The 71,313-nt window shown below is 40.5% G+C and overlaps 3 protein-coding genes across 3 annotated transcripts in view; all 3 read left to right on the top strand.

Moving 5' to 3' along the window:
- The first annotated feature begins 10,929 nt into the window (after positions 1 to 10,929).
- ADGRG4 (adhesion G protein-coupled receptor G4) lies at positions 10,930 to 41,836 on the top strand. The gene is made up of 23 exons (XM_040572776.1): positions 10,930 to 11,077; positions 14,864 to 14,968; positions 16,776 to 17,390; positions 22,528 to 22,611; positions 23,084 to 23,178; positions 23,505 to 23,557; positions 25,101 to 25,140; positions 25,644 to 25,669; positions 26,926 to 27,074; positions 28,021 to 28,153; positions 28,671 to 28,789; positions 29,857 to 30,067; positions 30,627 to 30,792; positions 30,914 to 31,063; positions 31,928 to 32,050; positions 33,788 to 33,833; positions 34,706 to 34,809; positions 36,248 to 36,369; positions 37,189 to 37,457; positions 38,675 to 38,768; positions 39,900 to 40,189; positions 40,745 to 40,846; positions 41,682 to 41,836. The coding sequence occupies exons 2-23, from the start codon at positions 14,878 to 14,880 to the stop codon at positions 41,834 to 41,836; spliced, it is 3,237 nt and encodes a 1,078-aa protein (XP_040428710.1). The 5' UTR covers positions 10,930 to 11,077; positions 14,864 to 14,877.
- Positions 41,837 to 52,244: 10,408 nt separating this feature from the next.
- Positions 52,245 to 57,272, top strand: BRS3 (bombesin receptor subtype 3). Its single transcript, XM_040572656.1, has 3 exons — positions 52,245 to 52,830; positions 55,463 to 55,814; positions 56,413 to 57,272. The coding sequence occupies exons 1-3, from the start codon at positions 52,400 to 52,402 to the stop codon at positions 56,818 to 56,820; spliced, it is 1,191 nt and encodes a 396-aa protein (XP_040428590.1). The 5' UTR covers positions 52,245 to 52,399; the 3' UTR covers positions 56,821 to 57,272.
- A 6,270-nt stretch (positions 57,273 to 63,542) lies between these two features.
- Positions 63,543 to 71,313, top strand: part of HTATSF1 (HIV-1 Tat specific factor 1) — an 11,688-nt gene continuing 3,917 nt past the window's right edge. The window contains exons 1-6 of the mRNA XM_040572447.1: positions 63,543 to 63,908; positions 66,571 to 66,775; positions 67,115 to 67,162; positions 67,894 to 68,048; positions 69,179 to 69,342; positions 70,985 to 71,084. Coding sequence (XP_040428381.1) covers positions 63,723 to 63,908; positions 66,571 to 66,775; positions 67,115 to 67,162; positions 67,894 to 68,048; positions 69,179 to 69,342; positions 70,985 to 71,084 — 858 coding nt within the window. The 5' untranslated portion in view covers positions 63,543 to 63,722. The remainder of the gene's footprint in view (positions 63,909 to 66,570; positions 66,776 to 67,114; positions 67,163 to 67,893; positions 68,049 to 69,178; positions 69,343 to 70,984; positions 71,085 to 71,313) is intronic.

Raw genomic sequence — 71,313 nt, 5'->3', positions numbered from 1 at the left:
TTTTCAGAACAAACTCTTTAGTTTGGGTACTCTTCAGCCCTCTCTCCCTACCAATGGAAAACTCCAGGGCTCTTGTTTGCTGGGACTGGCATGGCTTTTGGTGTGATTGCTATTAGCACAGGGCATAGAGTTGCTAATAGAGTTTCTACTAGCTTGTTTGCCAGGACTTCTGCTTTGACATGTGAAGGTTTGGCTCAAGTCAACAGTGGTGAGCACTAAGTGGTTTGAAATCCTGTGGTACGTGGCCTAGTACAAATTACTGTGAACACAGTGCGATAACACCCATATGTGTATAGGCTCAGCTGCAAATCAGTGGTTGAGGTTGCATGGTTTGTCCAGTGCAAAAAGAAAAGGGAGAGACGTTTGAAAAGGCCTGAAGAGTATCATTTACTTTACCAGGGTGATGCAGCACCTGCCTTGGTATATGAGATTCCCAATTTCAAGGCATTTTATCGCTGGATGAAAGCAGGAGGCTCATGCAGAGGCCCTTTGAAGCTTGCTCTGCTACAGGAAATGAAAAAGAAAGAAGCACATAGTGCTCTGGTAGATCTGAGTGTGTGGTGCTTTCATCCATCAGCAATACAGGTTATTCTTCTTGGTACAACAGCAACCTGCTCTGCCTACCGGGTTTGTAGGCTTGTCTCCTCTCGGGGGATTCCCAGGGGCATGATTTTCAGACAGTCTGTACCCCCTGACTCAGGGCAGTATCAAGGCTGCGTAGCTCGTGTGAAAAGAAATTGTGACAAATTCTGCAATAACAGCACTGTAGCTGTGCAACTTTTGCTGGTGAGTTGGTGGAACAACATATGGGGGTGAGGGGGTTTCCATTTCAAATTTCCATCTGAATACTGACATTTACCAGTTATTACTGAACAGTGACATCTGAGCAAACTCAATTGTTTTGCTATCCCACACCTGGAAAAAAAACTACTGTAGTTGTGACCTCAGGGTAATAAATGTTGGCTGCTATTTACTTTTCAGTGGTTGTTCCTTATCTGCTTAAAAGTGGTGCCATGAACCTCAGTTAGTTCACGGTTATACACTGCTTTGAAACTATAAGACATTATCTACCTTTTAAGTATTATAATGTTTCTATAACATATCGTAACAAGTACAGCTGCACACTCAGTTGTAGCCCAGAGACGCTACGTAAATGAAATAATACATGACCCCGTGTCCCAAAGACACAAGGAAATAAAGGAAAATCTTCATTAGTTCTAAATTTATTGTGTATGTACCTTGAGTACATGGATAGCCCAACTAAGAAATCAAGCATAATGCCGATAGCTGTCAGATGTGATGGATGTAGTTCCAAACCTGCGTACAATCCAGTTGAACAACAGAGTGCTTTGTGGAGCAGGATGAGGGTGAGCATGGAACAGGTATAATATCATCTATTTCCAGTTATTTCCATCTATGTCCAGCCCAGCATCCTATGGTTGTTCTGAGGATGACTGTGCAGTAGTATAGATGGATTTGTTTATTTTGAAATGCGGGAGTCAAGGATGAATCTGACTTCCTTATTTTGCTCATCAGCCAGTACTGCCAGTGGTGAATAAAATGTGTTGCTAAATTAATAAGTCATAACATTTTTTTTTGGCTCAGGCCATGAAGCTGTCTTTTTCTGCTTTGCTTGTGAGTATGGCAAATACACTAGCCTGGGGAAAGAGTAATAGCTCCAAAACGCTGCAGTGAAATGCAGTATGATTCTGACACAATGCAGTAAGTCAGGCCATCTGTGTGAAGGAGCACCCAAAAAGGTAACTGGCAAAGATTGATAATCCCTAGCTGAGCCCTGAAAGCTTAAAGAACCCAGGCTAACCATGTGGGAGTTTATAATTTGCAAATCTGAGAGCTGTGACTGTGGCACAGAAGTTTTACAGTGACTGCAAGTGATTGGGAATAAGGATATGTAGTTTATATTTCTTCACCAGGGCCCGCTTTTACTTCTGGGTCTTCCACTGGTTCACCAAATCAGTGTGGGCATGTCGGTTAGCCAGAGCTGTCGTGGGGCAGGATGCTCTGGTGCAGTGTGAGCATCCAGCTATGCAGATCTCAGCTGAAAGGAAAGGGTGCCTTGGCCACGCGGTGCCACTGCTTCTCTGCTGCCAGCACTTGGGTGTCTCTGTCCTTGTGGCATGCTGGATTAAATCAGCAGAAAACTGACCTTGTGAAGGGTGTGAGCGTACAGCTTCCTGCAGCAGCTCCTGCAAGGTTGATGGATGGTGCAAGGTGTGGGTTGACTCCAGAGCTGGGGACGGGGGACTGGTGATTGCTGTCCCCTCCCAGAGAGCAGCAAGCTGCTGGCTTGCCTCAGCTGTAACCCCACTCTCCCTTACGCCACCAACGTCTGCGCAGCCTTCCCCCTGGCTCGGCCTGTCCATACCTCACACCTCCGCAGGGCTGCACCCCAGTTCCCTTCACAGTCCCAGGGACAACACAGGCAGATGGGCGAAACACTGGCAGCTGGGACTGGTCCACGAGTCCCAGAGCTGGAGAGAGGCCATGTGCTGTGCTGCCACTGCGGGCGTGCAGCTGAGCAGCGTGTTGAGCTACGAGGGGCTCTGTACGGTACGGCACATCTTGACTCTACATGTCCCTATAATGTGTATTTTCTGCCTTTATTTTTGTGCCTTATATTGCCTAGGTACCTATCCAAGAAGGAAAGCTTTACATTTTCAGCATTCCTCCCCGTGTCCGTAGTTTCTCTCCTCGGTTAATGTCAGGGTGAAGTTTTGATCCCCTTCACTCCGGATGGAAGAGCTCAAGCAAAGCAGATGTCACTGTCACTATGACTTTTCAGCCTGAAACATCCCGGGTGCAGTGTTCATCGCTCAGAGGGTACTTCTTGTGGAGAGAGCAGAGGAGTGAGGGCTGGGAAAAGCTCTTGAAACTAAGAAAAAGAGAAGAATTAAAAAAATTAAATGAGGCATACGAGGTTGCAAAAACATCCTACAGATAGGTGTGGGGATTGGCACAGAAGAGAGATGGGACTCAGTCTTCCTTCTGTAGGCTTCAGACACATTCCCATTGCATCCAGTAGTATAGGACTGGGGCCTTCACAGTAGGAAAGGAGAAGGGTGGGCGAGGTGGGGCTGTCTGCTGACCCACAGCATGAGAGCCCTTGCAAGAAAATGGTGCGCAGGAGGACCTGGCTGAGCAAGGGCTTCTGCTGTGGTCAGGATGGAAGGAGCAGCTTCATTTCCCCTAGCAGGAACATTTAAAGGAGTATGCATATACAGCCTCCTGAAAGATAGGTACTTTTTAGCCAAAATTGCTTAATTCCTGTTCTTTGCGAGGGAGAGGAAGCTCCTGAAAATGTCATGGTTTTACTCAGGTGCTGGTGGAAGAAGCGTTGCATCACCTCAGTGAGATGCATCTGATGTCACCACCATCTAGGGACAAGAATCAGAACAGAACCTATTGCCTTAGCTATGAATCATTCTAGTATATAGATTGATTTGGGAAGGGTTGATAGGATAGCACAGAGATCAACTTTTAGATATTCAAAATAGCTTTAAAAGAACAAGTATGTCTCAGAACTAAATGCTTGGTGCCACCTGCAGAGATAAAGAAAGAACTACTCATGCCTGCTTGCTGTTTTTCTGACAAGTAGCTCATTTCCAGGGGGAAATGGTACAAGCGCAAAGCTGTATTCTGCGTTTGGATTTCATCTTGCTGTCATGGGACGATTTTCCTTAAAAGCCTTCAATGCAGTAGGGCCTGTTAAGTTACCATTCACTTGAACACACTGCGTGGTTTAATACCGAAAAGGAAACAAGATGGATACCTGTGTGAAGTGATTAAATGTAGGATTTAGCACACAGGGGTGCTTTGTAGCATCTGATCTGAAATTTATCTCCAGCAAGCTGTAGAAGAACAGAATAAATTGGGAATTATGAAATTTCTTGGGGTGGTGGGTGCATCAATTGCAGACATGGCTAAAGCTGGTGGTTCTCTTACCACTCTGCTCTTTGAAACTGAATAGAAAGAGCAATTACCACCTATTTCTGTAATGACAGCTAAGAGTCAATGTTTCTCTTTGGTTTCCTAGCCAAAACAGTGGTCTACATGTCAAAGCTTGTACCTGCAAATGTAAAGGCTAGAGGATTTGAAGGAAGCCATGTGGTTTGTGTGTCAGTGAGAAAAGGACTCATCTAATGGACTCATGAAATAACAGAAGGACAGACTGTCTTGGGGGTAGGCCGTGCTAATGACCCTGATTTGGAAACGCTTAACAGAAGAAACTTTGCTTGGTTTTCTTCTACTGTGCTCAAGAAAACGAGACTATGTGCAATAATGTAAATATCTGGCTGGGGTTTTTAGCCTCTCTTCCTAATGGGAACAATGCAGTAAGGCCCCAGTTATTACCTGTTATAAATCAGCTCAACATGTATGCTTCTGACTCAAGCAGAGTCCCTACCCCTTCAATTATTGCTCCTCTCATGTACAAGCGCTAAAGCAAAATTCAATTAGAAATGAGCTGGGAGAACACAATTAAAAGCTCTCCCCAGCTCCCAGACTTCCTGAACAGCACAGATGTAATGTTCAGGGTGGGAACCGGGAGGGTGTTGTGGCCCCTACAAAGATAAATCCATCCCACAGAATTCAAACCTAGGCTTAGATAAGAGCACCTCCTGTGCCCAGGGCTTGGAGATGCACTTTTGGCTGTGGCTCGTGGTACTCCTGGCAGAGATGTGCCCTTGACAGCTGCCAGACGATGGGTTCGACCTGGGAGCAGCACGAGCTGGGATTCTGCCAGCACAAATGGCGGTCACAAAAATATCACTAGCTGTAGATCACAACTTTTTGGTTTCAAAAGGACATTTTACTGGGTGGGTAGTGAGGTCTCAGATTTAAGCTGTATTCCTTGTGACCTCAGTGAGGCCTTTGATCCTGGAATGGGACCAGGATCACCTGGAATGGGAGCAGGTCATCGCCTGCTGTACGTAGCAGAGATATGCATGGTGTGAGGGTACAGCACCTTGCACGCTGACTGGCAGATTGGGATCTCTGGGTTACAGCTAGCATAATCATGACGAAAAAATAACTGGTATTTCCAATTTTCTTTTCTTCAAGCAATGCTGTTGCAGCTGGTAGATCCCAAACTCCTTCTTAACCTAAAATCAGGGCTATTTTTTTTGCTGAAATGATCTTGATTGGCACACCACAGCTCATTCCACTCAGTATTTACAGTGTTTGGGCTTCCGTGCATTGGAATTTTGGTATCTCTGTACAGCAAAAAATTAACTCCGTGTTAGGACAGTTTTAGATGATAATGTAAACTAGTATAGAAGAGTGTATCAGAAGCCCATATATCCTGTAGGCATCTGGAGAAAATACAAAGATGGCAAAAAGCTTTCATCCCTTCAGTCTGTTTTTTTCTACTCTGGCAAGATTGTTAATGTCAATACTATTTCAGAGGTATTTAAAAAACATAAATCTGAATTGTATTGAAGAAGTTAACATGTTCATAAAGATTTTTTTTCAGGACTACTAAAATATGTCTTTTCTCAAGACTTAATGCTAATTTTGCAACAGAAAATGGAATGATTCAGAGAAAGGGCTTGAGAAGATCTCTGGGGTGACAGTATTGATTTTACAAACACACTGCAATCCTGTTGCTATTTTTAACTGCCTGTTTCAGCTGTAAAAGGAAAAAATATCAGAAGATGCAGAAAATGTGAACAGGAAGTAATGTCGAGTGAACCCAGGGGATTGCTCAGAAAGGAAATGAGTCAGGCAGTTGCTAAGTGAAGGCCGTTGCTCACTTACAGAGGAATTATAAGAGTTAAAAGGGTGCCTTATGAAATTCCCAGTCAAAGTTTTCTGCACAAAGTGCAGATGGCATGAGAATGCACTGAGAATAAACCTGTCTGGTTCAAACCGCTGCGGTTTGCCTTGTGCTAGCAGAGGTAAAATGGACAGCCGACCGCAGGCACGGGCAGGAGGCAGAAGCCACGGGACAAAGCCTTTTGTACCCAGGGCAAATGCTGGCCATGTGAGCGCTGCTGTGCCCATGGTCTGGCTGCTGCAGGAGGGGAAGGAAGCCCCCCTGCTGGCCAGCCCCTGGACCCTGGGCTTGATGGCAAGCGAGGGCTGAGGTACTGTTTGAGAACAGGCAGTCCTTCCGGCCTTCATCCATCCTAAAACAGGGCACCATCTTCCTTTTCTCCCTTTGCAGATCACTTGTCTGGAGGGATGTCTGGTGGGAAAAAATAGGCGTAGCTCATTTTTCAGCAGAGGGGTAAGTGGGATCTGCTAGCAGTTTGTGTGGTGCACACCGCCTACATGAGAGGTGCACCAAAACCCCAGCTTCTTCAGGGAGGGCCCCAGAGCAACGTTTCCAATGATCAGGCTCTACCTCTGTGTGAGTGTTTCGCCTTCTCACCAGATGCAAGCAGTTGACTAGCTGGAATGGAGAGAAAACAGTAGCTCTTCCTCCCACTCACATTTAATATGCAAAATTAATGGATAAAATGCATTTCTCTTTGGTAAGAGACTAAGTAAAAAGACTCCTGGCATTGCTCGGTAATAGGAAAAAAAACAAACAAACTAGTAATAAATCATGGCCTGTAAGACACATTACAGAGAAGGGCTCTTGCCCCTTAGCAAGTCAGGCCGTCCTGGGAAAACCAGGTGCTGATGGGACGGTGTGGTGTGCTGCCAGCTGGTAACATGTCCTCGTGTGTTGGGCCACTGGCTGCACAACCAGGGCTAAATCCTGGTCTAGTGTAAGCAGGAATTTATACCCACTGACACGAGATATGAGTCTCACCCTCGTATGTTTAACCACAAAGCTTTTGCAGGGTTTTGGTTCACATTTAGTGAGAATGTTATGATCACTTTAAGACATTCCCCGGCCACAGGAATGAGAAAAGCAGCAGTGATGTGACACACTGAATTCAGGCTGTGGAAAAAATCTTGGCTATGACACTTATCTGTTTGAGTTTCTGCGTCATCTGCACTTTCCTAGCAGAATAGCTCGCATAGCTCAGGCTGCTCTGGCTCCCCAGCCGGGTGCAGTGGGGTGCACCCCTTGCAACAGTCACCGCGATGTGCTCTCTCCTCCACATCTGCAGTCATGTGTCCCCTCAACTATTCTGGAATAAGATTTCTTCCTGCTGCTTTTATCTGTTTTCAGCCCCAGCTGACTCTCTGAAATGTTACCGTTACTGAACCACTGGATCTTGGTGGCAGCGGCAGATGGGACGGACAGCCAGAGAGCAGGTCCAGCACATGTTTCCAATGCAAAAGGTCCGATGCAAAATTCAGAGCAGGGGATCCTTTTTACTGAAACCACAACCACCGGGCATGAAAAGGTCACGGATAATTATGAGACCTTGGTAGCTTGAAGGAAGCTCCCTTTGCAGGCTATTGTTGAGGTCTCTGTTCTTTCTGAACTCTGCCTGGGTAGCAGCACTTGGTTCAGCTGAGAACCATTACTTCATTGTGTGTACATGAATACCACTAAGATTTTACTGAGGAACGGGAGATTTAAAGTGTAACATGGCAGATGTTGAAGGCACAGGGACAGATCTCTGTAATTTTGGTGGCCTCATGCCAAGGGGGACTCTGTCTCACTGGCACAAATCATTCTAAAGGAGACTGTAAGAAATTTCTGAGGCCAGGTTATGCCAATGGTTCTTACTCTTCTTCCAGAAGGTGCTTCTGTTTTAAGAAGAATGGCGGTGGGAATTGTTAACCACTGGACAGCACTTGTAATGACTGTTTTTGTTCCTGTACTGTCCGTGTGCCTGGGAAATGGAGAGGAGCATATTTTAAAAGGGGCTGAACCCAGCAAAGGAGATGAGGAGGATCTAGGGATGCTGCAGATCAGCCCTGCGGTTCCTCGGACGGGTTACAGTGTACCGCGAGCCGTGCTTAGCAACCTTTTTAGTCTCTCAGGCTCATACATTAAGCAGCAACACGGAGCTGACAGGGATGCAGCCTGTGCCTCGTTCAGCATGCGCCAGCTTGGCACAGGTTTCCTTCCGCAGGGCAGCTGCTCTCATGCTGCTGCGAGCCCCGAGGAAACAAGCTTATGTCACTCTCGGGGGGAAGCAATGAACTGAGAGCAAAATTCACACTCTGCTTCTTGCAATTCTACCCTTTCTTTTAAATGCTGTTTTGGAAAAATAAGCAGCGTTCGTCTCCTTTTTGTGCTGCTTTCACTCTTGCTTCAGTGACGGCATTTTCTTTGCAGGAGCCACCTGCTGTGAGCCCAGGAAAAGGCCCATCAGCAGAACTTGCGTGGGGCAACAGTGACATCCAGTGGTCCCGAGTCAGCCCAGAATCTGCGAACATCTGCAAGTATCAGTCAGCCAGGGTTCAGCTCCGTGTGGCGAGTGAACTGGATCCCCACTGAAGTCAGTGGTTGTTCGTCACTTCTGCCACGGAGTCAGGATTTCACCCTGTGCTGTTAGCACCTTGCGTGCCTTGGCGTGGCTGTAACATGATTTAACAAGGGAAGGGTGAGAAGTTGCTTAGAATAAAATATAAGTGCAATTCCATGAAAATATTTCCTCCTATGTGTCACAAATACCTCATAAAAGGAAAGCTGCATCTGTAGCTTACCTGCGTAACTATTATGGTATGTGACTGTAGGCCCTTCTGCTGTTTATTGTATATGTTTACTGTGCTCACCTACTGGGAGGTCTAGTGAGGCTGAGTCTAGTGAGGTTAGTCTAAGGACCCCACTCTTCATGTTTCTGGAGGTGAAGTTTAAAGTCACGAGTCAAGAGTTCTGCAGCAAGACACCCCGGGATGTATTTAATGAAGTTACTCTTGCAGCGGAAGGAATCACTGCTTTTCCCTAGTGAGGTAGGCTGGAAATGGGATTCTAGTGGGGAAAACCAAAGAAGCCAAGGAAAGTGAGGAACATCCCCTCCACCCCAACAAGTCCAAAGCCCTGTGGTCTGCTCCTAAGTCCAGTCTGTGCACGTGAGTCTGCAGCATCCCCTTGACTGGGCGGGCAGGGGGCAGCTAAGACACAGCTGGCTTCATCGAGGACAGCTAAATGCACTCAAGCACCGCAGGGTGGTGCAGACTGATGTGACAAAGGTGGGGGATTTCATCAGAGTCCCTGTGAGGGACTCACACTAGTCTTTTGCACAGGCTAGGGTTTTATAAATGTTGTAAATTAGCTTGTGCAGAGCAGGGCATCTGAGTTACTGTTTTCAGAGCAGACCAGGTGTCTTCAATCATACTCTATTGTGGACACAGGATGGTTTAAACAGGTCATTTCTGGAATATATATATATATATTTTTTTTTTCAGTTATGTTTTGCTACAGATCTGTCTCTCCTCTTTTAAAATCCCACTACAGCCACTCACATCTACCTCAGCTTTTCTTCTCTTTCATTGCTTAAATGTCCCACAAGGTGAGTCTAACGCAATATTAACTACTCTGGTCATTCTGGTCCTGTTTTAAATTCTCATCATGTCAAATGACTTTTCAAAGCAATTTTCATAATCCACAGCTCCAGAGGACCAAGAGGCGGTACTGCTAATAAAATCAGTTATGAGATTAACATTGCAATTTATGTAAGCCTTCATGCTGCAGTCACTCCAGGGCCATTAAGCTAGGGAGTGGAGCATGGGTGTGTTGCATGGAAGTGGCATTTTCCATCCCAGCATTAAGAGACTGTGTGTTGGGGTTGTAATAGCAATAGCAGTGGACTGGATCAATGAGCCAGCTAGTAGGTGCTGCCGAGAGCTTCAGGGGTCATGTAGAAGATTCTCTGTTAAAGTTGCTGGACGAAATGCTGGTGAGGCTTGATCCTTGGGGCTAATGCAACATTTGTGGCAGATGAAAGACCAAGGCTGAGCCACTCCGGCTGTCAGGAACCTCACATGAGCCCTTTCTCAGTGCAGGCAGCTGCACCCAGTGCTCCAGCTGTAACATGTGGTGAGTAAAGTGATTGTACATCTTAGCAGTTGCATGCAATTAGATTGATGCAAGGGAACAAACACCTGTGGTGTATTTTGCCCAGTGGGGGATGCACAGATGCATATTTTGCCCAAGAAACTCTGCCAAAACAGCAGTGCTGTCTCACAGCAGCAGTAAAAGAAAGTGGCAGTGGTCCTGTTGAGTGTCATGTTCTGGAAGTTTATCCAGTTCTGCCACATAGAAAGGCAATGTGAGGTGATGGCACAGGAGACTGCAATAAACAAGGTGCAAGATGTTTGCTGACGGCTAGTTTCTTTCATTGGTAATCATCCACGGGGGAGTGGGATTTTCACTTCATTAAAAAGTCTACTATTTCTTGTATGGAAACATAACCAAGAAGGAAAGAGGAAAACATGTTTCAGAACACATTATTTTGGGTCACAAAATATTTGTTCCATTTTGAATTTTAAAAGTATATATTTTAAAAAATTAGAAACAAATGTAGAAAAATTTTGAAATAACTGCTTGGGATATTTTGACAGAATCAAAAATATATATGTTGTTCCAGAATCAGCCTGTAGCAAAGGACCTGAATAACTCCGAAAGTTTGGTTGTATTAAAGTCATACTTCTTGAATGCCTAGAACTTCATAAGGATTTTGCCCAGATTTCTAACATACCTACTATGGGATTTAATAAATCATCATCAAAAAGCTTTTCTCATAGCTTTGAAATGAAAAAGGAATGGGAAAAAAATCATTTTATATTAAAACCAATTTTATCCTAACAGTTTGCACAGAGTAGATGTTAGCTGCCTCCTAAAACAAAAAAAGCACCAAAAAACCAAACCCAACTATAATATTTACATCCTTCAACGTTTTTGAAAGAGAAGATTAACACAGTGCTAATCTTTTCCTTCCCACCCTTATTTAGTGAACTAATCTAATCTTCTACAATAAAATTTGAAGGATTGCAGTTTATGATCAAGCATGCTATTTACAGACCGTATTTCTGCCGTTGCCATGTGCTGAAGGGCAGTGTCCAGAGGTCAGCCCCGGTCAGCTGCTGCCCTGTGAACAAACCCCATCCAGCACGGTGCTTTGCTGCTTCTTCATGTTATGCCAGAGCCCCATCGCCAGCACAGGGAGATCTGTGGTCCAGGAATGAACACCGGCTCAACTGACAGGTATGTATTTTTGGCCGTAGCTCTTGTTTAATGGTGCATTATCCCAGGGGAACTGTGCATAAATGGAGGTGTCTGTTGACAGGAAAATAAGGAGGATATTTGCCTTCAACTTTCAATCAGTGACAACTGACGTAAATAACAAAAGCTAAGGAAATGCAAAAATACCCTGTCATTATGCATATTTTAGTTAAGGGACCAAAAGTAAATGTACAGTGGTGTGAAGAAACCTCAGTCCAGTTGATATCTAAGCATTCTCTAAACAACCTTAGCTGATGGTCAGTGCAGTACTGAAGTGTTCTGAAGAGGAAGCCTTTTAGTTAAAAAATATTCAAGAAGGTCTCAGGAGGATGACAGCCAATGAGGCCAGAAGGTTTAACAGGAACTGTAAGCAGCTGTTAAAGGCACAAGGATATGAATCTTTTTGTTTTGCTTTATAATAAATATGGCTGGTTGAAAAACATCCTGAAGAGTCAGCCACCCACATTCTTCATCCAAAGAATCAAAGATTCCCAGCTCAAAGGCTATGAGATGTAATTACAGTAAGAAGAGATTTGGGAAAGCTGAAAAGTCACCATAGCAACCTCCTGGCAAAAATCTTCGCACATCCAAAGTAAAGCAAAATTCCTTTTTATCTGAACGGCCACAGTGAGTTTGAAAGTGTTCTGTGTTCATGGCCATTTTCTGCTTCTGTTCATGTCATTGTACTCCTTATTCAGAGAGCATTTTTTTCTGCTCTGAGTCCTGAGTGTTCTCTTCTAAAGCCTCCCAGGATAGTTTTGATCAGAAATGGATGTGGGATGCTGATTACGAGATCGGGCTTTGCCTGTGACTTAGTGTCAAAGAGGAGGTGCCCCCACTTGGGTTTTCTGGACCCCTTGCAATAATCTCTAGCAAAGTTAATAAACAACTTGTGTTGAATAATTGAAAACACTAAACTGAAAAAAAACAAAACAGGAAACAGAAAGAAGAAGACGGAGGAGGTGGAGAAAGGGGACAGTGAGGCCTTCTCAATAATTGCTCTGGGGTTGCAGTAAGAACTCCTTCCATACCATGATACTATAATGCTGGTTTAACAGGTACAGAGAAAGGATGACTTCTAAAGCACCCATCCTTGAACAGTCCTGCTCTGTACCATGCTTGATGAATGGCTTTCCATGCAAGAGTTTATGTAAATACTTGAAACAAATACACTTGGATTTGAAGAGGCAAGCGGTTCATGCCTGGTAATTTCAGTGATTATGCTCTGCCCATAAAAGAAACAGAGCAAAACCTCCCACTGAGGCTGGTGGATAAAAGGTGTGTGGGTGCTCTGCAGCAGCTGCTGACCATGAGCAGGTCTGTGCTGCTGCGCAGGGAGAAAGCAGAGCAGAAGGGGAGTCCCTGGGCCATGGGGCAGTTTGGCTAAGTGGTGCCGTAGCAGTCTTTAGAGGAGAAACTTCCAGTCTGGGGTGCTTATACAAGGGTAAACAGGAGGAGGAGACAGATTTGTCAAGAAAAATGTGAAGACAGAGGACTGGATTGTTTAGGAGAGCGGAAGAGGAGGACACTTCCATCCTGTTTAGAGACTAGAGTGTCTAGAGAAGCAGGATGAACTGCAGCATTAAGCAGCCTTGGGAGGTTCAGGCTTTCTCCGGTTTCTCTCAACTCCCTACTCAGATCCAGTTAGGGAGCTGAACTGCTGGGAGTCGCTGCCAAAACATTTAAGATCACACACGCTGCTGCAGGAGACGGGGGCAAACCCTCCAGGGTCCTGTGCAAACCATTTCCTTCCTCCAGAGCTAACTCCCTGAACTCAAGACAACCTCAAGGTAGCTGAAGTGACAGCCACGTGGGACTCTCCTTTCCTGGTGCCTCTCACTCCTCACTTTCAACACACTAAATCTTTCTCAGTAGCAAGCAGCAGTTAAGTTGATCTTCACATTACAGTGTTACCCACACAAAGAGCTAGAGAGCTGTTGTAGGGAAACTGAAAGTAATGCCCTTTACTGCAGCCACTTTTGAATCAGGAACAAGGGAAACATTTCAGCTGTTCCTTCCTAATTTGTGTTTTATAATGCTACATGTTCTGGACTTTGCTCTGGACAAAACTTAATACAACCTGTGACATATCACATATTGGAAGCATAGTGATTTGTTTCTTAAAAGTTATTGAAAAAGTAAACAAATCATTGCTGGAATGATAAAGGAGAAGGTTGGGAGGAGAGATTTGTTGTCACAGCAGGTTTTCCAGTACCTAAGAAATGAAGTTTCAGAATGGAAATCACTTGGTTTTCATTGCCTGACCCACTGAAAACATTGCAACATCCCACCTGATTTTCTCTTCATGTTTCTCTTTATCTATATTTTGGCATCTGCCAGAAGAAGCAGTGTGGAGGACTTGGTAATAATCTACCTTGATTTCTGTGCTATGCAGGGAGGTGAGTGTTTGAGCAGCACCTTTTTAAAGACTATGATGTTTTTAGGAGAAAGTATGAATCACCTGAAATATGCAGGATCTTCTGTTTAGTTACCACAGGCTGGGAGTATAATGATTTATTTCTGAAATGTTATTGCAAAAGTCACTGTCACAGCACTAAATGGAAAACTGGATGAAATTTCCTAACTTTCTGTAAATGTTGTAAAGTGCAGCTTTAAAAGGAAACTCAGAAAGTAGTTATTAACTCTCTCTCTTTCTCTTTTTTTTTTTTTTTTATTTTCTAATGTTTATCGTGCACATCTGGACACAAAGGAACAATTTCCATTTTGTCAGTGGTCAGACTGTAGTAACCCTTAGTGGAAGTCCCCAGGTAAGGGTTGCATTTGATGTTAAGCCAGGTGACTTCTCTGGGTGGAGCTTGGCCAATTTAGACAATCCGAGGACCAAGTCCTTCCCTTACAGACGTTTTTTATACATATGAGTTGAAGATTTAATCCAGTGTAGTCCTAAACCAATACAAGCCCTGGCATTTGACCCCAGTGAAGTGAGTAGAGAAAACATACCACCACGGGGGAGCGTGCAGGATGCCAGCACTGAGTCTGGGATGCTCAGGAGTCTAGGCTGCTTGTCCTTTCACTTGCTCTGGTTTAACTACAGTTGTCTTTGACTTCAGTCAAACTGAAGTACAAAACAGGACAAACTTCTTCCAGCTTAGAGAGGCATCTTTTCATTTTGCTTTAAGTGTTCAATGTACGTTTATATCCTTGAATGAGCCTTTCCCCAATTACCAGTGTGTTCCCAGGGCTTAATTAATTTGATGAAAGCTTTTTTGTAGACAAAGACCAACAGTGAGAAAGAACAGTTTGTCTGACTGTGCTGTCTGCGTGCAGCCTTGCACACTGCTTTTCTCCATGCCTCTTGCCCTGGCTGCTGCCCCCTGATCCCCCATCCCACCAGAATCTGTGGCACAGAGCTGTGGGCGAGCACTTCAGGCTTTACTTTGCTGGCAGGATTTTCTCTTCCTGTTGTTCCAACACGTGTAGGAACTTCACCAGTTCAGACATTGACTCCTTTGTCAGAGCAGATTGAAACCAGATAGCAGGTTTGCAGAGTCGTTATGGTTGGACAAAACATGCACTGACAGCGTGACCGCCTAGACCTCATCTCTTTTAGAAACTAGCAGAAACCAGAGGGCTATATAGCTGTGACCCTCACAGAGATTACTGATCTAGTGACTCTGTTCAGTCACAGGGAGTGAGGCCTTCTGGGCTCACGTGCTGCAAATGCCGTTTCAGCAACCTGCAGAAAGCAGACTGAATTTCTCAGCCAAGCATGTGGTGAGTGTGAAAGTGTTAACATCTTTCTTTCAGAACACGCCTAAAGAATGAAGATGTTCACGTGTAGACCTGGACAGCCCCCTTCTGACAAGGCTTTTTGCATCTTGATGGTTGCTGCTGGATTTTTCCTTCTTGCAGGTAATTCCCCTCAGGATTAGCCATAGGGATGGTGCTGTCAGGTGCCCATTGCTGCTGGCAGAGGCTCGCAGCATACCCCACAGCCCAGGAGGTGTGTGCTGTTCCCTTGGTTTGTCCAAACACAGTATATATATAGAAGACTGTTTTTTTTTTCTTGTTCTTCCCCAGTGCAAGAGTTACTCTTGCCCTGGACCTCTCACTGGTAACTCCAGCTGGGCCTGGGGTCCTTGCCTATTATGCATCCCTAAGTATATGTGGGCCTGCAGACGTACAGGTCTGGGCATGATACAATACCCTCTTCTGGTTCAGTCTGGGCCACAGATGAGTCAGTGCAAATGAGAAAATATGAAAAGGAGTGAAATGTCGAGTTTCTGTTGCATCACAGGAGTTGTTCATGTTTGGAGGTAAAAAGTCTTTAAGTTTTGTCGTTATTCACCTGTTTCCTACCTGGGTGTCTTCCTGCATTTTTTTTTCTTTTCTTTCTTGTTTTACTTTGATCACTGTTGTAAAATATGAACTGTGCATTTAGTTGCTTCATGGTGTTCTGGGAAAAACATGAAGCTACAGGCAGAACCAAATTCCCCCGTAATAATTTAGGTACTGAGTCAACCACAGTAAGCTGTGCTTCACACATTCAGCACCCTCTCACTCCACCAAAGATCTCCAAAGACCAATAATTAGTTCTTTTTTTTTTTTTTTTTGTATTTCCTTCTTTAATTTTTCTTGAGAATAATGCAGAACACAGAGATAATTCGTGTTTCTAAAATGCACCCTGTTGCACTGGGGTCATTTCCAGCACGCAGTGCAGTTGAGGAAAAAATTAGCTCTTTCCAGATAAAGCCTCCATAATGAAAAGACTGAATTAATTTTTAGATCTTGCCTAATGTACCCACTTTCTCTCAGCTTTGGCTAGAGGCTCCTAATGTGTCTGCTGTAAGACAGTGGAAGGGCTGACCCCTGAAAGGCCTGTCTGTCAGCCTGTCTCTGGTAGAGTACAATGGTACTCTGGTCAGTCGTGCGATGGGTGCCAGCTCTGCCAGTCATACATCCCATAGTGATTCCCTTCTCTGGGACCAACCCATGAGGCCTGGCTTCTTACTCTTTTGACCCCTGATCTCAGGTGGCTGTTTTACAGCCGTTACAACTACTGTTCTGCTACTCTGCAGAGCTGCATTACTGCGGGTGCAGTGGGGTCGCATGCAGACAAGTTTCTCTCTGTGAGTGGGGGGCTGTGGCTGGTGTTACTCAGGGAGGTTCTGGCCTTTGTCAGCAAAACCTTTATGAGCAGGCTGTAAAGATATAATTAGATAATTAAAAATAAGCAAGAAAAAAGCTGTCCAGACCAACTTTCTACAGCCTGAGAGAAGGACTGTTCTGATTATTTTTATTATTAGCAGAAACCCTAACCTAAAGACTAAAGGCCAGGGGTCTGATATGTCACTTGGGAGCCAAACATGCAAACAGGTCTTTTCCCAGAGCATGCCGGACCAATACCTTTACATTGAACACCCATGCAGACATTGGCCTATGTGGACCTGAATTCTGTATTTGGTAGGTCTTGAGGGCCTCAGCATTTCCTTTGGAGAATTAAACTCATCTTCTCTTTACTGGTAGTGTGGGTGGTCTCAAAATTAAATTTCAAAAACAGCAGAAACCAGAAATAGAATAAACTTTTAATTTTCTTTTTTTTTTGTTTAATTGACTTTCAGGGAAGTATCTGAATGAGGTCATATTGCAGCTTTTTCTTTGAAAGTGACACTTCATTTTCCTTCCTTACCTTCTTTCCTAATGCTTTTTCTTCTTACAGAAACACGTTCTCTGCGTGGAGAAAGACTGGATTTACTGGGAAGGAACGATAAGTACGTGTCTCTGATCAACTACAGCATTCCTGAGCTATGTCAGTTCACTGTGTGCCTTGATTTAAACCGGACTGCTAACATAAGCTCTTGGGCAGCATTTTCCTATGACACTAACAACACATCCACTGACATAGATGACTTAGAGCTTGGTCTCTCTGGAGAAAACAAGCAGTTGAGAGTATATCTTTTTGGCACCAGTCGAAACATTGGGATTGATTTAGCCCTTTTCACATGGTATAGTGTGTGCTGCTTATGGGACAACAGAAAACAACTGCTGGAGGTCTACTGTAATGATAATCTCGTGCATAAAGAAACCATAGACAGCACTGAGTGCCTGAAACCCAGTGGAAGCCTGGTGCTGGGTCACCTGCATAAAAGAAAGGATGGATTTATTGTACGAGTAAGCAACAGCTTCATTGGTGGCTTGTACTACTTCCAAATGTGGGACACTGTGATGCGTCAGGAAGAGTTACTGGGGTGTGCTGAGGGCAATATTGTCGGCTGGAAGGAAGAGTACTGGGACTTCCGCATTCCTCCAATTGCTGACCATCGCCTGCGCTGTGGTGAGTCTCTGCAGTATTTTCTTTCCTTGGGGCTTGTGTGTTGCTGGGGATCACGCAATTCAGAGAGTGGGAAACCCTCCGCTGCTCAGGACAATAAGCAGGGATTGTCTTATATCCTGAGTTACTGCTGTGGGCCTGAGACCAGGAGTGCTCAGGGCTAGCCTCGCATATGGCTTTCCCCACTCACACCACACAGGCTCTTCTTGAAGCAGATATAGAGGTTGTGGATGGGGAAAAGCTGGCAGAGCCTGGCTCTGCCACCAGAATCCCTTGGAGGATGCTGGCAGGTGGCATGATTTAGATGAACCTTCTTGTGGTTTGTTGTTCTGCTGGGGTACCAACCTGCTACTCAGCTGGCCTGGCACTGAGTGATGTAGGTTGGACTCAGAAACTTTCTTCCAATATGTTTAATGATATTTAACTACAGCCGTTATTTAGATGATAGCAATCATTTTTCCACAAGACTTTGGTCTGTTCTCTGCCCTAGATGGACGTTGCTCCATTGAAAAACACTCTTAGCAGTGTTTGGTGTTATCTCACCATTCAGTCCTGATGTCTGTATGTACTAAACAGCATTTAAATTACACAGTATTGAACCAGAGGTCTGAGACTGACTGCTTGACTGACTCATTTACATAAAGCTTATGACTGACTAATTTATGTAAAGCTAATGACATGCCGTGATATTTAGGGGCTCGACAATAAAAGTATATGCATCTTTACTAGTCCTCTGTAAGATGGCAGTTTCACAGGGAGTGCAGACGCACAGTCAGAAGTAATTGCTCAGTTTTGGTGCCCAGTTTGAGAATCTGAGAAGCCTCCCACCAGACAGTGCTTCTCTGTCAAGCGCAGCACCTGCAAACTTCACCTCAGCTCCCTGTGCACTTTTGCATCTCCTGCTCCAGGTTACATCAAACTGCGTCCCAAGGAAATGAGTAGAACAGGAAAAAAACAACTGCTTCTGAAACATTTGTTCAGAGGGATTTCCCCCACCTCTCATTACACACCCCTTTGCTCTGCAGCAAAGAAAAGAGGCACAAATAACAAGTGCTGTAAATCACAACCTTCCCATCTGTCTCTTGGCTCCTCGCCCCATTGCCTTTATCCAGGCGGTCGTGTTTTTGCACTGCCTGTTGCCTGAGATATTTCCTCACTCGTGTCACTGACTGGGGGGCCATGAGGGAGGAGGAAGGCTCAGTCCATTTCCCTTTTCCAATTAACACCATTGTTGGCTTTGCCCTTGGGCCCATTTGCACTGTGAGAAAGGTGTGTGCTTGATTTGGCAAGGAGCTGTGAGAGGCTTAGTCATGTTTGCTGATGAAAACTTCAAGAAGTACAGCGCCTAAAATCAAAGGCTCCCCTCAGTGTTCCTGGACTTTGATTGTTCAAAACAGTAACTTGGATGAATTTGAGCAGATTTTTAGTGAGACAAAGTACATTGGAGAGAGGCTTTCAGTGGATGAAGCATTGTTTTCCTCTAAAGTGCTCCCAAGAACCAAGTGATTTCCTCCAGTTAGGATTCTCCAATGCAGCCTGAATGGGACATTCAGTCTGGAAAATGTTGGTCCGAATGTTCAAAGGTTATCAGCAAGAGGAAAGCTAAAAGGCACTGAGGCTAGTCTTGCCGATGGTGCCATGTGCCTCTGGGTAGGTGTTTCACATGGGGACAAGGGCTGCTAGAATCTGGCTTTTTCCCAGGAGCAATAACTTAGATGACTATCGTAAAGTCCCAGTTGTAAAGATGTTCATAACATCCAATTGTGTATGAGAATCTGTCTTGTGTCAGCTCTTGGCAAGACCTTTGCTTCCACTATAAATCTACTGCTCACTTTAATTAACTGAAATTCATGAGCTAGCTCTTGCACAGAGACAAACTGGCGATATAATAGATAGAGATATCAGTGAATGGTACAAACAGTCCTGTGTGATAAAATACATACCAAGATTTCAGTCTTACAGGGGAAGCTTGGGTCTAGTTTGTCCATATGGGACCATAACTACTGAGTCTATGCCAGAACATCTGAAGTACATGTGTACAAAACAGTTGTGCCGAAGTGTTGCTTTGTAATGAAATGTCATGGTGAAGTGCCATTTCAGTGCTAATGACAGGACTCAAATCGTTATGTCCTATGACAATTACTAGTTGCAAAGTTTTTTTCTCATATTTATATACTCTGTTTATACCTGGGAATTGCTTTAGTTGTCAGGGCTTGATTCAACTTAACAATAGACAGTTCATGCAGTTGTGCTGGGAAGCTGTGCAGCCTGCTCTGTTTTGGAAATCCTACATTAATTTTGGAAAGACAAGGCACATTTAGGCAAAATGAGTGAAACTGTTCATACAAATATAGAAGGAAACAGCCTTGAAAGGGTGTGTTGACTTTTTACAAGTTTTATAATTATCATAGCAATTGCATTGGTTTTACTTGGTACAAGGAGTAAAGTTATTTTCTACCTTTGTGTTTTTTTTCCTGGAGTTCTTGAAGATGATCCTTTACTTTTCCAGCTCAGCTGGGCCTTTGCTAAAAGCGTAGAAGTAATAGTGTGCGTTCTCATCCTCTGACTCAGTCTTCATCTTTTCCTCCCCCTACCTCACCCACACACTGATTTCTAATTTTCTTCCTAATTTTAAATAATCTGGGAGAGGAATTAATATACAATGCATGAAAATTACTGCTAGTAATACAAAATTATATTTATTACAGTTCGCTTATACATTGATCTAATTTTTACTGCTTCTTCTACTGGAAACAAAGCATATTTGCAGGATACCAAATAAACCATTTATTACATTATCAAATAAAAATGCAGAACTGGGACTTCAAAAATGGTGGTGGTACAGTATTTTTCTAGCTTTAGATCTCATCTGTCATCACTTTTTAGCCCTTGGTTCGTGAAGGGAATTACAAGCATGTTAATTAAAGCAAATGAAGTTACAGGATGCAGGTGGCTAGTCCCACACCTGCCTGCTGGTAATGATCCTTGACATGTGATTTTTTTTTCCTCAGGTGATAATGAGAAAGAGAGAAAGAAAGAAATTTGAATCTGAGAAGTTGTAATTATGCTTCATTTGTTAGGAGATGAAAACTGCTTTGTGAGTCCTGATTAAAATGGGTTTGAGTTTTGTTTGGCCATTTCTGTATTTTTTTTTTTCCGAGCAGATTTTTTCTGATTCATCTTGACTGACACTGGGTGATATCATACATACATCATTACGTATCATACATCACCCCTAAGGCACTGGTTTTTGAAAACAGAACAGAGCCTGCAATCACACAGCTCTATGCAGGCTCCTGTCTGGAGAGAATCTACAGCACTGTGACAGTCAGGAGGATAAGTTGAACCTCAGGTTTACAAATAGTTTGGCTTATGATAAATCATAGCCTAATATCATGTCTGTATTCCTATAAGGAAAGAAAAAAGATTTTTTTTTCCAATGATAGGGCATGTCTGCACAGCACTATCCCTTCTGCATTCTCATCACACTTCCTATCTGTCAGGAATTCTTATAGAAAGACACTCATTTTCTTCCACTGTTTCTGACAGCTTGAAGTCAGGGACGAATTATTTGTAGTGTCGTACTGGGGCTCAGGGAGCCCACATCTGCAGCTTCACGTCGCAGGAAGGCATACAGGTTTGCACTAGAAGTTTAAACCCCGGGATTAAAGTCATATGGGATGCCTGGGTCCCAGGCCCTCCGCAGCACCACGGGTCAGGTACCTGAGGTTTTACTCTGTTCTCACGGGAGCGAGTGCTGTGAGAATGGGGAGGGGCTGGTGTGCATGGGTGCTGGAGGATAAAACACAGGTCTCCGGTTTCAGGTCCTTGTGTTTTCTTTAAAGAATTGTTTTCTGTTGCCTCTAGTTTTTTTTGTTTGTTTGTTTTTTTGTTTTAATTTCTGGTTTCTTGTTTTCTGCATATTCATATGTATGCAAACAGTGTTAGTGGATATCGGTAGGAGGTCTGTATATTGAATATCTAGGTCTGTCTTGAAGCTCAGTGATTCAAGCCTGCAGATCTTTTCCAAATCAAGACTCGGCAGATAGCCATTACGTCGGGTTAGGTGTCTGACTGGCTGCAAGCTGCTGATTTGAAATGGCAATGTGACAGCTTGGTCCTGGAGTTACTCACATTTTGCTGGAAGAGTGAATCAGAAGAGTAAACTAATTCTCCTATTTCCAATGGGTTAAGGACCATGAGAGAAGATAGCTTGTGTATCGTGCCTGTTCAGTAGGGTGTTTTGGCTTCAGGTGTCTTTTCAATTTCACAAAATAATTTGAGCTATTTAGGATAAAAACAGTAGACTATTACTTCAAGCTCTTAACAGCCTCTGTGTCTGTTATTGTCCATGGATGTGTTGCTCTTGATTTAAACAGGTCAGAGATGGGCTGTTATTGTTTTAAGCAGGGGTGATTCTTACCTTGAACTCCAGTAGAGAAAACAATGTTTGATGAAGCATAGCCTTATCCTACTTATTTCCAAGCACTCCTTATTCATACATATTTGGCTTTGTATTCATGTGTTAAGTTTATTTCTCTTAGTCAGAACTAGATTGTCAAGTCTCTGACAGTCATGTGAGTGAAGAAAAAACACAAATCACCAGCATAGCAAGGAAACTGTATCTCTAGAGCAAAATGTTGTGATCATGCTTTTCTTTCATCACCGAGGCCTGTAATGTTATACGGTGATTTGGTTCATTGCAATTTTCTGTAGTACGTGTGAGCAAGCATCACCCATTTTGTCCCTGTCTGTCTGATGATGTGGCAGATTGCATGTGAAATGCAAAAATCCTATCTGGTTTGACAAGGTGATTCACTTCAAGGAAAATTAGCTAAGAACAAATTCTCAGAATTCTTTACTTTGAAAACATACAGGCAGGATGGCTGGCATTTATAATGGGAATCCTTATGCCAGGTTATCATTAAATAAAAGTCCATGAATGTCAATGTTTTTTTCAATTTCTTTACTTTATGTTAACCCTTTAGCATTCTGTTTGACACATGGCTTTTCCTGAAGGATGGCAAAGACTATTCAAACAAGAAAGGAACAGGGAGAGACCGTCTCCCTCCTATGAACTGTGTTAATTCTTGCACTTTGTGCCACTGTGGATTCTTAGGCCTTTCAATATTTTTTTCAGCTGGCTCAAGTGAAGCATCATCAACAATGGCTCCTACGTTGCCACCGTTATCTCCAACCAATAGTGCCAATGTTACCATTGCACGTAAGTACTTTCCTAAACAAGACTGTTTTAAATGCTGACCTGGTCATCACTGACACTGGCTGACACCATACACATGACAGTTTAAGACTTGGTCTCATGTTTAAGCTATTGCTGCTTGGCAAGGTGTTGTATATCAGCAAATCTTCCTATCTCTTCTTATGCATTCTTAGTGTATGGTAAAAGCAAAGCTAGTGCACCCACAAGTATTAAAATCAGCTCAGCTGAAGTGCCTTTGCTTGTTAAATTGTGATAACTTGGCCATGAATTTGGGCCCTTAGAGTCCTTAAATTTCTAGCAATGCAGTAGTAATCTAGACTTAGACTCTTGGAGGGTAGAATTTCCTGAAGAGTCTTCATGACTTTGGGAATGGGAAACATAGCCATGGCTAAAGGGAGGGAGGGACGAGGAGACAGTGCAGGTACCCTTCTGTGCAAACTACAGGATGCATCTCACTTCTGTTCTCTTATTACAGTCAGCTTCTACAACGTTGACATGAACTTTTCTCTTTTCTACAAAACTGAGAGAGCTCCCGATTACTATGATGCAAGGAAGCTTATAGAAAACTGGGTGAGTAGCTTTCTTTTCTTATTCTCTTTTATTTCTAGAAAGTATCAGATGATGAGGACAGCTGGTACAGAATGCAAACTTATGGAACAACACAAAAATAAGTATCCATGTAACAATATTGTGGCGTTTCATAATCATGTTATCCAACGCATTTTTAACAGGATAAAATTAAATCCAGAAAGAAGGGAAAAGTGTTGACATTTTGCAAATATTTTTAGCCCTTTTCATTGGAATTTAGAATTTTGATGACAATTTAAATTTACAAGCAGGTCTAGATAAAGCATTGATAAATCAAGTTAATAAAAAATTTATCATTTTCTTTCCAGTTTAATATCATATTCACTGGAGGAGAATTTGTTGTGACAAACTTTAAAGTCAGGTAAGCCTCTCGCTGTATAGTGGTGTCATGTTGACACTATGTCCTTTGAGAGAAATAGCAGCCATGTTCCAAATACCCATTTAACATATGACCAGTCCTGTGACAATGGTGTAAATCAGTCCCCCAGATCTATACAACTGTGATCATTTGGAGCACCTGCATTTTGTTTATGCGGCTCACTTCACCTGAAAATATATATCCTGCCTAATGCAAGGCAAGTATCTGCTGCCAAACTAAGAACTCATCTTTGGCCATATAAATTGGCTCATGATGAAGATGAAGCCTTTGCTGCCTCTGTTGTATGCGAGCAATGAGTCATGTGGGCTGATGTATCTTGTGTGCCATCATGGCAATTCAAAGAGTGTAGAAATTGGTATTTGTGGGAGACAGAAAGGAGGGCAGAGTGCTGGTATCTGCAGAATTCACATTAGTACTGCTGAACCCCTGTTTCAGCGATGACATGTGAGTGCAAGGGAAGTTGAGGGTCACATCTATTCATAGAGCAAGGGTCACAGACCCGTATGGGCTGTCCAGGTTGGATAACTAGGCACACACTGGTTCTTATCATGGCAGGGTCTAATGAAAGTATATTACAGTTCCAAAACCCTGCTCAGAAACAATGGCATTTTGCCCAAGACTCCAATTACGTACCTTTCAAACCAATTAATCTGTATTTATAGCCAAACTGTGAGCAACTAAGAGGGATAGTTAGTAACTGTTAGATTCATAAAAGTGTCACTTGTATAGCCTTTGAGTTTTATCATTTTATGCGTATTTGTCTTCCTACTTCCTTCTCTGACGTCTGCAATTACTGCTTGCTTTACAAATGACAACAATGCAATAACATATGGTACTATTTATGTGAGGTGAATCTGAGTCTGAAAACTGTAAGAAAAGAAATATCAAATGAAATAAAGACCAGCTAAAGACAGGGTTACCTGTGGATCTTCATCCCCCATATAGAAGTGATGTTGCTTAAATATCTCCAAGGAATTAACAGAGAAAATATTTGTAAAGTGTGAGGAAGAGTTAAACTTCAAGAAATAGGAAACATGATACAATCAATTTGTGCACTGATACAGGCTTTTAGTATTGAATAAATTTTAATTTTAAATGAATTTTAGTATTGAATAATTGAATAATGTTGTAGGCAGATGGAATAGGCTTAGAATACTTTCAAAGATACTTCAGAGAATAGATCTTGAACTGGATCCCTCCTGTCTCTGCTGTGCAGGACAGGACTGGTTGGACCATGTCAGAGATGCCATGGTCTGGTGGCATGGGGAGCAGGATGGGAGTTGTAACCCCACTGTCGTGCATCCCATTCTGGAAGAGGAAGAGGTTTCTGTCTGAGTGCATATCTGTTACAGCATTTGTTCTCAGAGATTTATGCAGATACATCTATGCTGAATTCAAGATGAGTTCTCTGCTGCAAGGTCTGTCTCATTGTGGTCACAAGATATTTTTAGGTGATAGCATAATGGAACATGTTATATCCATATACTTAATATCAAATAATTATTTTATTCTGGTTTGCTTGCAGGACTAATTATCCACAAAGCAGTGTCTATAAGAGGACTCAAGTATGTAACTTGTTATTTTCTAATATTAAAATTTACTTTCTCTTATCTTTTTACAGAGGATATAGTAGTTGCATGGTCTAAATGCTGATACTATTGTGTTACGTAGAAAGTATTAAATATAATGTATCCCATGTAAGTAATTGGGCTGGAGAATCACTGTGTCTCAATAAATATTGAAATGTTCTTCGTAAGACCAAGGAAGGCAGGATGTGTTCAGCATTATTTTCAAGCAGTCTACCTTGGAATAGCCTTCTGATGAGCAAGCTTACTGAGCACTGCAAGATATAGATCTACTCTGCTCTCTGTATGAATTAGCATCCGTGCACTGTGATGTTCTGTTTTGTCCTGATATACCTCCAGAAGTACTGTGAAATGAAGGCTGCTCTAGATAATTAGGTTCTAATATCATTTAAACCAATACGGCTCTATTTTAATGAACACACGGAGTTTCTACTGTTGATTCTAACCAGCTTCTAACTTTTTGTGTCCTATGAAAACTGAAGATGAAGGTAAAGCAGATGTCACAAAGGTAAGACACATGGTTATGAACTGGATTTTCATAGTTCGTACTGATTTAATAAGAAAATTCTGCCTCCTGCTATAAGCCTGCTCATAAACAGGGTGAGGAAACATTATACCCCTTCTTGGCTATTTTAGTTTCAGGGTAAGTGGGAACCTTTAGCCGTCTTAAACAGAAAAACACATGTGGAGTCAGATTCACAGTAATGCTTGACTTGGGGAAATGTATTTGAGCATCCAAGGTTTCCCTCTAATACCCCATATCTGGGAAGTCTTGAATTGATTCCATGACAAGCTGGGAGGTTTGTGCTGCGCTATTAGAGTTGGCTGTGAGCAGTGTCCTTCACTGAGGCCAGAACAGTGAGTGGAAGACTGCATTGCTGGACAGTGCCCAAGAAGTCTGCCAGGATGAATCCTGCACCTCTTCTGGAGGAAATCCTAATTGCCTTCTGACCTCAGGCCAGAAGAGCAGGGGGAACTGAGTTCCCATCACCTTCAAAGGGTTTTAAATGGTTACCCCAAAGGCCATGCTGAGTGGGGAACAACCAAGTAGAAACAGGAGTGAGTTGGAAACACTTGAAACATCCCAGTCCTAAAAAAGTCTCATAGGTTAGCCCTCAGTTAACTTAGAGGTCTGTTGAGGTAATCCACCCACAACTGAGAGCTTGCAACTTGTTTGTTCTTTCTGCCATGTCTGAAGCAACTCAAAAGAGAGAGACAGTCTTTCCAAACCTGCTTGAATCAGCAAACATACTTGGCCATTTTGAGGAAAAAAAGCTGGAAACCAATGGAGACACCAACAACAGTTAGTTAAATCTCTTTTTCAGGGAGCCTTGGAGTCTGCCACTTCTGTTTGGACACGGGGGTACTAAAGTACCTTATTGTTTTATGACTAGCTCACTCTGAACATTAAAACATGGTTGAAAAATGCTTACTTGTCACAGAGATTTTCCTTTGCCAAGATAACATGATTAGGAAACCTTTTGAGGTATTTACCGTGAAACTATAAATAGATTCTTGTACCTGCATTCCCAGTAATTTGTACTTTGTAAAGCATTTCAAGTGATAAGGTACTAATGTACATAAGAAGTGGCATTTGGTGACGTTTGCTGGAGGATAGCACTTATAATGAACAAAATACATCAATTATTCAATTCAATATAATTTTCTGTGTTACTCTTTAATTTTGTAGCCAGTAAAATTATAAGGTATAACTGTGAAAATTACTAATATGGTAGCTTTGTTTATTTTGTGTTATACTTCTAGCTATGTCTGCAAGGCCATTATAAAGGCCACGTCACATGAAACACAAGAAGTGCTGATTCTCAAGATAAAGCTGTTGCTGAACGACACTTATGAAGATGGACTGTTATCATTATATGTGAACCCTGAAGATGTGGCTGTCAAGCCAATAGGTAATGCTTCATTAAAACCTCGCTGGAAATCATATGCTTTGTAACTCTAGCTGCAAGTGTTTTATCAAACTGAAACTTTGTGGAGATGTTAGGGCTAGAAAACATCCCTGCAAGTATCCAAACTGACCTTATCTGATACACAAGCTATAGAATGCAATGTAATGACAAGAAGATCAAAAACTTTGGTTCTAGACAAATGGAGGTAGGCTAAACCATGACTCCTGCTACTGAGGCAGGTGTGAGCACCTTTGCAATGAAGGGGAGGGCAGACTGATATGGCTGCATATCTGGAAGCCCATGCTCATAGGCAGTGCCCCAGGTTCTGGCTATTGAGGGAGACATGAGCCGAACACTGAAACCAAATCCACTGCAGGCATTCTCTTAATGCTAATGCTTATTGGATCAAGCCTCAAATTGTAAGTAATCTCTTTGGTTTGGTTGCAATCTTTATCAGTCCTTACAATACAGAAATAAGGCAGAGATAAGAGATAACAGACTGTACCTGAAATTCAAAAACATATTTTTTACCAAAGACTTACAGAAGGTCACGCATAAAACTGCAAGTCTGAAGGAAAAGACATTGATGGGATAATGGGAGGCAGTGTGAAAGTAGCTTCAGATAGATTAGAGAAGACTGCAGGATGTACTGTCATTAAATTACGATTTTTGATGTTGGGAAGGGAGCACTTCACCTTAGAACTGACCTTGTCAAACAAAAAAGAAAAAGGCCTCAGAAGAACAGGCAAAATATTTAGGCAAAATGTTTTATTTCAGCCAGTAAACTTGTTAAAATAATCCCATCCAGCCTACAAAATAAGTAAAAATTACAGCTCAGTCTCAGAAGGAGTGGAAGTCCAAAACTGGACAGCTGGTCCCTGGGTGCCAAGGAATTCTTCTTTTTGACTACTAAATCTTTTTTTAAGAGCTTTTTGTATTTCTTCCTCAGTACTAATGGACTGTCCAGAGAGCTTTTCACAGACAAAATACAAGGGTAATTATTACTGGCCGCTAACAAGTCCAGCTACCAAAGCTGAGGTCAGCTGCAGCAAAAACCCTCTGGAGTCTGCTCAAAGGAGTTGGTGAGTGACGAGATCATCTCATTTTGGTTCTTGCATGGCAAACAGGAGGGAGTGCAAGGCTTCCTGTGATGAGAGTCCAGATGGTCATCTGTAATGGCACGTGACAGTGCCATGCCAAGGAAAATGGAAAGTATACAGGGCCAGTCCGGTGTAGGATGCAGGAAAAGGGAGTATTGCATCATTTCCACCAACTGCAGCAAGTGCGAGCCAGCATAGTAGGAAGCTGACTTTCTGCTTTAGCAGGGAGAGGAAACAGATGCACCGTAGCATTTGTGCTTACATTCATGGCACGTTGCCCTCCAGTGGCAGAATGTCACGATCTCTAGGTGCATTTCAAATTGCTCTGGCATTTGGGCTCTGCTCCTACTGTGCTAAATGAATGCTAAGTCAGGTCTCACTTGCAAGTCAGTTTTCAAAATTGGGCCAATTAATTACATTTTTAGCTACTTAAATATGGGGAACATCAAAAATGCATATTTTTTCATGTAACTTAATGTGCAGTGTTTTCATGTTTCAGTGGAATTAACATTGATCTTGAGCAAGCTTTCTGGGAAAAACCCAATATGACTGAATGTAAATTACTGGAAGAACTTCCAAATAATATTTTAGATCTTCATGATATCACCATAACAGACGGTAAGCCACCAGATACTTCAGTGACACAGTGAATCAAAGTAGAACGCTTATATTTAGATAATGTGTGTGTTGGACATCTGAAAAACTGAAGCTATAAGGTTGTGTTATGTGCAACCTACTCACTTGGTCATCTTAAAATGTTTTTAATGTAAACGAATTTCACATTTGCTTCAAAGTTCTCTAGCTATTACTCTGAAGACTAGTCTAAAATTCTACATTTAGATTTAGAACTAAATAAGTAACGAGAATAATATGACAGGTTTTGCCTGTCTATACTTTCCCTGTTACCATGTCAAAAGAGTTCATATTCTGTAGATTGCATGCAAGTAAACACAAATTAGCACATGGAATTTGAAAGTGTATGCGCTAATTTGTGTGATATACAATGTGACCATTACCACCCAGTTATATCTCTTTTCAAAACTATGCCAACCAATGCAAGCTGTTTGAACGGTGTACAAAACCAATACCATAGTTTATCCACCTACGCAGCAGTGGCATCAATAAATAGATCTTTGAAAGATATCTGTAGTTGCGTAGTCTCTCTGATTCCCAGGGTATAAAGCTCTCTTTCTATGAAAAAATTATAGAAGAATGATGGTATAATGAATGGCAAATACTTATTTTTCAAACTATACCATTCATAATTTGCTTTTGCTGCTATACCAATTAAGCAGTATTTGGGTTGAGGGAGAGTCTTGTTTAATTTTGAGCTCACAAATGCTTGTAAACATGATCAAAGTTAAAACTAAATAGTATTTACAGATAATCTTTATTATCCAAAAGCAGGTGATAATACTCTTATAAAAACTACATTGTTTTCCCCCTTTAAAATATAACCTGAGACATCCAGATTTTGCTTTGAAGTTTTTGCCAGTTTCATGTGGAGGGCATATTGACATATTTTGGGGTCATAATTTTGTAATAGACCAGAAGCATTATGACCATATGGAAACAGAGGAAAAGCACACTCTGCCCTCCTGCTTTAACATGGAGACTTGTAGCTACATAGCTAAAAGTACGGCTGTACTGCTTAAATCATGTTTCCTTTTTTTTTTTTTTTTCAGAGAATGCACAAGATGTTGTACAGCATATTTTAGATCTCTTGCCAAATGCAACACTGGATATGAAAGAATTAGAAATCATTGCAAATAAAATTTCTGATGTTGTGAATTTGGAAGATATAAGTGTGACAATTGCAGAGGATATATTGACTATATTGAACTATATTTTACTTCAAGAAATAGAAGATCAGAACTTTAGAAAAATGACCAATATGTAAGTAATATCACTGCACAGAAGTAGCTTCCTGATCTAAAATGGAAACATGGGGAAATTCATGCTTTTTGTCTGTTAAACAATTACCACAAGAGTTAGCAATTTTCAATACCTGGATCTTAGACATTTTTGCGGTTCTTAGGGGTAGAAATTGTTTTCTGTGTTGTCCGAGGTGCTTTTACCAGAACCAGTTCTGTAGAAGTCCTCATCACAGAGTTGTTGTATGTGAGTATCTCATGCTGGAGGCAGATCAGGGAGACTGAGTAGCTACCACCTCATCTCAGAGATGGTCTTTACAGCTCAGCATGGAGGCATGTATGACACAGCCTGGATGAATCTATGATTTTATGATAACTCATTTGCTTGCAGTCAACTGACCCTGTGCCAAACAAAATGCCATCTATCCTGAGTTGGTTCCATCCTGCTCTAGTGAGTGCTCTTTGTGATCATATACCAGAGCAGAGGTTTTTAGCTGATTGTCTCCTGACTGGGTATTGTGAAACTAGGATAATATTTCAAGAGATGTGTCTTTTTTTTCTTGCTGTTGCTCCTGATAAAGTATCCTGGAGACAACTGAGAAGATAGGCTATAAGATGGCTTACACAGAAAGAAACGCATCAGTCGTAACCACGTCCTTGGCTTTGCTGGTGATGCGTCCAGATCCCAGTGTATTTGAAGGACTGGCCTTTGGTATCACCTCATATGACCAAGGAGTGGATCTCAAGGTGAGAATAAGTGTCACCTCATGGACTACTGACTAAACCAGGCAATTCCTGTTGCTGTTTTGTACTGTTGTGTATTTGACTAGAGGAAGGCAGCTCTGAGCATGTCATTTCTTTCCTGCAGATCAATGTTCAAGAAAACTCCTTCAAAAAGGCCTTGGCCTCAGTGTTTTTGCCAAAATCACTGAAGACATTCTTAGGGGACAAGTACTCTGACCCAGAAAAGCATCCAAAGATCCAGTTTAATTTTTTTGGCACGACTTCACTTTTTGTGGTAACTGTGATTCCTAACAAATGCTAACATGGTAGCAATTGGTTCAGCTGTCTTAATGTGTACAAAAGAAAAATCCCAACAGTGTAATCTGTTCTAGGCACTTTAGCATCAGACTGATGGAGCACTGAGAAACGTGCAGGGAAAACGCATCCAAGCAGCAAAACCTTCTCAGTAGTGATAATGCTCTGAGAATTGTCTGGAGACTGTAGATATTTTCTTCATTTTCTGTAGCTGATGTTATTCCAATACTTTTGTTCTGTAGGAAAAGAACATACCCTAATCTTCCTCTAGGAAATAGTAAGCTCTTGCTTAAAAAACACATACGGTACACGTCAAATATCATGAAAATAATTTCAGGATTTCTTTCTCCATCAAAATAATAGCAGAAGTAATATGCATCATTTAGGAATGTTCTAATATTTGCTGTGTTTTCCTAACTCTGGGGCATGAATGCAATTTAAAAAGGAAGATGTTTCTTTTGGTATGATGAAACATATATTATGCTGAGCAATGCTTTTCATACAGAAGAAGCATTCACGATTGTGTCTACTGTCTAATGAGCTAAATGATGTACAACTGAATGTTTTGATGTACTGAAATGGTTATGCAGCTTTCTCAATCCGGCTGATGCATCTGAAACTGTGTTCTGTTTCTGCTGATGTGGAGACTTTCCCTGAATTCGCTACTAACTACATTTTCCAATTAAGTAGAAAGTAGCTAAAGTATATCAGGCATCCCATGGTGTTTAGCTGATCACAATTTCCAAGAAAGACAATTTGAAAAAAATGGAAGCAGCAAAGGGCACGATTGCTGGTAACTTAAATGACTTGGAGTTGTTTGCATGTGTGTATTTTTCCACTGTAGGATGACAGTTTACAGAAGGAGAGGCTGAACACTTATGTTGTGAGTGCCAGCATTGAAAATTCACTGATTCAGAACCTTAATGAACCTGTGAATATAACTCTTCAGCACATAGACCAAAATACGGTAGGATATGTTCATTTAATCAGAAAGTTGTTGAAATAAAAACTATTTCACTTATCCTTAAAATAAACTGGCAACTAGTCAGATAAGTTTAAAAATTTTTGCTGACTGACCTCTCCAACATCTATCAACTAGAAGATTGACAGTCCACACAAATCTCGGTGGCTTATTTTATTCCTGCAGGTTAGTAAAGCATGTGTCTCCATGCTAAATCCATGCTAGAAGCAAGGGATGTTTTCCTTGTTTTATCTGGGCAACTCTTTTCAAGGAACAGTTTATTTGCTAAAAAATGGCAGCTTGTGTTTGACTGAAATGATTTGTGGTTGCTCCTAATTCAGCCAATTGTTTTAGTCACCAAGAGGGGCAAATTTCAAAAAACTCGAAAACATTGCGTAGAAGTTTTCAAAATTACTTTGCTTTGTTTTCTTTCAAAATGATGTTTCAAAAGTAAAATCCATTTTAAATTGTTTTTTAGTGGGCATGGGTCCAACTTGTTGAACAGGTTCCTCCTTAACATTTTGGTGTTGCAAATGTTTATGGTTCAGTCTCCATACAAACACATTGCAAACTGAGGGCAGAACAAAATTACTCAATAAGATGAATTTGATTAAAGTTCAAGTTAATGACAGCTTGAAAATGCTGCTTTTTTGGCAATATGCTCTTTACATACAGTTCTAGAAAAAAATTTCATCCAGATATCCTCTCTCTTCTGTCATTTTTACTCCACCAGGCCATCTGGCACCTCTCAGATTTTTTCCTTGACCTTTTAAAAATATCCTAATTAAATATTTAATGAGCTATCATCGTAACCTACATCTTTGGCTCTCTTCCTAATTATATTTGGCAGTCTACAGATCACAAGTCTTAACAGCTTATCTGTTAGGGTGGCTTCCTGTAAACGCTGTGCCTTACCAAACTTTATTCATAATAAAGGAAAATGAATCTGCGCCTTGGGAAAGTTTGCTGCAGCATTATGAGTAATAAACTAGAATGTCCCCAAGAGCAAACATTGCATTAAATATCCATTTAAATTTGTTCATCTGCTTGTGACCTACAGGCAAGCTTTATTTTCTCTTAGGTCTCTTCCCTGACTGGTTTCAGAGAGAGAACAGAAACACTGAAATTGTGAAATAAAGGTTTTCTTATCTTGAGATTATTACTATTATTATTTTTTTTTATCATGTAAAATCTCAGGTTGTTATTCCAGGTCTTAGCCATAACTTTTGAATGTCACCAGTAATTAGGTATGACACCTCAGATACCACATGAAGCCAATGAGGTCAGACATAGGAATCAATCTAAACTGGACAACTTGTCAGCTTTTATGCCAAAACAGACAATGAAAGATGCAGAAAGGCTGGTAAAACCAGGAAAATCACTGACTGCTACGATTTCACTTAGTAATGGGGAAGGCAAAAATGGGGACCCTCTGCTGGTTTTCAGTGCCATGGATGAGTGCACCATATCCCAGCTGGTTTTCAGGGACCAGCTGTCTCACTGCTGCTGAACCGCAGCGTTTTCAGTAACTTACAGACCCTTTGAGGCACTACTGTGCTAATAATCAGAGACCAAACTCTCCTCATTCCTCAGTGGGCTTTCTTGTCAAGCAGTACAGGGGAAGATAAATCAAAGTGCCATAGTTATAAATCCTGATTACAAGCAAGATGCACTGTCTGCAAGTGCGGACAATGCACAGATGTACTGAATAAATGTCACAGCCTCTTTCTTCTCTGCTTTCAGGGTAATGCAGCAGTGCACTGCGCCTTTTGGGATTTTCAGAAGAACAGTAAGTGCTGTGTACAGAGCTGTCACACTTGCTGTGTCACCAGAGCCTTTGGCTCCTTGACATGGAGTTTGAAACTTTGAGTCTATGCTCTTCAGTGTGGCCCCTTCTGTTTTGCTCCTTTCCACTGGCACCAATACCTCCATAATCGACATTACTACTAGTGGTTATGTGTCTGGCATTGTACAATGATGCATCCACACAGATAAGAAGAGTTAGTCTAAGAAAAAAGCAAAAATGCAAGGAAACGTCAGATGACTTCTCACAGTCACTTCAGGGAAGTCAGTGGGGGCTTCGCTGGGGTCGAGCCTTGGATATGGCTCAGAGAGTGAACAGACACAGAAAGATAACCATGTATTGGGTTAACTCAGTTCATGTGGGAGAGGATTCCCAATTATTAGTGTTAGATTTTATTTATTTATTTAACAGAAGTTTAGCTTCTGAATATGCCATACATGCCACATAAATAGGGTCATAAATTTAACGTTACTAGGGAAGATGTGGCTTTTTCAATGCTACATGCTGTCTAAACAATTTCTCTGCCCTATAAATATTTCTTGCCTTCTATATTTCCATATCCTGCAGTACAATCTAGTCAAATGGACTTTTCCTTACCTTCTTGCTTTCTCTGTGTGCAGGCATGTAAATGACTTTAAATATTTCTTCGTTCCACCAAAGGCTTTCATCCAAGTTTTGAGGTTCTCAGGCAACTATGTAAGATGTGTTCCTGTGTGAAATATCACTTGTGTGCTGCTAAATGACCCTGCAATCTGTACTAACTTGAGCTCATCTTCACACATTCTGCATGCTGCAGAGCTATAAATGACTGAGCATGACTAACTCTACTTAAAAATCTCTTTTTCTATATTACACAGATGGACTGGGTGGTTGGAATACATCAGGGTGTGAAATGGAATATACAGATATGAATTACACAATCTGTTTTTGTAACCATCTTACCCATTTTGGAGTCTTGCTGGTAAGTATTCCATGAATCATCTCCAAAAAAGTCCCGTGGCACTAGACAAAGTCATCACTAATTTTGGGGAGAGATGGGAGATTCATATCTATACTAGCTGTTAGTTATCTGCAATTTTGCCAAAATTGATAACAACAAACAAAACAGTTATAATAATTGTTATGGTATAAAGTCCTCTAAATGTCACTTGCTTCAAGACAAATTCATTTTATGGATGTGTTTTGTACTTCTTTGCAAATGTAACTTAATACATATTAATGCCTTATTTGCTGCATTGGAAATACTGTGTTAAATTTATTACCTACCAGTTGGCAATTAATGATATTACATCTTTCTGTTAGTTTTGTCTACACTCCATCAGGAAGGTAAATTTAATATAAATATGGGAGATGTCATTAACGATCATCTCTTGGCAGGAAAGGCAGTCAGTATTTTAATACACAGAAAACTGCCTCTGAAAGTCAGATGTCAAAAAATGAGAGTGCAGAGATGGCTGCCTGAGAATGGATTGCAACAAATGCATAGGAATAGGAAAGGTCAAAGCAAACTAAGTAGATAGTTGAGAACTGTTTAATATCTGTAGAACACAACCTACGGGGTAAAGGCTGTCCCTTCCCTGTCAGATGCCTGCCCAGCCTCCCCTAGAGGTCAGCATTGCCCTGCTCAAGAAGAGGCACGGAAGCCCTCTCTAGGCTTTAAAAATGTGACTTCTGCAAGAAGGAATTTAGATGTTACAGATTTTAGACAACTTGCTGAAGCTGCTATTCAAGCAAACAGAAATCAGTCTGATTTTAAGAACTCGCCTCTTTTGCACTTCCACTTAAGCAATAAGCATGGATACAGGTATTTAACAGCACTAAGTCTATGGTACACCAGCTATGTAGGTTACTTGTTTGAGGTTCAAAGTTTCACCAGGGAGAAGAGAAACTGTAGCAGGAAACATCAAAAATCACGTCAATATCACTCCTGGCAACAGCTGGGAGAAGCAAGACCCAGCCTCCCAGATGACTTTTTCAGGGTGATGCTTTCTGGATGTGGAGAGTCCTCCCACACTCCAAGACATTTAGCAAGTTTGTGCAGTTTCCCAGCATGGCAACTGCCAGTGAAACAAACCAGAGTTTCTCCTACAAAGCAAGCTCCCAGTTGAACAATGTGTGTGAGATACTGGAATCCTTGCTGAATTTCTGGTTTCTGAAGTACAGCTTTTCTAGCTTCACAACTAAGTACTAGATATTTTAAATACTGAATATAGGAGCTGACCATACTAGTGTGGATATTCTGTAGGGCTATACAATAAGAAACACATAAAAATATTAATGGAAACCCTCTTAAAGTAGCAGTAGGCAGAGTAGAAGTTTGTTTTCTTATCCATGTGAAAATATGGAAAGCAATTTTCTTTATCTGGCAAACAGCTGTGATTCTTTATCTTGTAACACAGGACTTATCCCGGACAGAGATAGATACCAAAAATGATCGTGTATTAACTCTGATAAGCTATGCAGGATGTGGTGCTTCTTCCCTTTTTTTGGGTATAACACTGGTGACATATCTAGCCTTTGAGTAAGTCTGATCCTTTGTCTTGTGTCATTTTTAATGTTTTAGCAATAACGATTTTTCAGTAACTAGCAGAATGTTCGGTAATATTTGTTAATGTTATGCACAGGAGGCAAGAGTGAGATCAGAAAGTATAAGTATTTCTTTATTTTGACCTCTGACTGTGGTGAAACAGGAGGGTTTAAAATCCCTATACTTTGAGATATGCACTAGTCTGAACTGTTCAACAACTTCTGTGTTCCTAAATTTTTGTAATTTCATAAATGGGTGTTTTGTGGGTATGGGTAAGATACCATGTCAAGAAACTGGAATATTCTCTCTATATAGACGGTACATTAGATGACACTAACAATAACAAAGAAATGCTTATATTTCTGTTCTCTTGCTGTTGATTGTTCTGGTGTTTTGTCCTTTTGGATAGGTTTTGTTTCATACTGTATGCACAAGTAGCTCCTGGAACGATGGGGCTCTAGCCTTAGGCGACTGTAGGTGTTTTCCTAAGACAGTAATATTGCAATAACAATTAACATCTCATGCAGTAGTAAAAAAAAAAAAAAAAAAAAAAGAAGTTAAATCTCTCTTCTACCAAGTGTGAATAGCCTAGTAGGTCTTTCATGTATATAGAAGCTCTATTTTTTTCAGACTGAAAGATGTGCTTCAGAAATAAACTAATGATTTGATTCAAAATGTTAATGTAGATACAAATTACACTACAGGAAGCCAATCTGTAATGTGTTGAACACACATTTATGTTACCTGGTATTATAGAATGTACCCAGCACAATTTGTGCAATGATAACCTTGTAACTTTCCACTTCCATTTAGAAAGCTGCGGAGAGACAATCCTGCAAAAATCCTGCTAAATCTTTGTGCCACGCTGCTGATGTTGAACTTGGTCTTCCTGGTCAATCCCTGGCTGTCCTCATTCAACCAGCCAGCTCTCTGTATCACTGTAGCTGCGCTCCTTCACTATTTCCTGCTTGCAGCTTTCACATGGATGTGCCTGGAGTCTGTTCACTTTTACTTGTCTCTTGTAAAAGTTTTCAATATTTACATCCCAAAGTACATCTTAAAATGCTGCATTGCTGGATGGGGTAAGTAAGTGAATTTCTTTTCAACTTCTGTGCTCGTTACATTTTCTAAGATAGGGGCATGTTTGCAAAAGTAAGTTAGGACACTGAGCTAGTAGAAATGTGGTGCTTGCCCTAAGCCTTAAGGATGTATTTCTTCTCCCAGGCAGGTTCAGCTTAAGTTTCTCCTGCTCACGGAGACAGTAACAGGAAGTGCATGTTGCACAGTTATATGCAAGGAAAGCCAAAAGTTAATGTAAATAAATGCCTTCCCTACTGCTCCTAGTCTGTACGGGAATGATTTATCGTGGCAGTTAACATCAGTGCATGTGCCTGAGGAAGTGTGAGCTGACCACAGCCTGTGCCCCTGTGTTGGTGATGCACAGAGGTAATTCTGATCTCCCTCACCAGGCCTAGTGTTCTTAGCTGTTATCTATGCATAATTCCCCTGCAGGGGATGGATTTGGCTTTCATTCCTGGGGACTTCACTGATTCACCTTTCCTCTAAGCACTTGGCGTCAAGAGACTTGTTAGGGAGAAACATAATGAAAGGGACACAGTATGCTGGCTCAGTTATTAGAAAAGGTGTTATCAAAGGCAGTGACCTAGAGCAAAATTTGACCCATATTGTTTGGGTAGCCATTAGGTGCTGTTTTAAAGCATTTTTTATGTTTTTGAACAGTGTGCAGCATATAATCATCTCTATCCTCAGATTTAATATTGCACATAATTGTTCTCAGGGGCAGCCATACGTAATGGCACTGCTGGCAGCAGTTATTCTGAACAGAAGAGCCAGAACTGAAAGAAATGTGGCAAATAGGAAGTGAATGGAAGAAAAGACTGATCAAACACTGGCTGGAAAATGTCTGTCTCTATCAGATATTAATGCAAAATGCTGTGGTCTGCGTATCTTTTAACGCTCTGCTTTTTGTAATAATCAGTTGGTTTTATTTTACCAGATTGGATCCCTTCTGGAGATGTTTGAACATTCACAAACATTTTGCAAACACAGATATTTTATGCCTACTCATTTGTAATTTACATAAATAAGGAGATTAATCCTGCTATGCCACACATTTAATTACACTCATTTCAGAAGGAGCTTTAGGAGTACAGTTTGATCCCAAGATGTACATGTCTGTGGTAATTACTCAACAGAAATTATCTGACATCTTCCCATATTCTTCTTCTTTTTTTTTTTTTAATTGAAATATTTCCTTTTCTCTTTCTTTCCACTTTAGGAATACCAGCTATTGTAATTATTATTGTACTCATTATAAATAAAGACTTCTATGGCGGTGGATCACAGTCTGAGAAGAATCCGTTCAGCAATTTGTAAGTATAATATTTCAATTGTTTTGATGGTTTTCAAAGTATCTTAAAGATTGAAGAAATAACCAAAAGGCAACAACTGCTCTCTCACTTTTGTCTTTTCTCTGCCATCTTAACCCTCTCCTTTTAGTGGTTCTGGTTGAGTGGATCCTTTTGGACTACGTGGCTAACATATGGAGTAACTCTCACTTGAGTGGACTGGAATTGTGGACAGGGAGGGATTCTTCCAGTTTTATGCCCAACATAGTTTGCCACTGTTTGTATCAGCTACACTTTTTCTTTCTGGAAAATCTCTCTTCCTTTACACGACAGTAACTCAGTTTGTTGTGACATTTGTATCTGCTCCTGCATGTTCTAGATTTCTGGTAAACTCTAAAGGCAGAATAATTGCTCTAGTATTTTGCACATTTGCTTCTGTTATTTTATTTTTATTTTTATTTTTTTATGTCAAGTCACATCACTGTCTCTTTCATCTTTAAGAAGCCTTTCATCATTTCAAATTCTTTTATTTTAATCATCTCAACCTCCTCTTTTCCAGTGGGAAAACACTACGTTCTTTCATCCTTTAAAAGGGTTTTATAACATAGAGTGCGTCTGCTTAATTATTTTTTCCTGCTTTCTGTTGAGCACAATCTGATCACTTGGTGAAGATTACCTGAAATATTTGAATTCTGTACTGTCAGAGGGACAACACACACCCATAACACCTTGGAGGGAAGACTGTTACCAGTCTTTAGCAAAAAGTCAACAAAACTCAGTAATTGCTGTACAAGGAAAAGCTAGCCAATGCTTGTCTTTCTAAACTCCAAATTAAGTCATATTTAACTTGGTTTTCCTAAGGCAGTGTATCTTTTTGTATGCACATTATTAATTTGTGAAACATTTATCAAGTTTATCTGAATTTGACAGAAATATTAAATTCTCCAAGATATTAAATTTCTATAACATCCACGAAAAAGGCAACCAATTAGAGAGATTCTATGAAAGTCCTTACTGGGGAAAGTAATGGGTGTTAGGGAATGCTCATTGCTAGGTATCAGAGAACCATACATGAGGATTATTTTGGAAACCAAGCTTCATTAGCTTCACTGTCTGCAGAATTCATTATCAAATTCATGCTTCCTTTTCTTGCAGTTGCTGGATTCAAGATAACACAGTGTTTTACATCTCCGTTGTGGCATATATCTTCTTAGCATTTTTGATGAATACAGCCATGTTCATCACAGTTCTCCTTCAAGTCCACTCTGTGAAATCAAGGACACAAAAGAGACACAGATTCTGGAAGCAAGTTTTTCTCCAGGACGTCAAAAGTGCCTTCAGTTTGATGTTCCTTTTGGGCTTAACTTGGGGCTTTGCCTTTTTTGCCTGGGGAGCAGTAAGGATATTTTTCTTGTATCTCTTCAGCATTTTTAACAGCTTGCAAGGTAATTTCTGAATGGAGTACGGCTATAAATGGAACGGTTTAGGACTGTGGAACAGAAATACATTTGTAATATTATATAATTCAAGTATGGGGGAAGCAGAGAGCTCATATAGCTTTTGTATTATACTGTTTAGCTATTTCAGTAGGAAAGCTCTGTTGAAGTGAAATGACAGTGTTGTTTAGATAGCATTGCTATGATAGATATTACTGTTAAAGACACGAATGCTTGCTTCAGAAACATGGGTCCCAATAAATGCATCTTTTCAGGAGCTGGTACAGTCTTTTTCATCTGGGAATAAAAATGGTTGCTGAGAATCTCCAGTGATTTTGAGATTATTCTCATACCAAATGTGCAGGCAGCTCTCTCCATTACACTTTCATATGCACAAATGACTTTCAAGTGTAATTCTGGACCAACATGATACTGGCCCAGAGGCCACCTCTCTGCCTATACATAACTTACGGTAACTCAGTGGCATACAAAAACATCAGAAAAGGGACAGAAGGTTGGAGAATCAACCCCAAAAATGTGATTTTTTTCTTCTTACTTCTTTAGGATTCTTTATTTTTGTGTTTCATTGCCTAATGAAGGATGATGTAATGAAGCAGTGCCAGGTGCACTTTTGTTGGAGGAGATTTAATCGAAAGAATTATTCTGGTAAGCATTAAGGGGTTTTGTTTAGCTTGGCTTGTGTCACATTTGTTCTACTTTAAGAAGTGTGGTGTTCTTCTCAATAGTTTTCCATTATTTCTGCATTGCATTGGATAATTTTTTGGACTTTTTCCTCTTCCTTTAACTGCTTGTATGATATGAGCATGAGGTGTCAGTATGCAGTGAAAAATGTAGCTTTCTGAAAGAGATTCCAGCTTGGTCACTAATTCTATATGTGCAGTTCATCATTCCAGTGTGTGAGCTATGTGTTTGGTGGATTTCCAGTTTTCACAAAGTTGATTTTCAGAAACTTATCCTGTATTAACACAAATGTACTGTGTCATGAGCATTGTGTGTACAGTCCTGTGCATTGTGTGCTGCTGAGGAATATGTAGCTTTCCATTTGTGCTGGGGGAATTCAGCAAGAATAATCTAAGCAGCACATGGCGTACTTTCCCTTGAGCATCAGCCAGCTCTGTGCCGTATGATACAATAAGGGTAAGACTGCCATTCCTCTCCCCTGTGTATCTCCTGAACTCTTTGGCATGGCCTTATCTAAATGAGTATTACTGGACTTGATCCCTAAAGGGGAAATAGAAGACTGAATTGCTGGTATCCAGCCTTACCTGCACAAGTGTGACGTAGCTAGTGTAAAACATAATATCAGGAATTGTGCGTTATGCCGCACAGAGACCAGTGCTTCAGGGCAGGTACAAGGATGGTACAAGAAACAAGCCCAGAACTTTCTCCTCCCTGGTCTTTGGCAGCTTGAAATGTGACACACCAGGAAGAATTTCCCATACATGATTTTATTCCTGTGCCTTCTGCTCTCTGATTTCAGACTGGAGTGGATCAAGCGCATCTACACCAAGGAATTTAAACCACCGACACCCTTCCCCAACTTTGTGGAATCTAAATTGCAATGGAACAAGCTCAACTTTGAGTGGCTCGGATTTCCCCTCCAGGACTTCTCCGAATATGAATTTTAGGATATAGAAAGGATATAAGAAAGTAGACTAAATGCTAAGGTTCCATATGGTGACTGTCAAATCCCAACCAATGGAAATATATAGGAAAGCTTTCACTGCTTTGTCTATGCCAGACTTCAGTTTGGGGTTAATGGCTGTGTTACAGATGGCTTTTGCTATATGAAGGAAAGTAAGAAAACCCTTAAGATCCTGGTATGGCTTTTTTCCAAAAGGAGGGGAACTCTCAGCTTAGCTTCCATCCTAGGCACCTAAGAAATGCTCTACCCTGTGCCAGCTGGCTGTCATTCTCATGGCACCTGCTTCCAGTTAGGGAGTACTGTAGTCTATTCTATCTCATGCATTCCCAAAAGCTCAAAGATTTGGGGGATTACAGAAAACTGAACAGGACCTGCTGTGAGCCTGTTTAGTTCAGAAGAATCCCAGCAGAATATTTTGCCTTTCGAGATGAAGAAATTGTTGCAGAGCTGTATTTTGAAAACAGAATTCTTTTATAGGAATTCTGACCTAAGCACCAAACATTCCTAGCTGGTTTTGGAAACATGCTGATTTCTGTTAGTTTCACAAAGAAGTTAAAGCATAGCTGTATTTATTGAGTTGTGCATAGTCAGGTTTCTTTCTAAATAAGTAAGACCAAATTAGCATCACTGAAAATTTTCCCCCGTTATTTTCCCTAGCTGAAGTTCATTACAACCCAACTGCTATAACTCCAGAAGATGATGAGGCCAAACATCCTTACTCACATAGAATATCATCCATGGATAAAAAGCTCCACTATCCACAGACAGCAAGGTTTTTTCATTGATATTGAATTTGTTTTCTTCTGATTCTCTAACGATGGTTGTTTTTTGTGGCATGTAGAAATAAACATTGATCTAAATAATTACTTTTAATGTACAATTATCACTCTCCACACAGTTATAGAGCTAAACCCTCCCAAGATTCAACTATCTAGGCTTCAGTGGCATGACACTACTGGCCACTTAAGAATATGGTCCCCCTGTGTTTCTTAGATTAGCTGTCATATTAAACAGTGACTGGAAACTTTCTCTTTCTTGTCATTTCACTTGTCACAGTCTGTCCTCAGTCATATTTTTGAGCTTGTTAGCTGGCTATCTCTGGCATAGATGTCTAGGTTCCTCAATGACCATCTTTCCTTGCTTTTTTAAAATGGACTCTGACCAACTTACACAAATTGGACTCAGCTTTCCAAGATGTTCCTGTCAATTGTATGTTTTTGTTTTCAGATGTATTGGCACTTCTACCTTAGATTTAGAACTCTAAAGAGGAGTCTATCATTTAAATCTTGGAAAACATCGCCCAGTACCCTAAAATGGAATATAGAATCAAGAAAAATTGAAATCCCTACCTGTAATGGATATCCACATGTATGATCAATGTATCTGATTACATCTCTTGAAAAAAAAAAAAAAAAAACAGATAAAATCCTATCATTTTAGAATTTTGGAGGTGGCAATTAAAAAGTTTGCCCTTTACTAATACTTTTCTGTGAATACAGCAGGAGGCAAAGTCCATATCGTAACATCACAGCAGTAGAGCATTACAGGTTGGAATGAAACTGCTTGACATTTGCTGCTGGTATCAGCAACCACTTCTGCTTTTGTTTGTGACCTGACTGCAGCTCACACTCAACGTCTGCAGCACTCTCTTGAATAACTGCAGCAAGAGTTGGATCAGATTTGTGGTTGTAAAAGAGGGAATTTGATCACAGTAGTGGTAAGAAGAAATGCACCATCCTGACTACCGGGAGACGTAGCTTTCCTCTCTTACTGAAGAAGGTCTTTATTTCACCAAGCGTGCTTGAATCTGTAACTTGCCTGCTTAACCAAATGCTAGTTTCAATTTTGAATGCCCTTCTCTGTATCATTCAAGTAAAGATTTTTTGGATGATTGCTAATATAGTAAAATACTAACTGGTACCAATGGCAGAGAAGAAAAAAAAAAACATAATGGAACGTTGTCTTAGAGCTGGTATGTACGACAGCAAACACAAAAGGTTCTTTCATTCTGTGAATAACTCCCACACAGCAATTAGTGGAAAAGATGAATATTTCAATGTACAGTAGCTACAGCCAGCCTACTTGAAATTAGACAGACCACCTTCAGATCCTTGTCTTTCTGGGAGAAATGTTAGCATTAAAAACAGCCAAACAAGTTCCACCTAGTACCCACTTGTTTGTAACTTGAAATTGCTTTTAATGAGGAAAAAAAAAGTAAGAAATTTACAATGAAATACAATTCAGTACGTAGGGCATGTGAACTATAATCCTCTGCTTGTGTTCCTTATTTTCACTAGTAGCATGAATGAAAACTCTGTTCCGCAGCCTGCTGCTGACCATAGCGCCTGACTCCCCTTGTGCACTCAACCTGGCTGTGCCACCCCCGGGGTGTCCTGCCAGGGTAAGGACGGAGGCTATGGTGGGAGGCCTTTGGGGGAAGAGGAGCTTCAGTCCTTCCCTGAACCCCGTTCACATCAGTTTGCCTCTGCTGTGATATCACCAAGTCTAGGTGGATGGACAGCTTGACACTGTTTCCTTTTTTCTAATTTTTCTAATTTTTCTAATTTCTACTTTTAGTGTCAAATAACACTGGAATAAGTGGTTTAGAGAGCACATGGAACTGCTGTTATTGCAAGTCTTAAAAAGCATTTATGGTGCTAAGACAAATACCTGCCAGAATTGGTAAAAGCAAGGTTGATTTTGCCTTAGGGAAGAGAATGGACTGCAAGACCTGCTGAAAGTTCTGCTAACTCTGTTTTCTATTATTGTGTTTTAAAATAAAATGGCATCAAAAGAGAATCAATACGGAAGCAACATGAGATTGGCCTAGTCTGCATACTGTAATTGTTTTGTATCATTCCTGATAAAATATGAAACATACCTTGATTTTCTAAATCTTTTGCTAAATGCCCTCATAACATGCTTAAACGACCAGGAGAAACAAAGCTTTGGATAAAAGCTGGACAAGCAGTGAGACATGCTAGAATACTTCAGACTGCCTAAAAATGGATGGAAATGCTGGCAGGTCAGTGTGTGGTTCCTGCTTCAGAGGTGTAAGAGTGGGAAGAAGAGCAAGCAGCATGGCATGTAGCTATGTCACTTCTCAATTGTTGCTATTGATTTTTTTTTCTTCTGTCTGAAAAGCAAAATCTGGAAGTAAATTTTTAAAAACCTGTCAACATGCTTATGTGAAATGCAAAGCACTGTTTGTTCTAGGAAGGCAGTTAGCTCACTTCCACTCCATCATATGCCTAATGGCTTTTCCAGCTAAACAGTATATCATTTATGTTTCAAGCATGGCATTGTTTAGGTTGTCAGCCAGAATGAAGATGTGTAATTTTCTTTGGGCTGAAATAATATCTTCCGCGCTGGCACCATTACATTTGCTCTTCTCCAATGTATCTATGCTGACATTCTGTCACAGAATTGTGCATTGATGTTTTTCACAGGGAGAGGACATGCACAATGACAAGTCTAATAAAAAATTGCTATGCACTTCTGATTCACATCCTGACAATTTCAAGTGACAGGAATAGCTCCCGCAGCTCTGGCTTGGAAAAGGACCTGACGGCTTGAGGAGCGTTACCAGCATGAACGAGTCCTCTGTACCCCCTTTCGATTCTATCAGTTGTCTCTGTTCACTATCAGGAAAAGCAGTATCTAAAAGCTCCTTTGATTTTTTAAGTCGTTCTCAGTTACTCCTAAATTGCTTATTTTTAGCCATACATACACCAGAAAAATGCATGCTCTATTTTAAACTGATGAAAGGAGGATTTCTAAAAGTGTATTTATCTATGAAGGCAATTATTTGATGTCAGATCTCAGTGAGTTGTTAACAATGGGTTAGACAACCCAGTTATGGGCAAAACAAATAAAAAATGATAGTAAAATCCCCACAGCCTCTGTGGTGACTCAGAAAGACAAAACCCTCCCCACTCCCATCCTGCTGCTTAGACCAGCACCAAACCCTACCACCCTTTGTACCAGCTACGCCCATGCATTCAGACCTGAGGTCTGGTAGTTCACCCAAGGGGCCATAGGGGTTTTTTTATTCCTCTGCATGGACCTGTGGCTAAAGCTGCCACCTGTATTTACAGCACATTGATACAATATGATAGATAGATATTACATAGGGTGACAGTTAAAGGTCAGTAATTTTGTTTTAAGTTTCCTTCTGACAGTTTATGAGTCTACAGTAATGGTTAGCAATATAGGTATGTACTTACGCCCAAGATGTAAAATTCTTTCTAAATTTAGAAGGCAGTTATTATTGGGACATTGAAAGAAATGTCATTATGGGAAAAGAATTGAGATTAAAAATCAAAATACTGGGAAGATAATTACCTATTGCATAATACTCTGTGCTTTTAACTATCAGAAAGTATTTCACATGTAATGGCATTCTAATTGTTTTAAACTAAATGAATCATTGAGTGTTTCGAGGATGCCCAAAAGAATATGCTTGCTATATTATTTCATTCCCCGACTGTTCTCTTGAGGGAAGAAATTCAAAGATATATTTTAATGTTTATTTTTCTCTCTTTTCTGACACTGGTATTTCACTTGCCATTCTCATACTGAAGCTGTCTGAGGAAACCCTTGGAAAGAGGATCTGGAATGGGATGCAATAGTGGAGAAAACAGGATGAAAGGTATTTGGAACCATTGATGAGTGAGTGCCTTCGAGATCTTGTCACAGGCAGACTGAGTCCCACTAACTCTTCTGAACAGTCCAGATTTAGACTTAGTAACAAAATCAGAAGCTATTTTCTTAGGTTTTAACCAACAAGATATCAGCCTTGTTGCTGTGTCACTGAAGGCTGCTTTTGATAGCTCATCTGAACTGGCCTTCCACCTCATCTTCATAATGCTGCAGGGTGGGATGGCATTTTTTTTGCTCCTAATCCTGCTGGTAAGTCTTGAGGTATTTGGAAGTGTAACTTGGCAACTCATCTTCAGTTCCAAAAACCAGTTCCAATCTAACATCACTCAGTCTCGGTGCCTGTACTGCTCCACCTGGTCTTCATTTAGTATCAACTCTGCACAGGTGACAGGGGGATAGAGCCAGTAATAGAACAATGTATTTTTCTCACAAATAAGTAGTCTTGACAATGAGTGGTTAGACTCTAGTGTGAATGTGATACAGATGACCAAATTGTCACTAAAGTGTCCTGAAAAGATATTATTCTTTTTAATAGCTCCACCTATGTTTTGTCTCCATCAGTGTTTTGCCAAGGACACTGGGCAACGGTAAAAGTCAAAATACAGGATAGAGAAGAGTTCCCATATACGGGTGAAAAACAACAGATTGACAGGCATGGAAACCAAGCTCCTGTATTCACAAGTGAAGAAATACAGCATGGGCAGTACCTTATGTAACCTTCCATTTCCTGACACTTGGTAGCTCAGAAATGAATGTCTGACGAGATGGGGAGAAAATGTTCCCTCTGTTAAGGAGGGACTCAGATGCAGCTCACATAAATGATTCATTCCACCCAGAGCAGAGCTGGAAACAGCCTTGGATTTGCTGGTAATTTGCTCTAAACATGGACTGCTATCTCTGACAGCAGAGCTCACTCTGGGTGTGCATTCACTCTTTCCCATTTAATACTTGCCTGCCTGGGTACTAGAAAATGGATTCAGAAGTCATACAAGTCATACAACCTATGAAATAACTGTCAAGTAAAAGCTTCATTCTTACTATTGACCTGAGATATGAGACTCTTTGACCCCATATCTTGTCATTATTTGTCATACTCATGGCAATTTCAATTTAAGGGGAAGATACTAAAGGTGCAACTCAGATGCAAGTCAGAAACAAATTGCACACTCCCAGCCTTGTCAGTCTGCAGTCTCTATAGCAGGTACTCCTTTCCCAACACAGTGACACGCTCAAAATGAAGAAATGAGGAGTTATGGTCATGCAAGTATTGCAGTGCTCTTCAGTCAGGTGGGCACAGTTCCCTTATAAGAGGAACAGGAAGATGTGCTGTGTGCTTGTAAAGAGCGTAGAGAAATTAAAATTCAGATCTAAGTATAACAGAGACTAGCATGAGAGGAGAGAATGGCGGTGAAAACAAAGCAGAAGTGTGTATCTTCCTACCATTATTATTATTATTATTATTATTATTATTATTATTGTTTGCCATTGGCAGAGCCAGCTCAGAAAACACTAGGAAGAAAAATACATTTCAGATAACATAGCTCTAGTTATAGCTGTAGACTGTGGCTTAATAGCTAGATCTGTTAAAGAACTCCAGGTTAGGACTACTTGATGGAGGAGCAAAAAACCCTCCTTCACCTTTATGTCAAAATAAGATAAGCTGGGGAAAAAAAAAAAAAAAAGGCTACTGAGAATCACTGGGCTGTTGTCCTGGAAAGAAAATATTTACATGGAACTCAGCAGACTGCTAAGCTTCAAATAAGTTTTGAAGGAGGGGAGTAAGAGGACTGTCCATAGTGCAGCAGAGTTCTGCTCTGTTGTGAACAGCCTAAAATAATGGGTCTGCAGGTCTCCACCGTGCTGTGAAAGGGTGTGTGATGGGCTTTGCTCTGCTGGCCTTCTGGGGGGCACAAATGCCAACAGCAGCTGCCCAGGAAGCTCACCATTTCCCACTGCACTTGCATGGTCTCAGTCTTCTGCCTTGGTGCGTTCCCTTCACCCGCTTCACCATCCGAGGTGCTAATCTAGTACATCATATCCATTCTTTTAGCATGGCACTTCACGGCAGCTATTTGATGGTGTACTCACAAGGCATCCAAGGGAGCTGCTATTATTGAGACTGAGCATTAGGGCTTTTTTGGAGTTTTCAGGATGGTCAAGTGGCTCATCTGTAGGAGAGCTCTATATCTGAGAAAAGCCTTTTTAAGAGAGGATGCCACGGCAGAGTCTACCAAAATTCAAGACTGACTCCACCTACTAGGACAGACAAGCTGTTCGGTATCTCTCTGTTGTTAACACCCTAAGAACATAAACGTCAGTTCGCGCAGCGGAGAGACAGAAAGATATATCAGCCAGCAATAAACAGATGGCAACACTGCTGGGAGATTCAATTAAAGCAAGGGTCGAAAATGTGTTTGAGACATAGAAGAAAAAATAAGACAACTAAATAGTTCGATGGAGCATTGATACAAATAATGACCTAAGAAAGTGAGTTAAAATAAGCCTAAAAAGAACGGGCTCACAAATACAGCCATAGTTCCCTGTGCATCAATTCTGAATTCCTACCACTCTAGCTACAAAGCATTTTGACATATTTGTGTAAATAACAATCAACTCTGCATGACCAGTGTATATTGAAATAATAAAAATGTGTTGCACAAGTTAAGATTTTGGCTGCTTTCTCCATATTTTGGTTTGGTGCAGAGCAAATGGTTCCAAAAGAGAATTTTCTGAGTGGGTGACACTACACAGCACATGGAAATGACTTAAGTCAGCAGTCACACTGCATTAAAACAGAAAATTTGCATGAAAAATACTGCTACAGTATATACTCTTGAGTGTTTTATTTGCACTTTTTTTCAGCATGGAGTTTAAAAGGAACATTCATTTTCTGTGAAACACAGTGCTTTAAACAATAGTCAGAATTACCCAAATTGCTTTTCTCTTAACACCAGAAGACAGAGATCTAAAATAACATCTTACAGTTGTTTACTATTTAGAATAATGATGCCATTCTCTTCCTTTTAAGCTGGATTCTCAGATTCAAAGTCATTGGAATCTGTGTTAAAAATGTGGTGTGTTTTCCCTTGCCTGGTTTCTACCTATGAAACCAATGAAGAGCACACAAGAATTGATGAACAGAAACACTGAAATTCTACCATCACTGACAAACTGTGTATCTGATGTTTACTATCTGTTCTTCAGTTTTCCTGGATTTCCTTGGAATTTTCCTGGATTTTCCTACAGAAGATGATTCTGTGTGGTTTTTCAAAATAACGTTTTTCACCTCCTGACAGTCAACTAAAAACATCTTATGCTCTATAAGGAGAGGACCTCTCTGACGAGCTAAAGCCTGCAGTAATACAAGCTGTGTAGGAAGAATTGTGAGAAACAAAAGAGCTTTCTTCTGCCATATTCCATCAAGGAGGCAGAAAGTTGGGAAAAATATATTCTCTCAATAGAAAGAGAGAATCAAGTAGAATTTCATGCTGCTGTGAAGTTGGTTAGACATATGTACCGTGCCCTGTTAAAGAGAGAGCAGGAAAAATGTCTTTGTGCTTCCAGGTAATGCAGGCCTCACAGTGTGAAGCATCAGACAGAACATTCAGGTTCAGATAGTTAAATTCAGGTCCTGTTATGAATAAACAGCACACAAAATGTCAGGAGTAAACAGAATTTTAAGCCCTTGCACCTTTCTGGGGTTGCTTTCATCTGTGACAGATGTTAGCAACCTCAAGAATTTTAAATACAGCTTGGGAGGTCTGTCACCTTTCCTTTCGTACCTGAATCATCCCCCAAGCCAAACACTGGGAGCACCTCATAACTCAAAAGTCTCCAGTCCTCTAGGTTCTCTCTTACACAGAAGGGTACCAGTTTGGGTCCTCTATCTTGCTGTACAAAATCAAGGGACAGATTAAACTGAGTTATGATACAATCTAAAGTTGTCAGCCCAAATCTGATGGGTCTGCAAACTCTGGGACTGCACAAGGTTGAGAATCTATGCTGCTAACTGAACTTTGCTACATCAGCCAATCTCTTGTGCAAATCAAGGCACGTAACAAGCTTCTTTCAGCTAAATTGCAGTTTTAGCCAAACACCTGATATTTCATTCAGATGTTACCCTTGAGTGTTCAACACTTGGTGGGTAACAATTAGTTCCTAATGTTTGCTGATACCCCACTTCTCCTATACAGGAAATCTAAACATTTTATGTAAGTATCTGACATTAAGCTGTCACAATCTGCTACAGTTGCCGAACTCTATATTAAATATAATGCACAGTACTACACTGGTGTGGGTGGACAACATAATCGGGCATCCTCAAAGACACCTAAATCTGTGAGCAACCTACATACTGTGCCTGTATAAAAGGACATATTATGGTTGATCGTGACAAGAACTTTCTTCTAAAAGCACTTAGAAAAAATGTAATTGGAATTTTTAACCCCTACATCCTTTCTGTATCAGTGATTACTTCTTCCACCTGGCCATAGCATGGGTCTACTTGCATCACTGCCTGATAACCATGGCATAGTTGTGCTTGCAAGGCTTGGGACTGGGATTTTTTGTATTTAGTACGTAGAGGAGGTATTTTGAATGAAATAAGCTTGATTTGTGTGTGTGTGTATAGCTAAAGGTAATGGGCTTGGCGATAAGATTGCTTTTGTGATTTGAGCAGACTACTCTCTTCACTCCAACATCACAGCTGAAGACCAATCTGGAGGAAAAAATACTCCAGCTACTGATCTTCATTTTCAAGACATAAAACTCAGCCCTTTTACATCCTTTCCTTTTTCATTATTTATAAATAAGATTTTGACTTTCTTAATTTCAGGAAATTTAGCCCAATAGGTCACATTCCTCATACCTCAGTTTCCACTAACGTTAATCATGGGTTCATCACAGAGTACAGTTTCAGATTTGACTGTTGACTAATCTAAAGATAAGAAAACCTGTAGTACTAACATATGTGATTGAGACAGCATCATGAAAAGTTGTTTTCCTCTCAAAAAACTTGAATCATCAGTGGTACCATTCAAAGCCTATAAATACATGGACTATTGCAAGATAGTGGGCTTCTGTACTGCAACTGTCTGTAAGCCTGTCCAAACTTCAGCATAAGTTGTGGCTTTGTTGTCAACGGGACTGTTTCAACGGAGAAACCTAAACTTTAATGTAAGTGTTAGCACTGTTATGGCCATAAATTTCTATCTTATGTTGCCTTCAGGAACGTTACTGCATTTCAGTTATGGAAATACTAATTAGAATGTAGATGAATACAGGCTGTCTCTAAGGCTTTTTTTTTAAAAATGAATACTATCTATATTTTGAGATATTTTTATCTGTCATTAGGGTATACTTTACAGTTTTATGTTAAATTAGTATATTCTATGCTTACCTGTATGTTTTATAAAACTATTTCAGGTTTTCATTTTATTTTCTTTTTAGAGTATTTTGAAAAAATATTAACAAACATCTGATAGGTACTATGTGAACTGTAATAGCACAGTGAATATAATACAATAGTTATTTGCCAGATACCTCCAAAAAACAAACAAACAAAAAAACCACACCATTTCTGCTACTATCTTTAAAGAAACTCCCTTTCTCTTTTTCCTCCTCCCTCTCTGCTCCACTAGCTGAAAAGCCAATAAAAAAATTCTCCACCTCCTACACAGTTCAGAACAAGATCTGTGTGCATTTATCCTAGGCATGCTTTGAGACCCAGAAGGGGATGCAAGTAGTCAATGTGCAACGGGAATCTTAACTTCAGACACTAATCTGTACCTCTCTATTGACCTTGCTGATATGCTGCAAGCTAATTATTAAACTTTTGTGGTTTTTTTTGGATCAATTTAAGTCCAGCCTGGGGAGAAGAAACAGTTAAAGAAATGTCTCAAGTATACTTGCATTCATCTAATCAGACTTTGTGTGCATCTACAAATGGTACAGAACTGAAATTAATCATTGATAATGAAACCACAAATGAAAAATGGACTGAAGACTCCTTTCCAGGATTAGAAATACTGTGCACAATTTACGTTACATATGCTGTGATCATTTCAGTGGGTCTCCTTGGAAATGCTATACTCATCAAAGTCTTTTTCAAGATTAAATCAATGCAGACGGTTCCAAACATCTTCATCACCAGCCTGGCATTTGGAGACCTACTGCTTTTATTAACTTGTGTGCCTGTAGATGCGACACGTTACATTGTGGATACCTGGATCTTCGGAAGAATTGGGTGCAAGCTGCTGTCTTTCATCCAGTTAACCTCAGTTGGAGTATCAGTGTTCACACTGACTGTTCTCAGTGCTGACAGGTGGGTCTGATGCAACTGGTTTGCCAGTGTGAAATTAGAAATGAATAAAAGAGCAGAAATGATCATTTTGCACAATAGTAAATGGCACATTTTAATGGACTGAAAAAAAAGAAAAAACCCTCCCATTTATTTTAAAAATGTGTGTTAGAAAAATTGGAACAGTTATTTTTAATAGAGTGAAGTGAGAAAGACTCTTTAAGTCTTCTGACCTTTTATTAGTTTTGAAGTACTTTTTTTTTTCTCCATTGCACAGAAAAGGTAAATTGCTTAAGGCAGGGAAAAGACAGTATATTGGTGCTATCTAGTGGTGCACTAAAGTAGTCAATGTAGATGAAAAATAAAACTGCGAAAAATGACTGAGTGGAAATCCTTTGTCTTACTCCTGTGCACTCAGTGAGGCTCTAAAATCTTAGAACCAAAACAAGTGGCGTGTGGGATGAAGAGCCAAAAGTAAACTCAGAACAGACTGTGGGACAAACTACTTTCATGACTCTCGTGACTTGATGGTTACTGCAATACTTATAGTAGTTTTCATGTTGGTAAGTGCTTAGTGTGAGATAACGTGGCACAATTGGAATACTTTCTCTGCTTTGAGCTTACAGTTCTTACATTTTTTCCAGATATATTTTAGCCCAGAAGTCCTGAAATTAAACCCAGGATAAAAATGATCCCTGTTAATAGGGATCAGTGCTCCCATCTGACTCTTGTCATGAGGAACTGCTGAATAACCATTTTTCAGTGCACCTCCTTTCTGAATGAACAAGACTATGATGAGATGCCAGACCAATCAGCGTGAGCATGGCAAGGAGCAGAAAAAGACAAAATTAGTTTTAGTACTAAAGAAAAAGATTCTCATCTTGGATATCAGCAGTTGTAGATTGTATGCAATAGCACGTGTCCAGACTTTAAATCCCAAGTAATGCTACTGTTACTGTAACCCCCAAAAAATTCGGCCAACATAAGACCGGCCATACTTTGTCAGATCAAGGGTCCATGCAGGCCGATACCCAGACTCCAGCAGTGGTAATACAAAGACAAGAAAAGACACATAGGTAGGGTAAGAACACGGTGATGTTACAACACGACACCTAAGCCTTCAGATGATCTCCTGAGCAGATGTGGTTTCTGTCTACTTAATAACCTCAGTGCATTTTTCTTCTAGATCCTTGTCCAGTCTCTTCTTGAACTTGGTTAGCAATGACTTTCACTGCCTCTTTCTTTCTTTTTTGTTGTTGTTTTGATTTTTTTTTGTTTTGTTTTGAACGTGGCTTCATTTGATGGCTCTGGCTCTTGTGCCAGAAGACAATAATCCCTATCCATCCTCTCCGGGCTGCTCATGTTATATTCCATCCTTAGTATGCTTTTCTGAGATGTGTGCAGAGCAGCACATGGTATTCATGAGTTGCCTGAGCCAGACATAAAGATAATTGCACAATCTCTCTTTTCAATCCTTTGCTTTCCTAATAATTCCTAACATTTTGCATTTTATTTGTTACTAATATTAAGATGAAGTTTTCATTGAAATATTTATCACAGTTTCAAGATTGTGGTCCTGCACGAAGTCAATTCAACATCCATCATTGAGACACTTCCTTCTGTATTTGATTCTTCATAGTAGCTGTTATATAAATACTCCATAAGATGTTTTCACAGGATAACTATATGGCAAACTTACTCAGACAGTTCAGAACATAAGTCATGTGCACAATCATGTTCCAGTACACTAGAAGAGCTTGAGGTCAATAAAAATTGTGTTTATTTGATAAACAACAATCCAGACTTCAGTTTTCAACTTAAACTTGACTAGAGGAGAAAGAGAAGACCAGATCCTCAGCTTGCGCAAAATAGTACATCTGAACTGTCTTGTTCTCTGGATCCTTTTTCACTATGTTTCCTTTCATGCCAGTCTTGTGCACCCCTGGAAAGACCTCTTCTGTCCTCATCATTAAGTGTCACTGATGTTTTGAGAGCAGGGTATGTTGATTCGTGTGCCTCACCCACCTTTGTGGGAGCTGCTTCCTTTTCCATGTCCCCTTTCCACAGAGATTTTGACTCATCCATAGATTTGCCCAGATTTTCTCAAACGTTTCACTCAGTCCGGATGCAGCAGAATCACAGCCATGAATCAACCAACAGCAGTGTTAGCTCATATTTTATGAATATGAATGAACACCTGAGCATTAGTTTGAGTAAGATCACTGCACTCAGCTAGGATCTTAGGAACAAGACGGAAAGGAAGAGTGCACATAGAAGGTTTCATGTATTTATAAGCCAGTTAACTTAATTCATACGTTTACCAGTTTTGCAGCTAACTCTCTCATTTATCTTTCTGCGCAGCTCCACAAAACTAGGAGAGTTTACTGATTCTAATCCAAACAGTAGAAAGCGCCTTTACTAAGGAAGGCTTCAATCACAAGTCCTGCCAGCCAATTCATTAAAACGATACATGCTTGAAATTAACTTTTGCATTTTCATCTTAATTGTAATGAGCTAGTATATGTTTCATTTCCAAGATGATTCTTCAAAATTTAGTTTAGTGCAAATAGGGATGGCTTTACCCTCAGAAAGTTTACACAATCAGTGCTTGCACTACTACTGTATTTACTCTGACAGTGGTGTTGGTTGCTTTTAGGTACAGAGCCATTGTTAAGCCCTTGGAACTGCAGACCTCAGATGCGCTCCTGAAGACCTGCTGTAAAGCCGGCTCTGTCTGGATTGTCTCCATGATATTTGCTATTCCAGAGGCCGTTTTTTCAGATCTGTATTCTTTCAGCAATCCTGAGAAAAACGTAACTTTTGAGGCATGTGCCCCCTATCCTGTATCTGAGAAGATACTGCAGGAAGCTCACTCCCTGGTTTGCTTCTTAGTGTTCTACATTGTGCCATTAGCTGTCATTTCTGTCTATTATTTTCTCATTGCCAGAACTTTATATAAAAGTACATTCAACATGCCAGCAGAAGAACATGGTCACGCCCGTAAGCAGGTAAGTTATGATCAAAGACCAAAATGTCCAATTTTCCAGAATCTATCAAGCTGATTCAAGCCTTTGTTCTCAAGTGCAAAACCTTCTCCTAATAATATGCACAAACAGATGAATAAAATTCTCCATAAACTCAGTGCATATTAGCAATCCAAATGCAGCTGTACACTTACGCATATTCTTATGTCTCATCAACTTAATCGTGAGTGTACATGCTTTCCTAAAGAGAAACTTTTTTTTTCCTAAAAGTTTGCTTTGCTTTATTATGACCCTATGAAACTCAAGAGTTATGAAGTTGAATTCTAAAGAGTAAGACCTCATCCATGTTAGCTGACTTGTACTTACTTATAAATCCTAATCTAGCTGAGATTCCCATGTGATTTATAATAGAAGGGGAATGTGCTTTGCGTTGGAAATACTTTGTTAAAAAAATATGGAATTGATTTATTTTATTTATTTTTTTTTTCTTTGCCATTTCATGTTGGGGTTTTTTTTGGTCACTAATGCATTTAGGCTTTTAGACTCCTTTGAAAATCAGCACCAAGTACATAACTGTGTTACTAATTGCTATTAATACCAGGTATGCATTATTTTCTTGTAGATTGAATCCCGCAAGAGAGTTGCAAAAACAGTGCTGGTGCTTGTTGCTTTGTTTGCCTTTTGCTGGTTGCCTAACCACATCCTCTACCTATACCGCTCCTTTACATACCATTCTTCTGTAGATGCTTCCACCTTTCATCTGATAGCTACTATTTTTTCCCGTGCATTGGCCTTCAGCAATTCTTGTGTCAATCCTTTTGCTCTTTATTGGCTGAGTAAAAGTTTCCGGCAACATTTTAAAAAGCAAGTCTCATGCTGCAAGGCAAAACTTCGTACAAAGCCTCCCAGTGCTACCCAAAGCAATTCACCTACCAGAGCCCTGTCAATCACAGGCAGCACACATGGCTCAGAAATCAGTGTTACACTGCTAACAGATTACAGTATCACAAAAGAAGAGGAAAGTGTTTAGTCCATCTGTGATGAAGAAGGACAGAAACTGACCGTTTGCAGTTGAGTCACTACTGTCTGCATCGTGGAGAAATGCCATGCCCTGCCCTGCCTCTGAAAGGATTTTCACCAGGAGTTCCTAATTTCTTTAAGCATACAACAAAGAAATCAAAGTGTGTGGCAGACGAAGATAAAGCAGCTGAAATTTTCAGCGTAGGCTCAAAGGAGTTGCTCATTTGCCCGAGCATCAACAGGCGACCTTAGCAGAGATTCTTGTGCTGAGCAGGACCGGAGCCAGCAAAGTTGCTGTGAGAATTGGCTGTGGGGATTGTTTTGTCCTTGGTGACTTGAGACTGGGAGCTCCCTTCTGTGAAGTACTTCCTTCTAAAGCAAGCAAGTAAAACCATGCATCTTGATAAAACCATCAACCTGACAGATTTTTATTTCTTTTCTTGTCCCAGATGTTGAAAATGAGTAAATCCATTGGGAAGCAAGTTGAAATGAAAAAAAAAAAAAAAAAGTTTGTAGTATGGTGTAGTAAAAAAAAAAAAAAAAAAGCATTATGAGCCAGATCAATGCTACCCTTTGCTCTGCCAGTGACTTTGAAATTTGGGGTAGGAGCTGATTGCAGTTTAAAGCGATGCCCTTCTCACATCCCAAGAAGGTCAAGCGATCCAGTAGGTGATCATCTCTCTTAAGCTGTGATAATCATCTTCAGCCACTTTTGTGAAGTTCTTTGTGATCTATGGATACTTCTCAAATGAGCAGAATTATTCATGGTTATAATGATTTTACATCAAGCAATTGGGTTGGATCTGTATGAGAGTTGTAGTTTGGATTTGCAGTGCACTTTTGAAGCAAACTGCTCAGACGACCCTACCTGCCTTACTTTGGTCTGCCTCCCAGAGTGCACAACCTGCCTTTCTTTCAGATAAAACTGTGTTCAGTCCATGGAACCAGACTGGAGCTGGAGTGAAGTAGAGCCCCCAAAAGTGTAGACTGTGGGTGTCAGGCTAACCATTTCCCTATAGAGATCCACTGCACCTGTAGGGTATTGCTTGATAATGTGGTCATTTCTAAATCATCTGCACATTTACAAGCATGCTGGGAGAGCTGGATTTTTCTATTGTATCAGCCTTCTATTTTTGAGTTATTCAAGTAGCATCCCTTTTTCATATTATGATAGACTGTCTTTATGAGATTGGCCTTTTAATCTCAAATCCACTGGTTTTGATGACTCTGCATGTGTAAACAAGTCAGCTATAGCCTATCATGGGCAGCCTGTTTATGCCTAAAAAGCAAAGCAGCACTGCTGGCAGGGACTGTCTTCCTATCAGGAAATACAAGAAGCAAATCTTCCAGCCCCACATTACCAAAATGTTGAATGAAACCTATTTTTATTAGGCTTGTGTACCCTGAACCAAAATTTTGTTCTGTGGGAGTTGGTGTTAAAAATCCACAATAGATTTTCTATTGCTTAAAATAAGGGACTTCTTTTTCAAAAAAGAAGTTGTGCATTGAATTATTGAAGTGAGGTTGCAACATATGAATTACACAAACTGCTGCTGTCAGTCACAGAAGTTTGAATTTTATTTCTTATTTGAAAGACTAACTAACCCTTGAAGACATAACACTCCTCCAGTTGTACAGAGCCCTTAACAACACATGGACGGAAATCCATCCATCCGTGCACTGTTATTTGAGTTCATTATAAGATGCAGAAAATCTATTTGCAGTCTCTCTCTTCTGACTGTCCTAATCAGAATAATAAAATTAATCTATAAATCCCAAAGGCATTGGAATACAACCTCTGTAGTCATCTTAAACCAGTTTAATGATAGCCCATTTTAATCCCATCAGGCCTGCCCTTATTGTACTACGCTCTTCATGTTATTTGCTGCAAGACTGTAAGCACTAATTTTCAAATGGTTTCTCCATTTTATTGTACCAATTGTATAACAGGATAGGATCATTGAAGTAAATAGAAATGTAACAGCACAGAAATGCAATTTATGGCAAAGCAGACTCCAGAGACCTCATCTTACTCTCTTTGTCTTAATAGAACACATTCCCTGGTACTGAGCAACGTAAAAATACAACTCATTACACTGATATTTTCCCCTTCTCATTTTCTTTAATGGAGCTGCAGGGTGAGACTGAAATGGGCAAATAAGCCTACACACTTAAGACCCTACTTTTCTTTTCCTAGATCTTACTGTAGGGAATTCTAAATAAAAGAAAGATCAACAAATGTTATAGTCCCTCACAACACTTTCTATTTTAGTTTATTGAAACTTTTAGAAAATAAATCTGCCACATGTTTCTGGACTTCACAATTTGTCTCTGCTGGAGGGCATATTTTTCACTACAAAGTCCTTGGTGATACCTCACAGTAGCCCTTAAAAATCAGTTTCCTAATTCACCATTTTCTTTGCTTTGCATGCAGCTACTCTTTGCTTGTGTAACTACTCCTCCAACTGGATGGTCTATCCTTTGCTAATATATTGTATTAGAAATGTGATGGTTTTGCTATATGCTACACATATTTTGGTTAAAGACTGGCAATATTTCAAGTCATGATTTAACTATTCTATGTTAATAATTCTATATTTTCAAATCTTCATGAAATGTTGAATGGGGGTGATATATTGATCAATATTTATTTTTATCTAAATGGTCTGATGTTACTCATTCCATCTAGTCATCCAATATAACTATCCATAAAATGTCTCCATGTTACCATAACTGGATTTAGGAGAAAGGAATTGTTTCTTTTGGTACCTTTTCTCAGTGTTAAAAACAGTTCTTTCAGCCCTAGGTAATATGCGTGCAATTCTATAAAAAAACATGGGAATAATGTGTATTTACAGAAATATTGAATGTCATTTAGCAAAGAATTGGCATGAGGAATTAGCGTTTTACTATTTATATCCACAATGAAAGAATATGTAGAAGAAAGGTACAAAATACTGAAAGACAAAACTCTATCACAGGACTTGTTCATGTGGAATTTTATTGGGTAAGTAAATACTATTTTTAAGATGTACCTTTTTATAGTTTGTTTTGTGAATATGTTCACGCTGCCAGCTTTAATAGATATAGACGTAACAAATCATGTTTGAGTCAGCAACAGGTTCAGTATCGGTGCTCTGATTTGCACTCTCAGTGTAAGATATTGGTTTAGTTTCAAAAAATATTTTCCAGATAAAATGAACAAAATCATGTCAAAGCATGGATATGGTGTAACAGGCTGCATCTGCAGCAAATGGCACAGAATAACATTAAAATCAGTTTGTGAAACTATAGCCATTTTAAAGCTCACCCTCTTGTTTCCATAGAAAGCATTGTTTTATTTTACATAGTTAAATATGGTCTGCCTGCTGATGGTCATGTGTTTCTGCTAAGAATATTGCAATTAAAGAATAAGCTAAAGTTACACACAGCTACACCACTTGTACATTTCAATCAGTGGTACTTGGAATTAAAAAAAAATATACAGGCTCTGCTGCAACCGATGCCCTCAGTGACAGGCTAACTGTTCTGTGGAATTTCCATTGTCAACATAGGAAAGCTTATTTAGTTTTAGCACATCTGGATCCAGTCCTGTCATTTTTCGCACAGTTAAGACACCTCTTCACCCTCCCTAGTGTGTGTGTGTACCAGATAAGGCTCCAGCCCCACGGAAAGCACAAAGAGGAGTAACCTTTCTATAATTAATCAGTATTTACTGCCTCCTTGATTTAACGTAAAAAAGAATCTTCTTAAGAAAAAAGTGTTAAATGTTTAGCTGATTAGCATTAGCTAGTGAATTGCTGGTTCTGCTTTAATAGAAATCAAAACACTTTATTATGCCAAGATTTTGTACTTTTAGTAGGTGGTATCTCTAGAACAACAATCAGCTCTGATGCATCAAGATTTCCTTTTATCACTCAGAAAAGTCAGACACAGATACAAAATCATCATTACCTAACATGCTAATGCCTCCTTTTACTGTTTTCTTTGAGATATTTTGTCATTTAAAATGCCGTTTCCTGACAGTTTAGGCTGAGCTGAGCTGTGATGTTCACATAGCCCAGAACCTGCAGCTCATCCTTCCACTGCTGCAGCGGCTGTGTTTGTGCAGCCATGAATTCAACTGTTTCAAGGACATGATTGAGATGAAAGCTGTCTCCACCAAAAAAAGTTACTGGTTTTCAGCTGAATTAGCTCCCTGAGCTGGATCACTGTGCAGTCTTTACTGAAGAGGAAGAGAACAGATGGTGGTGACAAGGTAGGAAGCTACTGGATGTCAGCTGTTCCTCAGTAGCTGCCTTCATGCATGCTGTTATCTGTGGGAAGTGCGAAGGAATTTGAGGTAGTTTGTCCTCATATCTGCAGTGAAAGTGTACAGATTAGATTTACCATGCAGGAACTGATGTGTGGCAGCTTGTTAACCCTGCTGCATGCAACCATGCTCTCACTTCCATCAGATGGTGGGGATTAACCTTTAATGTCTTACTCCCCAGGACAGTGCCCTAACAACTTGTTTTAGGCAGATTTGCAGTGAAAACACTTTCCACTCCTCCCATCACAGCTATATCACTCTACAAAACATTTGTTGCACTGGAAAGTAAAAGAAGGAATTTGAATTTTTAAGTTAACTGTTAAGCACTCAACTGGGAAAAAAGAGAGCTATGTACTAGCTCTCTGAATCATTGGTCCAACCACCAACTGGATGATTGGTCCAAGGACATCTGATCCACTGTTCATTAAAGTAAAAAGCAAAACACTTTGGTGAGCACAGGGAACACTGTGAAATGTAGTGGACACTGTCCACACAGTGCTCACTACATTTAGTCAGGTTATAAAGGTAAAAAAAGTGCCAGAATCAAATGAGCAGTTTAAGACTTACATTGTATAGCTCTTACAAGATTTAATGCTATGATTATCTTACTCTCAAACATATATCCAATTCAAACCCTGCAAATGCTTAGAACAATTAGACTTGGCCTCCCTTCATTTTATCATCTAAGAATGGAAATTGAGGGAGTGGGCATCAAACCTCAGTAGCTAACTCATTATTTTTTTTTTCCCTCAAACATCAGTTTAGGCTACTCTGAGTTTACCAGTGTCAGCAACATATCAAGGACAATAATTTTTCTGACCTACAGTTAGACATACTTTACTTTTCAAATATGCACAGTTTATGTGAAACCAAAAGGAGGTAGATTTAGATTAGATATAAGGAAGAAGTTCTTTACTATAAGGGTGGTGAGGCACTGGCACAGGCCGCCCCAAGAAGCTGTGGATGCCCCCTCCTTGGAAGTGTTCAAGGCCAGGCTGGATAGGGCTTTGGGCAACCTGGTCTCGTGTGAGGTGTCCCTGCCCATGGCAGGGGCTTGGAATTAGATGATCTTTAAGGTCCCTCCCAACCTAATCCATTCTGTGATTCTGTGATTCTATGTTAAGCCTCACATGCACCCCACCAAAATGAGCTATTTGAGAGCTAATAAGAGTCTCTTAAGCTGTCGGCTGGTAAGAGAACATGAAACAATCTTTCGACAACTATTGGAATAGCCCTGCCAAGAGAAAATTCTTGAAGCATGAAAGATGTTGTTAACTAGGCTGCGTGTTCTTTGTGTAACAGCCAAAGGTTACTAAAAGTCTATATTTATATCCTTAGCAATTTTATCTGACGGTCTGTTGACCAGCCAGTTAGCTGACACTGGTCTTCTCTCCCTACAGAGCTTCACAAGCTCAGGACTGTGTCTTTGATTTTATTATCATTCCAGTCTATATGACAGTAAAGATATATTTGTTCTTGGAACGCTTATTTCCAGAAAGCTTCTGTACAGAATATCATTTTCATTTCTGAGTGCAACGATTGCTTTGTCACTAAAGTCATCTGGCAACCTGCCCCTGCCATCTTTGATGGAACCGTTATATTTCCGTTTAAAACACCTGCACTGTTTTAATACCTAGATTTTATAGCTCCATGTTAAAGTTTGCATACTGACACGTAAATAGTGTGCTTCTTCCTACTCTAAATAAAAATACTTTTGAATACACCCTTTATCAAGTAAATTTACTATTGATGCAAACCTATCCAGACTGCAGTGTAAAAACCACTAGATGGCACCAAGTAAGGCTCTGTTAAGTGAACCGATTCAAGATTCTTTTATTAAAAATATTTAAGCACCTATAGATCACTGCACCGGTGAGTACCTAATTACGAACTTTGTTAATTAAAACGTATTTAAAAATCCCAAGACAAGCTTGATGCCTTGCGTAGCACCGACGGCCAGAACCCTTTCAGAAGGCAGTGTGACGGGGGGGGCTCTGGAAGGCGTTGGGCTGCCACCTGTGCCAAGGCAGGGGCAGGAACCGACGTCGTTTTGGCATTTTCCACGCCATTTCGGCGTCATCCACCGCCCGTGACTTTTGTGTTTGCTTGGAGTGCGACATGAAAACGGGCTCAGTGACAAGACGGCCGCAGCGCGACTGCTCGGCTCCCTGCGGCACAGGGGGAGGAAGGCACCGCAGGAGCGGGGCGCTGCGAGGCCCGGCCCCCCGAGCGGCCTTTTGTTTCTCCGGCTGAGCGGCGCCCGAACGGGCAACGCCTCAGGGGGGCAGGGCACGGCGCGGGGCCCCCAGCGGGCTGCAGGCCTCGGCCCGCCCTCACCCGGGAAGCACCCCGCCGCCCCTAGCTCTCCTCCCTATTGGCTGCGCCGCCCTCACGTGACCGCCCAGCCCGCTCCTCAGTGGCTGAGGCGGGGCGGGCGGGGAAGCCGCTTCCGCTCTTGCGCTGCGCGGTGCCCGGGGCCGCTCGGTCGGCGGCGGCGGCGGGCCTGTGCCGGTGCGCGCCCCCGCGGCCGCCTGCGCGTGTCCGCGCGCTCCCGGCCACCCCTCACCCCCCCCCCCCCGCCGGTCCCGTCGCGGGTCAGGATGAGCGGCGAGGACGGCAACGAGGAGTTCTACCGGCAGCTGCAGCTCCAGCAGCAGTACGGCGCCGAGCGCGGCGGCGAGGGCGAGGGCGAAGGCGAGGCCGCCCCCGACCCCTTCACCTACGTGGACCCGGCCGACGGCGCGGCCTACGAGTGGGACCGCGAGAAGAAGGCCTGGTTCCCCAAGGTGCCTCCGGGCGGGGCGGGCACGGCAGGGGCAGGGGGCGGGGAGGGCTGGGGGGAGGTGGGGGAGTGCCTGCTTCCTGCCCCCGGCGCTCCTACCCGCCTCTTGCCGCCTTTCCTGAGATCTTGGGCGTCGGAACGCAGTGGGTGTGAGCTGCGGGCGTGCCGCAGGTGGGAAGCGCTGGTTCTGCAGCGTTTCCTTGGGGTAGCTTAAATAGAAAAGGTGAGCCTGGTGAGAGGTGGCATCGGTTTAACGTGGTGAACCAGCCTGCCGGTCTGCAAGTAAATGCTCTTGTTACCATACAGCGGTGCGGGGTAGCTGCTTCGTTTACAAGTGTGAAGACGCTCTACCCCATCTATTTGGGAAATCTGTTGTGCCAGTTCATGTTTGTGACCATGAATTCACTGCAGTTCAGAGGATCTGAGTGAGAATGAAGCCAGGTTTGTATACCGTAGCCCTAGTAAGGTGTCCGTGCAGCAGATGGCTCACAGAGGGCTAAAACCATGTGCAAAATCCAGACTCACAAGGTGGAGCAGCAGAGAACAGAGTATTCTCTGGCTCCCTGTGGGTTGCTGTATCCAGTAAGCACAAAAGTTTTAAAAAAGGGTTCTTCCATTCCCTGTGTTCCTTCCTGTTCAAAAATTTGGAGACGTTCAAATACTTAATAAAAGTGTTTGCAACTTTGTGTATTGTTTAATGCCTTTTTCTTTCAAAGGTACCATAGAATGGATGCCACCGTTTTATAGTCCTTTAGACACAGCACAAAATCACGCATTGAATTAATCTTCCTTCCTTGCTTACTAGGAAAAAATAGATGTGGGATTTTGTTCTGTAAGCTTGGAGTACCTGTGTTTCATTTGGTTAATTGATTCCTTTCCACTTCAGAGTAATTAGTAGCTAATTATATGCTAGCATGTCCTGTAGTATTGTATTTCTTTTCCTATAAGGTTAAGTGAACCAAACCGTTCAACAGTGGGTATGGAGATAGATCTTACTACTTGTCCATGATGGCTGCCACCAGAACTAGTTTGAAGTCCTGATTAAGGAATTCTGTGGCTGCTTGTTTTCCGTGCAAGCATGGAGTCACTTAAATTCCAGTAAAAGCCCTTATACTTGCATGCATTCCTTAATGCTTGTACAGAGGTATTTAAAAAATGATGTAGTTGTAATGATAGAAATGGTACTCTGATCACACATAACGGAAGTCTTTGATATCGACTGGTAGAATTTGACAGTCCGTAGTAGGTCACATGCGAAGAATAAATTTAACTTTACCTAAGGAAAAGGTTCCTTGTGAAGTTGAAAATGATATTGTTAGAAAACGGTGGCTAGTTATAGGAGGTTTAATCACTAAGTTATTCATTTTCATCAGAGAACCTGATGATAATACTGTTCACCAGAAAGTTTAGAAGCTTTTTAATTCTCTAGATTTCATCAGCTGTGAAGCTGTGGACTTGGTAAGATTGGTAGTGTCAAATATACTAAATGTTATTGGATCGCAGAGTCTTTTTTTCCTCCAGAGTTTGTTTTACTCTTCATTGCTCTCGGTGTTATGTCATGCCATGTCTGTAAGAGCAGCCACTTATGGTCCATGGCAAGCCTGTCTCTGTCAACTCTGCATATTTGATTTGTCAAAAATAAAAGTTTAGAGTTGAAATATTAAGCTTCAAATCACTGTGGAAGGTATGAGAGCACGCTGTCGTGGTCTCTTGTTACTGTCTGTTGTGTCAGTCTTACAATAGCGTACTGGAATGGAGTTTGTTCCCTTCTTAATGCAGATAAAGCAAGTGCAGCGCAGGTCAAAGCTTAAGACTCAGCATTGGGAAAGAATAATTTCAATGTGTGTAACTTCAGAAAGCACTTTATTGTGCAGTGATGTTAGTAAAATCAGCTATGATATGTTATCAGTAACTTGCAAAAAGATAGTGGCTAGTACTAAAATGTACTTGGCTGAAAGCACTGGGTGCAATTTGTAGTTTTCAGTCTCTAAAGATAGACATTAGCTAATCTCACCTTTTATCCAAATAATCTCTCTCCAGAAAAGAGCAAGCTAATTGTTCATCTGTTAGTAGAATATAAAGTAAAACATATGGAATGTATTAGTAGAACGTAAAGTACAACATGCAGCCATAAACAACGTGTTAATATCACTCTGTTCAAGTGCAATATTTATTGTCTATCACCACAAATATATTTCATCTCTGAAAATGTTTCTGTGAAAAGGCAGATGCCTACATCATACGGTGTCCGTCATTCATCATCTGTGGATAAATTGTTGGCTTACCTTCAGTGTCACTTTATCTCTTCAACGTGGTCAGGAGCTCTTAGTTTCTGACCTTCAGGCGGTTCCCATTTAAATTGAAAGCGGAAAGCTTTGCATGAAAAAAAGGCAGAACTTGTGAAATGTTTGTTTAAAACCTTCATGTACTGTGTGGAATTAATACGTTAGTCCAGGTCAGGAAATATCTCGATAATTTTTGCCGTCCGTACGGCTTTTTACAAAGCTTTTTTAAAAAAGTTTTAAAATGCTGTTATTTCCTGTGGTGCTGGATTAGAAAATGACCATCATTAATTACGCTTATTTGCAGAACATTAACAGTAAAACACAAGTCTGGATTTGTAGTTCTTTGAACCTTTGTTTTAATTTTCCCAATTTCTTTTTCAGATAACGGAAGATTTTCTGGCAACGTATCATGCTAACTATGGCTTCCATGCAGATGACACAGACAGTTCATCTGCTTCTGGCACAGCAACTGACAGCAAGCTACCAGTAAGTTCTAAGACATCAGATACACAACCATCGGCAAATGAGAGAGGACCAAAACAAACAGATCCAAAACAAAAATCAGAAAAACGGAAGCTTGAGCCGGGTAAGTGATGAAGTGTTTCTTTCTGTGTAGGCCTCAACCTGTATAGTACCAAGTGGAAACTGTCAATTGTTCAGTGTTACCATGAGCAGTAAAGGTATATATCGTTCTGAAAACTTCCAAAACAAATTTTAAATTGTGATATTTCATAGGCATCTTTCTGAGACCATATACAAGGTGGAAAATAAGCAAGTTCAAGCATGTTCAGAGGTTTTCCTGTGAATAAGCAAAAACTTCTTAGAACTCTGATGGAACATAAACATCAGAAGTGCATTGTTGTGTGCTCCCATGTTTACTATATTGGTGTAATTATTGTAAAAAAAAAAAAAATCTATTTTTTAGGATGGTTTCATGTTGAAGAGGACAGAAACACAAATGTTTATGTGACTGGTAAGTAACAGCATTTATTTACCTACTTTGACCTAAATGTGGTAAAAGAGAATTGGACATGTCTCACTGACTTCTAACATTACATTTTTAGTCTGCCATTTGCAAGCTACTTAACGTTGTTCCTGTCCACATAACATCTGTGTGACCTTTATAACTGCACATGTAGAAAAGTAATCTAAGGGACATTCTCCAGTCCCTGCAAACTTGTAAGGAATAGGTTAAAGAGAACAAGTTTATAGTTGACACACTGTTTTGTATGCATCACTTGCATTTTTATCTTCAATTATCGGTTGCAAATTTATTGAATTTGTGGGTGGAGAAAACAGTTGATCATAAGGCTTTTTCTGTGTTGCTTAGAGGTGTAGTGGAACTTAAAACTTGGTCAGGATAGCAGCATTCACGTAGATCACTGTGAGCTCTTGAAGGTTGGTATTGTCTGTAACAGGAATGCTCTAGGTCTGTATATTGGGGAGCACAGCAATATCACTATGTGAAACCTATTTAGAAGTAATAATGTTCTCAAAATATTGGTATGAAGTGATATTTAAAAGGTAATAACAAAAATATTGGTTCCAAGGGCTGTGACTTACTATTTTGTATGTAGACATTTTTCAAGTTTCCTATCTTTCATTTAAAGAAACACTCTGTTTTTTTTGTTCTAGTGAGATATGAAAAAAAAATAATTGAACCAACTGAACATACTTAGCCTTCTGTTTTAACATACTTTGTAGGTTTACCACCAGACATTACAAAAGATGAATTTGTACAAGTCATGTCAAAATGTGGTATCATTATGCGAGATCCTCAGACAGAAGAACACAAAATCAAACTTTACAAAGATAAGGAAGGAAATCTCAAAGGAGACGGCCTGTGTTGCTATCTAAAGGTCAGTGGCCCAATGAAATGGGGTATTCCTTCCTGGTAAAGATGCTTTTGGCCACTGCCTCAGAATCATGTTCAGAAGATTCTTAATGTATCTGAAGTACAACACAGAACATGGGTGCCTGTTTTAAGCAGACGTGGGCAGTTCTGGAATCACTGTATGTGCGCCTCATTTGTTTTTCCTTTATCCACCCCCCCCCACTGAAAATGTCCGTTAATACCTGCCAAACATGTCTAAAAAAGGTTCCTGTCTTAGGTGTCAGCAATTACGGTGTGGAACGGGGGACCTCTTCACCTTTTACTTAGAAAAAAAATACACTACACTACTGTGTTGCCAAAAATATAGAAATAATGAGATGAAAAGGAACATATACTGTAGCTGTGTGTTTATGGCTTTTAATTGACACCTGCTTTAAGTTCAGACTTTGATTTTAGAACTGTTCTTGTTCTCAATAAAACAGTTAAAACTGGTTAATCTATAAAAGTTAGTGTTCCAGTAGTATTTCCTACATGTGTTTCACTTGTGGATCATTTGGAAAGTTAGTGTATGCTAGTGCAATCTGTTTTAACTCTGCAGGAAGCACCAGGTAGTACTAACTCAGCTGTCTTGCATTCTGTATTCTGGCTTTATGATTTTAGAAGTTAGGGCTGCATAGCACGCAAGTATGAAGACAGTCTCCCCTCTGAAGAACTTCTTGGAAAACTTTTTAAATGGCTTAAGAGTCTTAACTGTCTGCTGTTCTAGGAGGAGTGATACAAGCTATACAGAAAATTAATCAACCATCTGATTTTTTTATTCTTTTAAGCTCACTAGTTTATGTATTGCAGACTAGTTATTGTGATGTACTTGACTGAAATGTAAACAATTGCTTTTGGGAGCATTAGTCTGCTAAAACAATGGTAAAGAAATACTGGTTTTATTTTGATAATAAAAGAAACACATGGCCAACTTTGTGTGCTTCAGTGAAGTATTTTTAGTCGAGACTCAGAGGAGATCTGGCCTTACGGCTTTCAGTGTCAGGGAATTAATCTGTAGCATAATAATAATTAAACGTTACTGGAATAATTTGTCTGCGCTGTGTTGTCTTTTTGTTCTGTTTTTTAAAGCTTGTGCTCTGTTTTGTCTTCACATAGAGAGAATCAGTTCAACTTGCTTTGAGACTTCTGGATGAGGCAGAAATTAGAGGCTATAAATTGCATGTTGAAGTTGCAAAGTTCCAACTGAAGGGGGAGTATGATGCAAGCAAAAAGAAGAAGAAATGTAAAGACTACAAGAAGAAATTGTCTCAACAGCAGAAGTTTGTATTTTTTTTTCTTTCAGTAGAATATTGCTTGAATTCTAAGTGCTATTAGTAAGATGTTGCTTTCAGATGAAATGCTGAGTTGCACAAAAGCTAGAGTCTGAGAGAGAAATAGTGTAAATAATATACATTTGGAGGGGAGGAGCTTCTAAGTTAACTGTTGACATAATGAACTTCTTCACAATTGCCAAATTAGGAATCTTTGCTCCCTATGTAATATTTTTCTTTCAGTTATTGAAGAAAATATTACAACTTTGGGGAGTTAAGACTTTTTTTTTTTTTCCCCCGGTGTGTGAGAATGCCTGAGTTCTGTCATATTTAAGCTTACTTGCATAAGGTGGTAACACTCTGGGTGTCTATGTACTATTTGTACCGTACTTTACTTTCTGCAAATGGCAAGAGATGTTGTCTTAGGAGCAAATATGAAAATCTCTCTGTAGGTTTCCCCAGACATCTGCCTTTTGGTATGTGATATTTTGTTGTTTTTTTAATTATATATGCATATATTGGTTTTAACTTTTAATAATTGATTTTCTGCATTTTGGAAGATGATGATTTAAAAAGAAGAAAAAGTTTGTATAGGACTCTCATTTTAATGAAAGCATCATTCCACTAAATATTTTAAATAATAATGCAGATATACTTTGCCGTAGTTAAAGGGATCAAAGTCTAAGAATTAAAGTAGCTTGAAATGTATCTGCCTCACAGATACACTGCTAGTTCTTGTTTTAAGAAGTCTCTAGTGTGGAGGGGGGAGAAGTATGAAAATAATGAAATTGCATTTGACAGCAATTTGTGTGAATAAAGAAATCGTGTTTTTCTTAGTCATTTAGCTGTTTTGAACCTATCTTATACAAATTGACTTCAGTTGGTGTTCCTTTTGAGTTGAAGAGCATAATTTACTTGCAAAACTACCTTGATGGGGAATCCAGGTTTTCTTCAGCTAGCAGATACAAAGAGGAATTTTAAACAAGATTTTTTTTTTTCCCTTAAATCTAAGATTTTGAGACTTAGAAGTGTAAGTGAATTTGTCCCTTTTTATTTTGTTACAGGATATGAAGTAGACTTTTCTCCAAGAAGTATCATTTTTATGAGACAGCAAAGTCCTAGGACAGATATCCTGAATTGCGTTGCTAGTTTGTGGCAGTGGCTCTGTACACTGTGATTGTAGCAATCTTTGTAAGACTCAAGGTGTTCTTGCGTGTTTGTTTAAACATAAGCAGTAAAATTTTACCAAAGGGAATAGTGGATTTCCTTTTATAAAATAAATCTTCATTTAGAAGGGTTATTAGAATATTGACGCTTTTATTGTATTTGGCAGCAGCTGGTTAATCTAAATTGATGAGGGAGGAATTGAAACTTGGAAGACTTATCACTGTTTAGGAAAATGCTTTGATTGTTAAAGTAGCTTTTATTTCTGTGAGCATTTAAGTACTTTAAAACCTCAACTACTTTGTAGTAGAAGTGTTAGAACTGTATTTTTATTGCATTTTTAAAGAGTAATTTAGCTCTGTCAAAATACATGTTTTAGTTGATGTATTGCAAGAAATACAAAATTAATGATTTTTTTTCAACAAATACTTGTAGAAACGGAAGAGAGCCGCAACAATATCTTCTTACTGTTGCTTCATTTCATTAGACAGCTGGATTGGAGGCCTGAGAAGAAAGATGGCGCAGCTCGAATGCGACATGAACGCATCGTTATTATCAGGAATATGTTTCACCCAAAGGACTTTGAGGTAGGAAGATGCAATTTGCTACTATAGATTATACGCTATTATAGCTAACATTGAACTTCCTGCCAAGAGTCCATAGTAACTGTGTTAGAGTGGAGAAGTTAGCACAAAATAACCTTCTTAATAAGTAGTTTATTTTGAATAAATTTATTCAAGTGAGGGCTGTCAACTTCAAGTAGCTTTGAAAACGCAGTGTAACACTTGATCTGTGAACTCGTAATAGATTGGCAGA

This window comes from Cygnus olor, chromosome 13, assembly GCF_009769625.2.
Source record: "Cygnus olor isolate bCygOlo1 chromosome 13, bCygOlo1.pri.v2, whole genome shotgun sequence".
Lineage (NCBI taxonomy): Eukaryota > Metazoa > Chordata > Aves > Anseriformes > Anatidae > Cygnus > Cygnus olor.
Note: the sequence above shows the minus strand (reverse complement) of the source record. Positions and strands in the feature narration are given on the sequence as shown.

What these genes read in the sequence shown, in the direction of transcription:
- ADGRG4 (XM_040572776.1), top strand. Translation starts at nt 14,878, where the DNA reads ATGAAGATGTTCACGTGTAGACCTGGACAGCCCCCTTCTGACAAGGCT. An exon ending in TGGATTTTTCCTTCTTGCAG is followed by an intron (nt 14,969 to 16,775) that starts GTAATTCCCCTC and finishes TTCTTCTTACAG; the next exon opens with AAACACGTTCTCTGCGTGGA. An exon ending in GTAAAGCAGATGTCACAAAG is followed by an intron (nt 25,670 to 26,925) that starts GTAAGACACATG and finishes TTATACTTCTAG; the next exon opens with CTATGTCTGCAAGGCCATTA.
- BRS3 (XM_040572656.1), top strand. Translation starts at nt 52,400, where the DNA reads ATGTCTCAAGTATACTTGCATTCATCTAATCAGACTTTGTGTGCATCT. An exon ending in ACTGTTCTCAGTGCTGACAG is followed by an intron (nt 52,831 to 55,462) that starts GTGGGTCTGATG and finishes GGTTGCTTTTAG; the next exon opens with GTACAGAGCCATTGTTAAGC. An exon ending in ATGGTCACGCCCGTAAGCAG is followed by an intron (nt 55,815 to 56,412) that starts GTAAGTTATGAT and finishes ATTTTCTTGTAG; the next exon opens with ATTGAATCCCGCAAGAGAGT.